Genomic DNA, 72089 nt, shown 5'->3' with positions numbered 1-72089 from the left:
TCCTCACGCACACAGTAGTTACCAAGGCTGTCATGCCAACCTTAGGACTGGAGAGGAATTCCAGGAGTACATAAGACAGTATGTGTATAAGTCTCTGGTTGTTTTTAAATCCATTTCTTGGAGCATTGTGCACCTTTTGGACCAGTAAACCCTATTTTGTGTTGAAGCTGCTTCTGTCTCACTGCAAACTGTTATTGTCCACAGGCTCTATAGGGAAATTGATTTGTTGGAGTGGGAATGTGGTGGACATAATATGCCTCAATTTCAGCAAGGCTTTTGACACAGTCCTCAATGACATTCTGTTAAGTAAGCTGCAGAAATATGGGCTTGACAGAACTACCATTAGGTGGATACATAATTGGATAAACAACTGCAAACAAAGAGTAATTATTAAAGGAATTATGTCATCTTGGCAGGAGGTCTCAAGTGGGGTTCCACAGGAATCTGTTCTGGGTCTGGTGTTTAACATCCTTATTAATGACCTGGATGTAGGTATAGAGAGCATACTGATCAAGTATGTAGATAACACAAAGCTATGGGGGCTACCAATACGTTGGAGGATAGAGCTAAAATTCAGAGGGATCTTGATAAATTGGAGAACTGAGCTATAAGCAACAACATGAAATTCAACATAGACAAAACTAAGGTACTACCCTTATGGAAGAAAAACGAAATGCACAAATACAGAATGGGGAAAAACTGGCTTGGCTGCAGCACTGCTGAGAAGGATCTGGGAGTTATGGTAGATCACGACTTCAACATGAGTCAACAATGCAATGCTGTTGCAAAAAAGGCGATGCAACCCAAAATTCTATTTAACAGAGGCATAGCCTGCAAGTCACAGGACATGACAGTATCGCTCTACTTGGTGCCAGTAAGGCTACAGCTGGAGTACTGTGCTTCTCATAAGCATCCAATTTTGGTCACCAGTGTGTAGAAAGGATGTAGAGAAAGTGGAAAGGATCCAGAGGTGAACAACAAAGATGATCAAAGGGATGAAATGCAAGCCATGTGAGCAAAAGCTGAAGAAACTGGGTATGTTTAGTTTGGAAAAGAGGAGATAATGGTCTTCAGGTACTTGAAAGGCTGCCATAAAAAAGATGGAGATAAGTTCTCTTGCCACAGAAGGCAAAACAAGAGCCAATGAGTTCAAACTACAGCAGAGCAGATTTAGATTAAATCTCAAGAAAACTTTCTTACTGTAAGACCTGTAGGAAAATGGAACAGACTGTCTAGGGAGGTTATAGAAGTGGTGAACTGCGGCCAGTGGGAGCAGCGATCGGCCAAACCTGTGGACACGGCAGGTAAACAAACCAATCCGGCCCACCAAGGGCTTTCCCTGAACAAGCAGCGGACCAGCTTTGAGAATCACTGATTTAGATAACAAATCCTGCATCTTGTCAAGGGGTTAAAGCAGATGATCCTTGCGGTCCCTTATAATTCTGTTGTTCTATGCGCTTGTTGAGCCTACTATGTATCATGGTTGTCACTCAGGGGTTGTAACTCAGAAACAATTGGAGAGCGGTTGTGTTGCAGGGTCCTATCCTAAAGAAAAGTGGATGCATGGGCCTGTCACTTCAAAGGGGTGCACTCAGGAAACAATCTCAGAAGGGGCAGCCTGCACCGGGACCATAACACTGTGTATTGAAAAATATATACAGTCTGCAAAAACAAGGGACAATTCCCCCAAATGTCTAGTGTCCCTTTGAATCACCTTACATTTTAGTTAAAAGGTTGGAAGGAACTCATTTATACTTTCTAATCACTACAAAGCAAAATATAATCCTTGTTTAATCAGCTGCAAGTCAGTCTTGACTAAAATGATTCATTTAGACCAGTTGGATAGAACAATATTTACTACATGTTAATATCAGCTCCCCCCTTCGATGTTTGGCCTGTGAGTAGTGTTCCTCTCACTTAACAAATAGGATTAAATAGAGAGAATCATGAGTCCCGGCTAGTGTTGCAAATATTTGGCCTAGCATGAAAAATATGTTGTCTTTGTCTCGTGGATAACTCTGCCAACCATATCTGCCTAAGATCAGTGGCTAGTTAAATTTCACATGCAAGCAGAGAGAATGTAATCCACGCACCCAGAAAGTGCTTTGAGTAAAGACAGTAATCTTGTTTCAGCTCTTTATTTGCTGAGAGAACTACTACTGAATGGAACCCCACATCTCAAATTAGCTTCCTCTTAGTTTATGCTGACAGGAATTTACTTGAACAAGAACAAGCAATTTTAAGGAAGAAGAAAATACAATATTATCTGCTTTATGATGCTGATATATTTGACATGATAAACTAGGCTAAATGCTCAGATCTTCGTCAAGGTTTTGGCTTATTGCCATTAACACTACAGCAGTTGAAGAGCATGAAAGAGACTCGAAGATATTGAATCTCATCTCAGAATATGAAGACACTTGAATGTAAGGGAGTATGGGAAAAATGGGGAAAAGTGTTTATTGTGGGTGTTACCATCGTAAGCAATACATTTGTTTGAACAAGAGCACTCTCTGGGACACATTCCCACGCACTAATGCTGACATTAATAACTAATGTAGGGATCATACAGCATCTCTAAATCAAAGTGTTTCTGTTAATGTCCTCCTTCAGGAAAAAGTCTTTAAGGAAGTGAGAATGGAAGGGGGAGAGTGGATGTCAGGAAGGAAAATAAACTACTATGTTCTCAACAAGCCTTCCATTTAACTCCATTGTAAATAGCAATATGAAAGTCATAACAATACAGCTTGTATCTAATGGCTCCAGGTCTTGATGTTAAATGAGGGAGTGGAGATCAAGAAACTACTGAACATGTGAGAGTGGAGAGAAAAGCAGAGAAAAGTTATACCAACCAGTTATACCAAAAATGGTACAAAAAGCTTCAGAAGGCCAGAGCCCTTTTTTGTAATGCAATAGGCTTCAAATAAAGACTAGTATGGCCATGATCCAGCAAAACCCTTAATCATCTGCTTAATGTAGTACTACTCAAGTGAATGGAACTATCCACATGGATAGAGTTAAGCTCATGCTTACCTATTTAAGTATTGGGGCCTCTCTGAGGGGAAGAGGAAGCAGGAGAAAATATTTGTTGGTCAGACGTTCAGGATCTAAACTAGAAAAGGTGAACTGGTTCAGAATAAATAAAAAATACCTGCTCTTTCACTTTTCCTTTTAGTGGTTTAGGAAAGTTCAGCTGAAGGCTTCCTGACCTGCCTGTCTTCCAGAGGCAGAATGGAGATGACCAACCACTTCCTATTTTACCACCCGTATCTGCTGGAACAGCTTTTAGTCAAAAGCCTCCAGCATAGTCAGGCAATTTACAGGGTGACGAGATAGCAGAAAAGGTGTGGGCTTTTTGTTTGTTGGTGGGGGAGGTGGGCTATAAACATGCTTCTTCCTCCAGCAGACAGATGTCTTGAAAGGTGGGAAGATTATGGAAACAGTCCTCCTTGTCTTAATCTAGTGCTACTGGTTGCCCTAAGGTTTTTAAAGCTTTCTCGGGATAAAGCACCCCAGTGTGCCCTGGACTCTTCTATAGTATACTTAGGTCCTGCTATTTTAAAACTTCTAACATACAACTGTTGCAAATACCAAGGTTGGCAAGAGCTGTCTGTCTTCTAGACTACTTCACGGTGCGGAATATGGGTGGTGGTGGGGAAATGCTGCTTAATGATCAACCTTCTCACACGTCGGAGAGTGAGCCAGTTGGCTGAACCGTGTAGAGGCTTTGGATGAAGAAAATCCAGATCTCTGGAGGTTTGCTCCTTCCTACAAGGAAATTAATAAAACATTTCTAGTTTTGCCTACAAGGCCTTTCAGCCAAGATTTTCCAAAGCACCTAAAAGAGCTAGCTACCCAAATTCCACTGAATTTCAATGGGAGTTGAGTGCCTAACTCTATTAGGCTCCTTTCAAAATCCCATCCTTCCATTTTAAGAAGCTCTCATTCTTGTTTTTTGTGTGTAGAATCATGGCTGTAGAGTGAGTCATTTATTATTGTGACTAACATGGATGTGATGAATGTTGAGCACTTTTGAATATAGGGTCATTTCTAGTCAGGTGTCCAAATATGTAAGTGTAGGAGATGCCCAACTTTGGCATCCAATTTTAAAAAAACATTGTCGTGAAACCCCAGTTCTGTTTCCAATAAATGATAATATCCACTAATAATAACAGCTCTCCATGCTTTCTCAGTGGTAGACTCATGTTGCAATACAGAGAAAATGATGCAATTAGGAGATTTTGTACTCTTAATTTAACAAATTTGTGGGGGCTGGGCAATGCGTGGAAATATTTCCCTGACAAATAAGTATGTGTTAATGAAACAATTGTGCCACTCCTCTAGGGGCACCATCTACTGGTGAACACTCAGTGTCACATCTGCCTTAGGAGAGAAATTCAGCTGTCCTCCTAGGCAAAGATCAGCCACAGACTCATTCCTATTAATGATTCTAAAGTTTTCAATTTCATCTGCTAGGTTGCTCATCCACATACCTAACAGCCCATTAAAAATGAATGATTGGAAACAAAAACTTTAAAAGGGGAAAATAATTCACAGATCCATAAGTAATCTTCTGTGATGCCCTGGGCAGCAACAGCAGCAAAAGCATAGAGTGAAAGCTGACACATGCTTCAAGCAGTATTAACAGACAATCTTCAAAGAAATTGCATATAAAGGAAACATTTAAATTAAAGCATATCAAAGAAGTATAATTGAATGATTGGAAGCAATAATTAGGAGCTAAATAAGGTATTATAAACATTTCTGCATGATTATGGTTACTTCTGAACAAGGGGTAATTACCCATTCTCAAATATGAATGCTAATTTCCTATATATTGTGCTTCTATCTAATATCTTTTTTCTTTCTATATCTATCTAAAACAAATCAATACAGAATACTACTAATGCAATTTCTCCTTGTAGGGAATATTATGTCTTTTGTATGAAGCTGAGTAAAATAAACATACCCTTACAGGTAGGTTAAAACATGGGCTTTGGGGATCACTCTTGAGCAGAGACATCTTAATGGTCACAAAAGGAAAATATGAATAGCCAATCAAACGTATTAATTAATTGCATTTAATGTCCAGGGTCAGTGTAGTTCTCCACATCCATCTAGTTCTCCACAGTTCTACAGATGCATGTGAATTATTAGCCTTAAAGGCTACTTTAAGTAATTAGTAGAGTTAGCTGGATAAGTTTGGTCTAACATTTTGATGCAAAGCAAAGTCATGGACATTTTGTCCATTTCCCAACCACCTTCATAGGACCTCAATAAACTGTAGGTGTTGGTATAGTATGTACTATTAACTGCTCGATACTCAGCACCTTAGTATTAATTTTCAATAAAAGATGTCTGTAGATCTTAAGATCACCACATTAATAGATAGTGACACATCAACAGAAATAAAATCTGCTGTCTTAAATTTGGGTCCATAATTTCATAATAGGTATCAAATAATACAACAGGTATATAGATAGTCAACAGGAGACATTAGTTTATCCATAAACTAAAGTGTTATTTATACCCTTGAAGGATAATCATGTCTGAGTTAGGAAGAAACCAGTCTGGTTAAAGCAGTTACTTAGAACTGATATGTTACCTGCCAACGTCCTGCGAAGACTTATGTGGGTGCTTAATTTTATATATTTGTAACTCTTTTTACTTTAACAGGACTATTCACAGTGCATGAAGTTAAGCATGCATGTAAGTCTGGGCAGAAGTGTGCCCTAAATCAGAAAAAATCTATTCAGCTGTGTCCCATTCGGTTCTTTCCCCACTTGCAGGAGACCAACAGTCCTCAGTCCAACCACTTGCCATAGTGGCAATCTGCAGTCCCAGTTCTAGCCACTTGTCTCAGTGGCAGACTGCAGTCCATGCATTGGCTACTTCCCTCAGAGGCCAGTGGGGGCAGGAGGAACCCAGGCCTGCCCGCTACTCCGGGCCCCAACCCAGGAACCCTACAACCAGCAGCCATGTACTGCCCCTCCTCCAACTCCACCATCTTCTTCCCTGGGCCACTTCCCCCACAACCTGAGAACCTCCTCTGCCCTTGTGTCAGGGCCTCAGTTTGGCAGCCATAAGCCTGGAGCTTTCTCATACTCTGCTCTGTCCATGGTGCTCCAGATCTCTAAGCAGCCAGATCTCCCTCAAACTCCATGGAGTGACTGCCTTGTTCTGCTCAGTAGCCCCTTCTTATATGGGCCAGTCTGTCCCTGATTGTCTCCTCCAATAAACCTTCCCCTAATTGGTTGGCATTACAAGCCCTTTCCTTATTGACTGCCTCCCGTACAGCCTCTCCAGGTTTGCTTTAACCCCTTACATACCAGTGAGAATCTGTACTACCCCATTACACCATCCGATTCCTCTTGGATTATGGACACAAATATGTATCTAGACTTGGCTGATTCCCGCTTTCTGTGCTGTTTCTTCAGGATAGCTTTTATGCTCCTCCCTTGAGACAGAATCTATTTTGGGCAAGATCTTCAAGATTTTTATCTAAATATCCAACCTGCTCTCACAAATCGAAGCTTTTTGCAGGTACAAAATCTTAGATGTGAAAAAATTGTGTTGGTACAGATTGAATTTGTAACTGTAGCATATAATTCATTTTGGGTTAAATTAATTTCACCTCCGTAAAATCAAGCTTTATGCAGGTGAAATATGTGATGGTTGGAGGGAGATGCATCCCTCCAGTCCAAGATGATGTCTCAGAGTTGCAGCATAGTCCCTCTGTACTCACTACATGAGCTTGTAAACTCTCAGGAGATGAGAAAGTGGCGAAGGGTAAAATATGGATGGGAAGTCAAATAAGGAACTCACCAACTTCGGGTAAAACAAATACAATTTAGCTCCTCAGCTCTCCCAGTAGAATCAGAATGGTACACATAAAGATGCCAGGTCCTAGAGTTTGCCCTTCCTTGTACCTAGGGAGCCAGACCAGCCAGGAGGAGATTCAGGGTGCTATATAAAGAGCTTCAGCCTCTAGATTTCCCTACTCCCACCAGCACTGACAGGTCCAGCAGAGCCTAGGAGGTGTAAATCTTGGCTTGCTAATTCTCTCTGTTCTCTCACCATCCCAGCCTTCCAGTCCCCTCATGGTATCAATGTTCCTGCACTTTTGAAATTAGAACTCTACATTTATTGCTTTCCTGTTAGTGCTTGGACATTCCCTCAGCCCACCTCTCCTACTAATGCCACCACTCCTTGGCTCTTTACCTTCCTTGACCCTAGCAGCCATGTTTCTCACCATTCTTCTTTCTCTCACCACTCTTTCCCCTTCCCACCACTTCCCTTCCTATTTGTCCTCTTTCCCTCCCACTTTCCCTTCTCCCTCTCTTGCTCCCTTCAGTCTTTTTCCTTTTCCCATAATTCTCCTCATCCATTTAACAGCCCCTCCCATGAAAAGATGTATAAAGACACACCTTAGTAACCACATAATCTTACTGTTTATTCTCCCCTCCCTTCCTTGACACTTTGTTTTTTTGTTTGTTTGGTCTTTAGTTACATCTTGTCTACTTAGGTCTTGTCTATTTCCAAAGTTGGTTTGACTTTAAATTGGTTTTAAAGCTTTTTTAGTTAAACGAATGCACAGAACAACATATGGACAACCTTAATTTGATTTTAAACCTGGCTTTTATCAATGTAATTTCAATTGATTCCTCACCAAATTTATATTAACATTACACTAGGTGGGCTTAAATCAAATTAAAAATATCCATGCTGGGTCTGCAACTATTTAATTAAACTGGTTTAAAATAACACCTTCTGTTAAACCAGTATAATCTTAAATACAGAGGCAAGGCCTAGACAGTGGCTGTTCAGGCAGGGACCTGTTTTACTCCAAACTCTGTGAGGCCTCTAGCCAAAGTATCATATTTGATAAATTATCATATTTGATAAATGATAAGGCTGAGAGATGGGAAGAACAGTGTCAAAGGTGATGGAGGGTAGAGGGATTAGGAAGAAAGTTGAAAAATTCTATTATTGCTGCATTTTAAAAACTTAATGTTGCAGGGCACCTGTGAGAAGATATTAGAGATACAAGAACAGAGGCAACACTGGAGATATCAGGAGAGATCAGGAGTGAACAGTTAGATGTAGGAGTCATCACTACAGAGGTAATAAGGGAAACATTGGTAGCGGGTGAGGCTACCCCGTGTTGGCATGAAGGTAAAACAGTTCAACTTTTCAAGCTTGATTTTTGTTTAGGGTTTTGTGTATTTTCATGTTTGGTTTATTAAATGAGAAATGCTACTTTTGGTTCATATTGTGCTTTTTTCAGCAAAATTTAAGACAAAAAATCTGGTATTTCAAGTTTGCCTCCATTAAAAATACCAGTCAAATAACTGCTCCATTTCCAGGAGACACTTCACATTATAATTAACTAGACGTGATTTTTATTAAAACTGAATCATTATGACTACAGTAAGCTGGACTTCTACTGTTAGTGAAACAGATGGTATAGTTTGTAACATTATAAATATAAATCAGTGTTAATGCCATTGGGAATCAAAGTGCATAAAATCAGGTACATTTAATGAGTAATTTTTCTGGAATATGTTTCAAAAAGTCTATTTTGGGGTCATAAAATATTTTTATAATTGTGATAAAGTTTTTAGAAAAAACCCATCAGCGCTTTATGATGCATCCATTTTTGTTCAAATTGCTGTCTTTGCAAAACATTTGCTTTTAAACGTTTGTGTACAGTATGTGCATATGTATAGAAGAAAGGGACAGTGATAGAGAAAAAATATGCTAGACAATTGTGTGTTATCTAAAAACACCAGTGGCTTTTTAAAATGGTATGTAGAAAATGAACTACTGGGTACATATTGTTCACTTACTATTTGCACCAAAGAATTTACCAAAACAACAAGCCAGATCAATTGTAAACTTGCAATTGAAAAAGGTAATTTCCAACATTGGGGCCAAAAGATTTTTATTATAGGAAGCGTTCCAAAGTCAAGGTTTCTCTGAGTTTCTAAAGGTTGCCTAATAGCAAATGGCTTACATTAGCTGGCTCGAGAGACCGTCAATCATCATTTTTTTAATATGATTTATCAAGGATTTGTCTTCACTGCACAGTTAACTCAGATGACCAGGTGTGAGCAGCCATGCTGCAAATCTACACCTAAGTTATTATGTCCTAAGGCCACACTCACTTGTATGTCATGCTAGGACATTTGGGGGCATATCCCTTGGTTATATGATCTGCTTTATGATTCTCTTCCAGTGAGTTGTGAGACAACTTCTCTGTTTTTCTGGCTGCACAAGGAGAATTATGGGAAGGCACTGCAGGACTATGAGCACTTGAGTGGTTTAGTCTGCAGACTCACTGCAAAGTGGTTAGATTACCAGCTAGAATAAAATCCTTGTATGTTCTTTAGTCTATACTCCAGGATGGCCACCTATTCTGGGTATAAAGCACTGTGACCCTAACAGCATTCCAGTGAAAGAGGCTCACTGGTGTCTGGGGTAGTGAGTTTCAGCTGAACTGACCAGTTCAATGTGCTCCAATTCATTAATGTCATGAACTGAATCTGATATATGTCATGCAATTTATTATCGGGAAACAAAGAACACGCAGATCATTATTGTGAGGTGTATATACAGAAAAAACTAAAGGGACTGTATGTATGTATAATATATATATATATATGAAGAAAAATGTGGAACTAAAATATATTTACCAGGCAAGTCCGTGGAGTGGGTAAACAGTAGTCCCCTAGACAAAGGACAGGCCACAACATCCAGCCAGGTGTCATCAGATTCAAGTAGCAATGACAAGTTGAGCAGACATTCATTTGCATTTGAGAGGAAAAGGATAGATCAATTTTTTTCATTTTAGGAAACAACAGTGGTGAGTAAACCAGCATGGAACTTCATTCACCAAGAGACTCCATGACTCCTTCCTCAGAACTTACTTTTGGAAGTTAACCTCAGAAGAATCCATTCAAAGCTTTACTGGACTATAAAAGAGAGGGGCAAAGAACCCCGTCTTATTTTTCACCAAAGAAGACACAGGAGCCATGCATTTTGAGTTTTATGGAAGATCCTAACCAAGGTGGGAGAGTGTGTCAGTCATCTTGCTAGAAAGGTATGAAAAGAATCTTACCTTGAACAAAGACAGTTGTTTTAAGTCATAGTCACTGGAAAGTATTTTTCACTCATTTGCTTGTAACCAGTTCTAGCTCTATCCTTTGTACTTGAAGTCACTTAAAATCCTACATCCCTTTACTAATAAATTGTTTTATTTTAATCTAAACCAGTCCGGTGTAGTTTTTTAATTGAAGTGATTGTTAACCCCAGTTAAAGTGATAAACTGAGAAGTTTGTCTCTTTAGAGAAGTAAATGAAACTGAATGATCAAAGAGGGGAATGGACATTGAAAAGCATAGGGTCTTGGGACAATTTCCAACTGGAGGGTGTTGGGGTCATCCTGACAGGTGTAACCAAGGCTGGTGGATACCAGAGTGTGGCTGTAGTGTAACAAGCTAGCTGCTGGAGTCAGAGCTGCTGGTCAAAGCCTGCGTATCACATGAACATTCAGTGCATATTTGTATGCTGGCTGGGAGCAGACAAGGGAGCAACAGATCATTTTAAGGTACTTGGGGTTACAGGGCAGGTGATGAGATTGTACTCCAGGATGTGACAAGCATCATTAAATTCAACAGGTGCTGGGTTATGGACAATACCCAGATAAGAGCCTGAGTTAACTTTGCAGAAAAGATAGACCCTATATTCTGAACCTTACTAAATGTCTGTGGTAGCATCCCACTGGCATTACATACACACAAAGTAGTTAATATCAGAGATAAAACCATTAATGAAGGACACATTCACCCTACAATGACTAATTAGCAAGTAAAACTAATTTAAGGACTTTCAACACTATAGTCAAAGGTGAAAAGTCAAGCTAATAGTTTAAAAATAATTATGCTTCTAGGGTGAACGTAGGATTTATAATTGGTGTGTCTGTCCTGTTTAATTAGATAATTAGTATAGTAAAATTTGTTGAAATTATTTGAATATTCTGTAAAGTCTACCCATAGTGATGAATTACTCTAAAAATCTGTCAGTGTTAGCTACTCTTGCTGCGCTGTTTGAACAATATATGTCTTCATCAGTTGTGCATTGGGAAACCTATTTTTCATAATTGTTTGTTCTGACTTTAAAATAACTGTAAAACTTGCATGAATAAATATTAATCTTATTACTTCAAAGTCAAGAAACGTTAATGTTAAGGATGAATGTGCAACTTTAATTTTACCTCCCTGTACATATGTTTTACATTCTAGTCTGTCTTTACATGGTCACATCCTATTTCTCAAACAATTCGATATATGATAACAGCATTCAATTGTTTTATTGCAACCTTGGATACTTGGGAGGAGAATAGGGTGGATCCCAAGTGAATATGCTACTGGTTTACCCCATTCTGAATGGAGGGTTTGCAAACACTTTGGAGGACAGAACTAACATTCAAACAGATCTTGATAAACTGGGGGATTAGGCTATAGACAACAAAATGAAATTCAACAAAGACAAATGTAAGGTCCTACACGAAGGGAAGAAAGAACAAATGCACAAATACAGAATGGGGGATAACTGGCTTGACAACAGCTGCACTACTGAGAAGGATCTGGGTGTTGTGCTAGATCCCAAACTCAACATGAGTCAACAATGTGCTGCTGTTGCAAAAAAAATGCAATTTTGGGTTGCATTACTAGAGGTATAGCATGCAAATTACGTAGGTGATAGCACCTCTCTAGTCAGAACTGGTTAGCTCTGGTTAACAGCTGCAGTACTGTGTCCAATTTTGGTTACCACTGTATAAAAAGGATGTAGAGAAACTAGAAATGATCCAGAGGCGAGTGACAAAAATGATCAAAGGGATGGAATGCAATCCATATGAGGTGAAGGAACTGGGTATATTTAGTTTGGAAAAGAGATGATTAAGGGGGTGGATATAATAATAGTCTTCAGATACTTGAAAGGCTGCTATAAAAAGGATGGAGAGAAGGTGTTCTCTTTTGCCACAGAGGACAGGGCAAGAGGCAATGGGTTCAAACTACAACATAGCAGATTTAGATTAAATCTCAGGAAAAACTTCCTAACTGCAAGAACAGTAGGAGAATGGAACTGCCTAGGGAAGTCGTAGAATATCCTTCACTGGAGGTTTTCAAAGAGGTTGGATAGAGGTTACAATAAATGACCCTTGCGATCCCTTTTGCTCTATTGTTCTATGATTCTATGCATCATACTTCACTAGGTAGCCTGTCAGGTATAACTACCAAGATGACAAGCCAAATATGCAATAAGAATTTTGGTTTTATGGTATACCTGAGGTGAAGTTACTGTAGATTACCCATCACAGAAATTGGCATTCCTACACCCATAGTCCTAACCAGAGAGGAGGCAGTCTTTGATGGAGTGAGCAGATCGAACTTTTAGGTGTTTAAAATCCAAAACCAGATCCTGATCTGAATTTTGCAAATTACACCTGTCTTTATAATTGGCTGAACCAACACAATTAATCTGAATATGCTTGAACTATGAGTATTTGTAATCGTGATCCAAGTCCAAATTTTGTGTTTGAGCTGATATCTTACCGCATTGTACATGATACAAGGGATAGCATTTTGGTCATATTGATAATGTATTTGAAACATGATTCACAGTGCAACATATATTTTTTTAAAAAAGTTTAGATCATGAAGTATTTGTATGAGTTATGAATAAATGTAGTCTATATTAGAAATTAACTTTCCAAATGTTGGTATTGTAAGCATGTTATTTTGTATTTATCTACAGTTCCTATACATGTATACTTGTGGCCTTGACAAGAAAACTTTTATATCTCACCATTATGTGATCATTATATAGAAAGCATTTGTTTCATGAAAGAATATCATATAGTGAGAAATTTTTAATGGAAGAAGCCTATGGATTCACATAGACCAACCCCAGTATTTTTCAGGCTCGTTCTCTCTAAAGTGTTGCCAGGTTGCTAGGTCCAGCTAAATGAAGGGGGTGGAGGTTGGATGGGTTGATATATTTTCCATCCTGTTCATTTTATTGTGTGTCTCAGTACTATGGTTTCTGCAGCAGACATAAAAGTGGTGCCCCCTTGGTCTCCAGCAGTGCTACAATAGCTGAAGCCAGTTGTAAAATGAGTCCCATGTGTTCATACGGTGCCCTAGATAAAATGGTTCTCTATCTCCAAGTTGCAGCTCTGTCCCAGGGTTCAGAGGAACAGAGTTACTTTGGGTATGGCTACACTACATAGCTTTTAGTGACAGGGCTGTGCCGCTCACCCGTGTTGCTAAAAGCCATGCAGTGTATCTGCTGTTTGTTGTCAGGTGAGAGCTCTCTTGCCGACAAAGCGCTATTCACACCGGCGCTTTTCGCCGGTAAAACTTTTGTCATTCGGGGATGCGGGTTTCTTTTAACACCCTTGAATGACAAAAGTTTTGCCAAGGAAGAGCCCAATCAGGGAAGTTAATCATCACACCCGAGGCATTCAAGAGAGAAACTTCAGCTCCCTGTGCTCATTACCATGGAGGAGACATTTTATATCCTTAAAGGAGCATGAACAAACCCGATAATAAAAGAAGTTGCAAACTCATTAACACCAGCAATAACAAAAATCATAAATTCCTACAGCTTTCCGACTATCAGCCCAGTCCAACTCTAACTGAAAACAATACAAGTTGGATAAAGCCCTAAGTCAGTTATTTGCATTTTTAAAATCTCTATGCGCTCTGTGCTATCAAGCTACTGCTTCCCTGGGCTTCATGTATACAAATGTATATATTTGAAAATAGTAATGTACAACATGTTCCTGTAAGAGTCTGAGGACCATACTGTGGGGTTTGTGTGGTGGGAGCATGTGGCAAAAGGGAGCATAATTATAGGATAGGTATCAAATGCTGTCAGACTAGCTATTGGCCTGCTCCCATGCAAACTTGGCTGTACTGCCCTGGAACTGACTCATTAATCATTGAGCCTGATTTATAAGCCCACCAGGAACAACAGAGCAACCAGCTGCTCAATGCTAATGCCTGTGGAATCTCTGCCTTCCTGTGCTCACCCTCACTACTAGCCCTGCTCCAGCCTAGACCTTTCCCGGCACCTTGCTCTGTTCCCATCCTGTCCTAGCCTCACTCCTGCCTCAGAACTAGCCCTGCTCCTGCCTTCCCTGACTCCCTGTAACCTGGCTCTGACCCTTGGCTTTGATTCCTGGCTTTGCCTCTGCTTCTACCATTGGTTCTGACAGTGAGACTCTGACCTCCTCTCTGATGCTAGGCCTGACTTGTGCTCTGAAAACTAGGCCAAACTGCCTACAACTTGGTCTCCTGACAAATGCACTTCTGTGAATCTGAGCGGCAGAGTTTCTTTTGAGCAGTACATAGTTCACAGCCCAGAGGCAGGGGTAATGGTGGCTTAATCCACTTTTGCACCCTCCTGATTCTCAGCTGCTCCAGATGGCCGGAGTGAACACCAGGGTAATTTAGACAGGCCTGGAGTTCTACTTAAATTACAGAAGACTGGCTCTGACAGCCAACTCTGCCCAGAATTTCTACTGCGCTAAGTACCGCAGCTCAACCTCCACTCCCACCCCCACACACTCCCTACACCAGAGTTTGTGAGAGAACCCCTGGTAGACAGTCAGTGGCACTCTTCCTCAATTCTTTCAACAGGAGAACTCTTCCCCAGCCATAGTCGGGCTCTTATTGCCCCTTTATGCTACACCAGCTTCTTTATCTGGGGCTGGAGTGGGATTGAGAGTCTCATAGCTTGTCTTTGGACAAAGAACCTTAAGTTAAAGCATATAAACATGTGTGCTGTGATCTTGCAGTGAATAGCTACGGCAAAAGAGGGTTTCTTGAAGCTGACAGGACTTTTTGTTGCTGAGCAGACTTTTGGTTATGGATGGCCAAATCGAAGAAGTGCTGCTAAAGGTGGTTTAGTCATAGACATCCTTGGCATCCTCCTGATTCTCAGCTGTTCCAGGGGGCCAGAGTGAACACCAATGTAATATAGACAGGCCTGGAGTTCTACTTAAGTGCATTTGTCAGGAGGGCCCAGGTGGAGGTCTGAAGAGATTCTGCCTCCAAAAGAAGGATCCTTTTCAGAGTTCCCTAGCACCTGCTACCCTACTTCTGTGGGTAGAGCAGTATGCTGCACCCTGAACTCCTGTTTCATGCTGCTGTCAGGGGGGTTGAAGGGGGAGGATGGGGGCATGGTCCCTACTTTTCCCCACCCCTTTGGGGTTATCTTGTTTCCTGGCAGCACTAGGGGGAAGTAGACCTTAAATGCCAAGTAGCATAGGTGTTGCAACTGTGCCTAGCTGCCATGCAGTGGTGAAAGACTGGGTGAGGGTGGATACTTCTTACACCACCATCTCCCTGTGTGCCTCTATGGAGGAGCTGGGCACAGTTAAGCACAGAGTAATTTAACAGGGTTCTGAAGTGTCTCTAAAGATGACTGGCACTGCTGAGATACATGCAAAACACTTTGGCAGCAATGAAGCACCATAAACAAAATTTAACAGTGTTTCTTCAATTGTATTCTATCTTTTCCTGTATCATCTTTATTTATTTTCCCACTTTTAATGCTAAAACCCAGAAAATTCCCAAAATAAGGTTCCTCTGTCATCTTAACTTTCCATGTTGCTGACAGAAGGCATAGTGTTTCCTATTCCAATTTACCTTAATTATAAATATTAATACATTCCCAACAATATCTTTTATATTATAATTAAGGTTGGGAATATATATGAGGTTACACTAGCAGACTATTTTTGTAGTGTACATTTTACAAAATAAAACCAAACCAAATTTGGGATTTCAAAGTTCTGGATAAAGTTAAAAAGCAGATGATTGTAAGTCAGGAAATTCATAGGCAAGTTTCCACAAGCAACCTTAACTGTGACTTTTCCCAGCATCCATTTATCTTATAGTGCAATATCTGAGTAACATCAGATTTACAACTGCTAGAAATAAAGATAGAAAAATGAACAAAGACCAATTTCTGCCCATAACTAAACCATGTTAACAACAGAGCCAATGGAGGCTTATCTAATAGTTTTACAACTGAAATGGTGGCGTTCCTGCCAGTAGAATTGTTCATGACACAGTGCATTTGAGAATGTTGAACAGAGAATAACACTGTGTTGGCAAAGGGATGGACTGGCTGATCTAATCGACTTTTTCCATCTTGAAATTCTATGATTATTGGTCTCCGGTCCAACTGCATACATTCTATTAATTTCATATTACTGTTATAAAAAACAACTGGATTGCTTTGAGCTCCTGGATATCTGTTCAGTGGGTAATCCCTCCTTGCATTTTTCTTGTCTGACAACTGCATTTTTATTTGGCCTTTCCAGTTCCATTTCTTCTTATTATTTTTATCCTTCCTGTGAAACGTCTTCTTTGAAGTGACATTTATCCTCCTTGGAACAATGTGTTAAAGGCAGAACCTGAGCAAAATTATGTTAATGAAGCTGAGCCAGCTCTTTCCCAATATTGCAGGTTGTAGTCACCTGTTTCAAGTATATGAATGTATGCTATCATATACTTCAAATCCAGCTGATCCTTCTCTCAGCACTTTACTTTAAAAATGTTTTCATTGGATACAGTGGTGATGAGCATGGCATGAATGCTTAGAGCGGTAGCCTTCTTTAACTGAAGTTCTGCTAGACCTCTGAGAACTGTATTAAGATCACCGATGTAAAGGACAAGAAATAATTTCTTAGAATTATAAGGGGGCAATAAAAGGTGGCCTCATGAACATACTTTACATTTAAATCTGTTATGAAGTTGAAAAGTGCTTTGAAGATACAGAGCCAGATCCTCAGGTGGTGCAAAACTGCCTAATTTCCACTGGTTATGCTGATTTATGTCAGTAGACAATATGGCCCACAAAGTGTTTTCAGAGCAGTTGTTCTCTAATGTCAACAAATCATTAGTGACTGACAAAGCACTTGCTAGAATTCTGCAGAAAGCTGGCAGGTTACATGATACTGCCTCATCTTTATTTCCTTCTGCTTCTATCAGTTACCTGGATGCCTATAAAAGCAGCTGGAAACAAGGAGAGAGAGCTAGTCCACTTACTGCCTGTAGGAGATGATGCTACTTAGGAAGAAAAGAAAAATAAACTGAAGCTTCCTGATCTACTAGTGAAATTGGAGGTGCCAGGCACCCCCAGGATCTACCAGAGAGACATGAGAAAGGAGTCACCAAAATGAGTGGAATATCCAAGGAACTGGGGAGAATGACCAGTAAAGCATGGCAGAATGTGCAGGCTAGCTGGGAAGAAATTACAGTTATAATGAATATAAATATTTCCTTAATACTGATCTTTCAAGTAAACAATTGTTGTTGTCATAGGAATGTTTTGCAATTGACTGGGAAATGGAGATGATCCACAGTAATGTTTGAGAACCCTTGTTTTAGACAATTTATTGCAGTGGTATTTATGCTAACCACTCTCCATGCTTGTAATAATGTGCATCATTGTACCAATTATTTGATTATCTGCAAATACTAAACTATCATTATTTAAAAACTATTTTCTATCTTAATTTGTGAATGTGCTACTTTAAAGCATGGCCATAATCAGTCTCTTAGTGGGGAGCATGTATATTGTTTACCCTGAACATGAGGAGATGCTTGAGAATCAGTAAGAGTGGGCTAAAAGAGTCCCCCAAAGAGTTAGCTTCATGTGGGCTGTAGATCTGGAGAAACTGCATTGATGGGATTGTGACAATTAGAAAGACGCAGCCTGTTTCATTTGTTGCAATGCTTCAGGAAAACTAGGGCTTTCTGTTGGCCTCACAGTGCTATCTAAGCCATGTTCAGAGGACTCCTTTGTGCTATGTTGTAGCCTCTCATCTTCGACCACCAAACCACACATCACCATTAGTGTCAGGAGAGACATCCATATCAGTTGCTTCATTGCCATCGTCTTCTAGATGAAAAACTCCTTGTGTATCTTTAAGAATGTCAGATGTTATCCTTAGTAGTTAGACGTGCTTGTCAGTTCATAACAATATCCCCAAATGCCCTGAAAATACATTCTGAATAAATTTTAGGAAGATGACTGCTTTAACAATGGACAGCAGTTAAAATCAAGATCAGCCATTTTTATTTGTATTTTTTAAATTTCAGAAGCCAGTATACCAGGCAATCCTCCAGTTGTGTTGTTTTGTGCTACGTTGACACCTGGCAGGTCACTTGAGGTTGCGCAAATTCCCACTTAATCTTGAAGCCTATTCAAAGGAGTGCACTCAAGTCGTTAAACAAATATGGTATCATTACATGATCGTCCATTGTCAGGGCCTACCTGCTATTTTCCATTCCTTATTTGTCATACCAAATCTCACCTCTTTCAACAAAAACTAAATCAGCTAACTCTTAACCTCACAATGACCCTTTTAATAGGAGAGGAAAGTGTTGTCTCCATAATTAACTTGTACAAGCAATGTTATACTCATCCAATTGTATCTTAAGCTAAGCGCCTGCATGTAGTTTGGAGCAAAGCTTACTGGGAGGAGCAGATGAGGCTATTTCATTTTACTTGAGCTGGTTCACACAGGTCTAATTTCTATTACACTATTACTTGAACCAGTCACCCAACATTAGGTGGCACAGAGTAAGAAATCATAATACACCCACTTTCCAGCAGAATTATCTGGGTAAGACTGCTTCTGGCCTTTCATAGGCCAGAAGCAAATCTGTGGGGAAAGTAACCCACTTTGAGTTATCTGAGAGAAGTGAGTGGTAGGTGTTTGTTTGGCACATTTAGAAGGTGATAGTGACAGTTTGACACAAATTGTGGCTAAGTGAAAGTGAAGAGAAGTTACTGAATGTTTTGAGAAGAGAGGGGAAAAAAGAAACAGATTGTGAGAAGTGAAAACTGGTAGAATAGAAATGAAACAGAATTGGTTGTTGAGAAAGTAGCCCCCCAAACAATATAATGGCTTAGACATGAGAAGAAATAATGGTAATTGGGCCCAATTCTGGAAGCTGCTTTCACCAGGCATGAGAGACTACCTACACAGAACAGCTTGCAGGATCAGGGACTTGCTGAATAAAAACATTCTAGAAAATATAATCAGAATGGGAGTGAATAAGGTGGCCCAGTAGTATAGATTACTGGGTCCATTCCTCTGCAAGTATAGGAAATTGAAGGAAATTGTTTGACCCCCAAATGCACAGGAGCAGCACTCACTGCACAAGGAGAATGGTGAGGTGATGATGTTGGGGATACATAGTTTATATACCACTCTTCAATCCCCAGATACTGAGAGTCAAACCCTATCATTTGTCTTCCCTGGAATGGTGATCGGTAAGTCAGCCATACATGTTTTTGAGGATTCCCCGCAGCTGCTGCCTTAATGCATCTTTAGATTCTCTTTGCACCACTGGAGACTTACCAGGAACCAAGGATCTGGCCCTCTGTGTCTGCTGATGATGGATGCTTTCCATGGAATGTGTTCAGGACCGGATTTCAAATATATAGCAAAAAGAAAAGGAGTACTTGTGGCACCTTAGAGACTAACAAATTTATTTGATGGTTTTTTATCCCCCGCTCTCCTGCTGGTAATAGCTCACCTTAAGTGATCACTCTCGTTACAGTGTGTATGGTAACACCCATTGTTTCACGTTCTCTATGTATAAAAATCTCCCCACTGTATTTTCCACTGAATGCATCCGATGAAGTGAGCTGTAGCTCACGAAAGCTCATGCTCAAATAAATGGGTTAGTCTCTAAGGTGCCGCAAGTCCTCCTTTTCTTTTTGCGAATACAGACTAACACGGCTGCTACTCTGAAACCTGTCAAATACATAGAGGTAATTTCTTGTGAGAGGCGTTCTAGCACAGGTCTGCCTTCATCCACTGTTCTGCATTTCCTACAGTGGCTTCACAAAGAAAACAAACCCAAGCCTTTGAAATCAACCAGTGCCTATACAACTGGTGGTGAGCTGTTTTTCTGGGGTTAACTGCATATTTATTATTATTTTTAATTGACAACTCCCTTCCTTTGCTTTTCCTGATATGTTATGTAGGGCTGGTGGGAAAGTGTTTCTCTGACACTTTCCTGCTAAAACAAAAACACACTGAAGGGTATTTTTGTGGCAGAATAAGAACAAGTTTTAAAAAAAACAACTCAAGAATGAACTCAACTTTAAGCATTTTCTTTGGCTTTTTTTATAATGTTTATATTTTTCAAGCATCTTTCTCAAGTGTGACTCTCACCTCTCTTTCTCTGAGTACAATGGATCAACAGAGAAGGTTTCAGGCAGGGGGCATACACACATAAGTGAAAAGCTGAAATGTAAACCACAAGTCCTCATTTTCACCCATGAAGGTTTTAACGGAGGGATTTTCACCAGCCCTCATTTTCACATTACAAGGTTTTAACAGAGGGATGAATGCAACTTTGACTCTAATCCTCCCTTGTTACTGCTTCTGTGACACAAAGAGTTAACTTTGTGTTGCGTATTTTAAAACCACTGTGGTGGAGAAAACCCAAAATACAACAGCAAAGCTGAGTCCTTTTTTCCCCACAAGCTGATTAATTTATTTCACTTTTGGACAAACACTGCTTCACGTTTGTAAAATTTGAAGTGGATTTCAAAATAAAGTTTTAATTCCAGTTGATGTTTCTACACTAATTTCTGGTGGCAGCCATCCTGCTGAAAACTGGCATGATTTGTGACAATTGCAGCATGTGGCTGGGGGCAGCATACTGTCAGACACAGGAAACCAGTATTCATCTTCAGCTAGTGACTTATCCTGCTCCCATTGTAGTTAATGGCAAAACTCTCATTGCAGGAACATGACCTTAGGGCTCGATCCCACACACAATGAAGTAAATTGAAAGGTGCTTGGATCAGGCCCATAACACTAATGGGTAAAAAATTAACCCTTTGGAAGAAAGCCAATAGAAGGCCTATTTCACACTTACACCATTAAATAGGGGTTAAATGGCACATAGACTTTGTACAGGACTTTACACAGAAGTAAATTCAATTCATGCACGCTACTCTTATTTTCAACTATAAGGCCATGTCTACACGACGGGGACTATAGTGGCATAGCTACAGCTCCATATAGCTATGCTGTCATAATGCTGTAGCATAGGCATAGCCTACAACCACAGACGAGGATTTTCTGTCACTATAAAAATGTCATCTCCCCAAGCAACAGCAGCTAGGCTGACGGAAGCATTTTTCCATTGACATAGCTGCATCAACTATAGCGGCATAACTATAGCACTCAAGTTTGTGGATTTCCCACACCCCTAAGCACTGTAGCTAAGGGGACCTAAATTTTAAGTATGGACCAAACCTAACTCAGTGTATACAGAGACACTTCTCACTATGTGATGTCTCTGATTGTTGCACTCAAAAAAACTACACTTTTCATATAGGTAGGAATAATCCCTCTGGCCTCCAGCTACATTTTTCCTCAAATTTATCTTTTCCCCACCCCTTTTGTACAGAAGGTGGAATTAATTTGGCAGGGAATTATTTTTGCACAGGATGATCATAGTCCTAGTCTACATTTAAAAAGTTTTGCTATCATAGCTATGTCAGGTAGAAGTGTGTGGGGGGGAAGGGGATATACCCCCAACTGATATAACTATGCTGGCAAAATCCCCAATGTAGATGCAGTTATACTGGCAAAAACAGTTTGTCAGTATAGCTTGTTTTGTTGGTTAGTAGAAGGTATACCACTACAAAAAACTCATTTGCCAGTAGAAGCTGCATCTCCACTAGAAGAGTTTGGCAATTTAGCTGTACTGAAAAAAAAAAAAAAAAAAAACCTCTTTCTAGTGTAGACAAGACCTTAATCTCAATTCTTCACATATCCATTTCAACAAGGACTTTGAGTGCCTTCTTTCTCTCACTTGATGCTGGCTGCAGCATTGAGTATGATGGTGCTGGATCATCATCCTCTTCATTCAGATTGTATTTTGTAGGCAGACATCTCCATTCAGTGCCTTTTTTACTGTTTGTAGACCTTAACCTTGGAAATTTTGGTTGTGTAAAAAAAAATTAGCATTTCCTCAAAGATATAACAGTAGCTGTCTCCTGTTTACATTATTGATTTCCAATACATTAGTATCTGTTACAGTAACAAAGGCAATTTGCTACTATATCATAAGTTTGTGTATGTGTTTTACCTGTGTTTGTATACTTGTTTTGATACAGAACTTGGAAGCTGATACTAATTTGTTCTTTAGATATTTTGGTTCTCACACTGTATCATCTAGACTCATTTTTTCAAAAGAGGGTACTAAGTGTGTGCCTAACTTTATGTACCTAGTACTCCTGTGGGAATTCTGTGTCAAAAAATAAAAAAGTCTGCATATTTTATTTGTCAAAATAATGCAATATAATCAGACCAGTTTCAATTACTGTATTTGGGTAATTTATAGGGCTGTCGCTTAATCACAGTTAACTCCCGCGATTCACTCAAAAATTAATCATGATTAATCGCACTGTTAAACAATAGACTACCAATTGACATTTATTAAATAGTTTTGGATGGTTTTCTACATTGTCAAATATATCTATTTCAGTTACAACACAGAATACAAAGTGTACAGTTCTCACTTTATTATATTTGATTACAAATATTTGCACTGTAAAAATGATAAACAAAAGAAACAGTATTTTTTAATTCACCTCATACAAGTACTGTAGTGCAATGTCATTACCATGAAAGTGCAACTTACAAATGTAGATTATTTTGTTACATAACTGCACTCAAAAACAAAACAATGTAAAAGTTTAGAGTCTATAAATCCACTCAGTCCTACTTCTTGTTCAGCCAATCGCTAAGAGAAACAAGTTTGTTTACATTTATGGGCGATAATGCTGCACACTTCTTATTTACAATGTCACCTGAAAGTGAGAACAGGCATTTGCATAGCACAGTTGTAGCTGGCGTTGCAAAATATTTATGTGCTGGATGCGTTAAAGATTCATATGCCTCTTCATGCTTCGGCCATCATGCCAGAGGACATGCATCCATGCTGATGGCACTCGTTTAAAAAAAAATGTGTTAATTAAATTTGTGACTGAACTCCTTGGGGGAGAATTGTATGTCTCCTGCTCTTTTTTACTCACATTCTGCCATATATTTTATAGCTGTCTCGAATGGTGACCCAGCACATGTTGTTTGTTTTACGAACACTTTCACTGACAAAACGCAAAGAAGATACCAATGTGAAATTTCTAAAGATAGCTATAGCACTTGACTCAAGGTTTAAGAATCTCAAGTGCCTTCCAAAATCTGAGAGGGATGGAGGTGTGGAGCATGCTTTCAGAAGTCTTAAAAAAGCAACACTCTGATGTGGAAACTACAGAACCCGAACCACCAAAAAAGAAAATCACCCTTCTGCTGGTGGCATCTGACTCAGATGATGAAAATTAACATGCGTTGGTCTGCACTGCTTTGGATCATTATTGAGCAGAACCCGTCATCAGCATGGATGCATGTCCTCCGGTATGGTGGTTGAAGCATCAAAGGACATATGAATCTTTAGCATATCTGGCATGTAAAGATCTTGAGACACCAGCTAAAATAGTGCCATGCAAACACCTGTTCTCACTTTCAGATGACATTGTAAACAAGCAGCAGGCAGCATTATCTTCTGCAAATGTAAACAAACTTGTTTGTCTGAGTGATTGGCTGAACAAGAAGTAGGACTGAGTGGACTTGTAGGCTCTAAAGTTTTACACTGGTTTATTTTTGAATGCAGGTTTTTTGTACATAATTTATCATGGAAGTTGAACTTATAAATGTAGAAGAGATTGCACTACAGTACTTGTATTAGGTGAACTGAAAAAAAAAACTATTTATTTTGTTATTTACAGTGCAAATATTTGTAATAAATGGTATTCTGTTATTAACAGCATGATTGATCGTGATAAATCGTTATTTTTAATTGTGTGATTAATCACAATTTTAATTGCTTGACAGCCCTAGTAATTTATTCAAAATACAATATAAAAAAAGTCACCAAAACTATTCAGCATTTCCTAAAAACATGAAAGTTAAGTTACAAATCCTTAATAACCAACACCCTGCATTCCAGTTATAATCCTGGCCAGCTACTTTGGGAAGTGTTTGGTTCTGATTGTCCTGACATTTTATTGACTGTTTTATAAATGATTTGTTTGCCCTCATGGTCCTTTTTTTAAAAAAAAAATGTGTAAGTAAAATAGATCCTGAGCTGTAATCTAACCAAATTGTGCCAATCTGGCACAGGAAAAAAGGGAGAAAGTGCATAGATCTTTCTAGCTGAGGGTTCCCTTACTGTCATTTACAATAAGGCTCCTTTCTACCACTCTGGCAATGTAAAGGAGCCTTAAAACTTTTACACGTATTTTATGCTCCTAGGGATACTTACTAGGGTTTTGTCTACACTAGCACTTTTGTCGGCAAAACTTTTGTCAGTCAGGGGTGTGAAACAAAGACACCGCTGTCTGACAGAAGTTTCACTGAAAAAAGCACCAGTGTGGACAGTGCTATGTCAATGGGAGATGTACTACCGCCACTCATTCAGGGTGGTTTAATTATGCTGGTGGGAGACTTCTCGCCTGCCAGCATAGAGTGGCTACAGAGGAGACCTCACTGTGGCCCAGCTACCGCAGTACAGCTGTTCCGCTGTAAGGTCTGTAGTGTAGACAGAGTCTAAGAACTGAAACAATTAACTAAGAATAGGAATATTAACAACTATGCAGGAAGGCTGCTGCATTTCTGCTCTGCCTCAGGGGACAGAGTCTGCCTCATGCCTACCTCCAAACAACAGGAAGTCTTATCCCTCCACACCAGGCATGTGAGCGGGACAGAGTCTGTCTCTCTCTCTCTCGTTCACACACATGCCTGCCAAGCCCCGCCCCCTAGCAGTGATTGACATCTTCCCACAAATGCACGCCCACCTCTTCTCCCCACTCCGCAGTTATTCATATCTCTTCTGTCTGCTCCAGGTCCTCGCATAGATGCACCAGGGCTGCCGGGGAAGGGTTGCGTGTCCCCCATAAATTTCTTTGCTTCCTTGTTGTTCTGCAAGGGAGCAAAGAAATTTGTGGATGATATGAATTCTGTGCCCGTGCAGTGGCACAGAATACAGCACTTTCTTCCAAGGAGCTCAAACCACTTTACACACATTACAGAATGAAAGCTCACAATACTTATGTGAAGTAGGAAAATCTGATTCTACAGAGGGTAAATTGAGATACAGAAAAATAAAACCACAATTTTAAAAACTGCCCATTGATTTTGGATGCCTTGATATTTGGGTTCTCACCTTGAGAAACCTGGAGGCTGATCTAGGACCAGGTGCTGCTCGCATTAAACTCAATGGCAAAAATCCCATGCATGTGAATGGATTAAGCCCTTAGAAGCATCAAACTCCCATTGGCTTTAGTTGGAACTGTGGCTACTCAATTTCTGTGAATATCAAGCCCTAATTTACTCCTAAGTGCAAAGTGGGAATCTAATCACTGGTAACTTAGTGGCTAAAGCATGAAGTGACTAGGATAGTAAAGGAAAATGGACTGGTGGTGGTGATAAGGAAAGGAAGCAGATGTCAGAGAGAGCACTGACTGAACAGGGGTGCTGGAACAATTTTCATAGTGGGGGGTGCTGATGATGGAAACCATTTTTTTTATGTTTGTTATTACTACTTCAGGCCAGGGGTTGTGGCAGCACCACTGTCATTGAGAGGTGGTAACAAGCAGTTCTCTCTAATTTTTCCCATGAACATGTGGAATTAATTTTGCTATGTGCACCAATATGGAGGTCATGTGTCACACATCACCTCCATATTGTTACCAGCTTTGCCCATTACTTTGGGGTACGCTCATTTATTAGGGTTACTCTTCTGGTGGGGGGTCTGTACTTCTATCAATGTACTGCTTATGTCACTTGTGTTCTCATACGGAGCTCTACTTCTCCCTGCTGCAAATACCCTCCCAATGGAGCTATCCTGCAGGACCTAGGTTCCCCAGGGCTGGATTCTTTCAGCCCCAGAATCAGACAAACACACACACACAAACACACACATTAATAGAGGCACTCCTCCCCCAGCCCCAACCCAGCCCAGTTGCCCAGGCCCCAACTCAGCCCCATTAGCGAAACTATCCAAGACAAGATGATAAGATAGCAGACTTGTCATGTAGAACCAAAGATGATGATGGTGATTTCCCTTCTCCTCCCAAGAGACTTGGCACAAGCCTGGTTGGATTTAATTGTTTAATGGTGTGGTGATCCCACAAGGCTGGAGTTCTCTGCAAAGCAGGAGAATTAGCTTTGGAAGTCAAATGTGTAACATTGGCTGCATAGTTCATTTCCAGTTGATAAATGTCTTATTTTCCTAGATCAAAGAGTGCTTAAAGATCAAGTAAAACTTCAATATATATGATCGTGGCTTTTATATCTCCTACTAAACTAATTCAAATACATTTGAGTGCTGTAAAATTTACTATCAATTTTACTGGAAATAGGAGCAGCTAAAATGGGATCAATGTCCTTTTACTAATTAAGACAAGAATACAGTGAAACTATAGGGTGCATTTGTGATGGTAATTATAGGTAGATTGCAGAGGTAAAATAGAATGTGCATATAGTATGTATTTAAGTGATTGTGGTCATCAAAGCAGAAAGCAATCTTAGATGCTTTATGGTCATTGTGTTTCATGCAGAAACGGACTGTGTAGATCCACAGTGAGGCAAGCTGATGCTGGCTTTTAAAAACCTGGGATGTCAACTGTTTACAAACTCCGTGTTGCAACATGGAAAACTTTCTGTTCTGAAATAATTGTGTTTGTACATATTGCCTATTTCTCTTCCCCCAGTTTTTATTGCTGAGATCCTGTATGCATGAAAACAAGATATTGGTGGGAGCAGGGCCTTACAGCTTATGACTCATAAAACTGCCATGTCCTGAACAGTGAGAAGATAACTATATTAATAGGAAATAAAATGTAGTTTTGCCTAGCTCAGCCATTAGTGGGGGGAGAAACAGAAATAGGGAAGAAAAACAGAATATTATTAGGCCAGATTCTATTCTCACTTAAAGCCTGATCTAACGTCTATTGAAATCAATGAGAGTTTTTCCATAGATTTCAGTGTAGTTTGAGGATCCAGGCCCTTAATGGTTAACTATATTGAAACTAATGGTTTTACACCAGTGTAAAAATTGTGTAAGAGAGTGAAGAATCCGCCCCTTTGTTTGGCTGAACTGAAGCAACTTGTGATTCGTTAAAGCCTTCTGTGAAACGGCTAATGATATGGAAACAATACTAACCTCTGGAAGCTAAGCTGGAAAGCCTGGGCACAAAAATGCTGAAAATCAAGTGGAAAGGGGAAGATAAGGAGTGTTGAAGAGAAATTGCAGGCCAGTGAGATAGGAACAGAAAAGATCCAGGGTTTTTTATCTGCAGCAAATAAAAATATTCTGATTTTGAAGAGGCAGGTAAACCCAAATAGATAGATAAAAATCAAGAAACAGAGTTAAAGCCAGGAAAATATGCATCTTGGATTTCTCAGGTGTTCCACAGAATTTATTACTCACTGCTGTGATGACTCCTTGTGGATCTTCTGGGGATTAGCTCTCAACCAGTCTGAGGCCTTTTCCTTTGATTGCTTGCCATGTGATCTCTCTCTGGACTCAGGTTTGTCCCTCTTCATGATTTGGCCCTCTGGCCAGGTCACTAGAACTACTGGGTCTAAAGGAGACATTACATTTGAAATAAAATAATTCTCCTGTTTTTCGGAGGTGGGCCCAGGCACAACAGGAGAAATCTGAATGAGTTTGTAGACGTACATATGCAAGAGAACGGACTGATTTTTTTCAGATCAAATATTGTTTTTTTGTCTTAAAGGATTTATTTTTCCCAAAAACAAAACTTCATGAAAATTTTCCAACACTATTGCATTTTTTGCCCCCCAAAAAATCAAGTTGTTCTAAAATTCTAATGGTTTGGGTGCTTCATCTACACACTGTATGGGTAGAAAAAAACAATTCCCTGGGTATTCTTTTCTTTTGAATGCTAAAAAATTAAAAATAAGAGTCCTAGATGCCAGAGTTATAAAGTGGTTTGAACAACAGTCATCAGAATACAGTCTTCTCATCTCTCATGGTTTTATCACAAGCTTTGCAGTACTTAGAATTATCTTAAAATCCCATCTCCTGGAGTTTAGTGATTATGTGAGAATCTTAGCTATCATTTTTTAAAAAGTAAGTTTCTAACCTTCACAGTTGCTGAGAAAAGCTTGAAAAAATGACCAGAGTGTACATTTAAAGGTCAAAAAGAAAAAAAAACACGGCACTTATTTTCTTAAAATCTCATAATTTTTTTCAATCACTCATGTTTTTTTGGTCCTATCATTATTGATGAATGTTTGGCACTGGTAATATTGAAAATATGTTTCTTAATGTGTAAATAAGTTTGATTTACATATGCTGTACACAGTTTAATTGTTTTTAGTGTCTTAGGACATACAGTTGTGGCTGCTAAACTAGCTCTTGATCACAGTGAAATGCCAATATAAATATAATATAATATAATTAATTATAATAATAGGATTATTTTCAATTCTCCTGCTATAGTTTTCACATTTTGTGGTCTCTAACATGCTGAGACATTTTCTTCCCCCAACAAATGTAGGAACAGTTATTTAGCCAGTGTGTAAAAAGTTGAGCAAACTGATGTGATTGAGAATATTGTTCTTAAACTGCTGCCAGCTAGACTGAAATCTTGTATTTTCATTATTCAGATCAATAAAACTTTTTCTCCATGCCTGCACTGTTTGAAAACAAATGCTGGTTTTCTCATTTAAAGACATATTTAAACTTTGATTTGAATGAAAAATGAAATAGTGTTAATAAAAAGTTATCTGTCCTGTTGCTTATTATTCCACAACAGATGTTACAATCTTCTGAAACATGCCGTGGAACTTTCTTGAGATTATAAATTCATTTAGAGCCTGATCCAAAACCCACTGAAGTCAATGGAAATTTTACATCAACTTTAATGGGCATTGCATCAGACCCTTTAACAATAACTTTGGAAGCAGATGAGCCCTTACACTTGTGCAATTGTTCTTTGTAAAGAAACAATTAATTCTTTATCGAGTATGTGTCTAAGTGAAGCCCATTGCAAGGGTACATGTGCCTTCTGCAAGCCACATTGGATTTTCTGAATAGCAGTGTCTGTTGAGGCTGCACATGTGCCCTGTGCCTCCTCGTGCTTCTATATGAGGACATAAAAGGTGGGGCAACTATGACCCTCCCTCAGTTCCCTCTTAGCATCCTTGGAAGTGAGACAGAACCTAGTAATTGTCTGTGCCATTATCTCTTAGCTCTGGCTAAAATTCTTCAAAATCTTCAGACCCACTTCTGATCTTCTGTTTCAACCACTGTGAACAGAGCCAGAACTAATTGGACCAAACTTTTCTGGTAAGAGGCCTTTGTACAGAGCCTTTGCAGGGTTTCTGTAATGGCATCAAGCCCTGTCTCTCCTCTGATGGACTCATCCACCTTAAAGATGGGCACAGTACATACCATTTCTGTCTGAGAATCTCATGTTGTGAGCAGAGGCTCGGTATGCTTATCCTTTTCTGCATGGACTCTCAAGGTGCGAGATGCATGTTTGAAGCTTTGCCTTCTGGACCAATCTCTGAAGGTCACATTGGACCCAGAAGAAATGAACTCCAGAATCCTTCCAATGGACAAACCAGCATCATCTAACACTCTATTAAGCAGACAGGCAACTCCTAAGACCATTGTAGAGAAGAAGTCTCTGAAGAATGACCTGGAATGGCATTAACTTTAGCACTGACACCAGAACTGAAGCATATCTCAGGTTTGACATGAAAGGCTGTATCAACACCTCAGGCACTGAAGCGGAACACTGAGGCAAGAATTCAAATAAAAGCTCAGGGTCCTGAGCAAGACTTCTGGGGCTGAGTCTTCCAAGTGCTGCATGACATTGAGGGGTGGAGAGAAGCATCACATTGTTACACAGCAGAGTCTGCCATCATTGGCACCCAAAGTGCCCCCATAGGCATTGACCTCGGCCTCAGGGATGGAGGTTTGGGCTGAACCAGGACTGTTGCTGGTGCTGAGATATCCACTGGCATGCACAGAGACTCTGGTACCCCAGGCATCGTAGGATCAGTGCCACTCCCTGAGGAAGTCTACTCCTCACTATCACTGGGGTATATTTTTTCCCTATATCAAGCAGGGTACTCTTCCATCAGACTTCTGTGGATGATGCTACTAAGACACCCATGGACTTATCATACAGGTTGTAGCCAGCCAAGATTGGTACTGGTTCAATCAACAGCCTGTGAGTCACCCATACGCATATAGGATATGGCCTATTGGGAGGTACTGGGGCTCACGTTCAGAGGCATCAAGGAGCTTGTCTCCATCAAGTAAGAGGCCCCAGTCCCCAGCAGCTTTCCTGGCCAGACCATCAGTGCCAGAAAATCAAGAGGAGCTTGATCCAGGGGCAGAGCAACATCAGTGCCCTGTCTTGCTGCCTAAGGATCTTTTCTTTGTAATTGATGGATGGAGGAGTATCATCAGCACTGGTACTGGCACTGGATGATTTAAAGCATTCTAGGAGCTCCTCATGGGGATTACTGAGACTCTGGAGATTGAGGCCCCATCTACCCTGGCACGTTTGTGCGCAGTAAGGCAGCTTTGAGAGCTGTAACTCCCGAGGTGTACACACTGCCAAGCCACTTAGTGTGCAGAAACTGCGCAGATGCAGCGCTCTGAAAAAAACACCCCGACGAGAGGCAGAGAGCTTTCTGCGCTGGGCCTACAGCACTGTGGTGCCAGTGTAGAGACTGTGGTAATTACAGCGCTGCGATTGGCCTCCAGGAGGTGCCCCACAATGCCTGTTCTCACCTCTCTGGCCATCTGTTTGAACTCTACTGCCCTGCCCTCAAGTGACCAACTGTCAGGCCCACCATATACATTCCTTTCCAAATTTGAAAATCCCCTTCCTGTTTGCTCGGTGATGCATACAGTGGTCTCAGTGCATCTCAACGCACCAAGAGATCCCCCGCTTGGAGAAATGCCGAGCTGCTGAACTTCATCGGTATTTGGGGAGAGGAGACAGTGCAGTCACAGCTGCCCTCCAGCCATAGGAATTATGATATCAATGGACAGATTTCTAGATGCATGACAGAAAGGGGCCATGACCGGGACACACTGCAGTGCAGGTCAAAGTGAAGGAGCTGTGGAATGCTTACCATAAGGCGCAGAAGGCAAACCACCACTCTGGTGCTGTGCCCATGAGCTACCAGTTCTACAAAGAGCTGGACGCGATCCTCGGTGGTGACCCCACCTCCACTGCCAAGTCCCCTGTGGATACTTTATTGGCTTCATTGCCAGTCGAGAGTGGACCAAGCCAGGAGGAGGCAATCTTGGATGAAGAGGGAGAGGTGGAACCAGAGGCAGAGGATGACTCAGAGGCCAGAGACGCATGCAGTCTGGAGCTCTTTTCTACCTCAGAGGAGCCTAGCCAATCACAGCAGGCGGATATTGGTGAAGCACAAACAGGATACGAGGCCCCTGGTAAATGGATCTGATTTTTGGAGTTGTTGGGGGCAGGAGAGTTGCAGAAAGCTGGCTTGATTCTCATCTCATGCCTAGTTTAAACGGCGGAACAGGCTGTTGATACACTCCCTCACTTCATGTGAATCTCCCTCAGAGATCTCCAGGAAACTCTCATGGAGACACTGGGCAATCATCTCTTGCAGGATCCTTGGCAGAGATGCTTTGTTTCTTGCCCCATTAATGGTAACTTTCCTGTGCCACTGTGCCATCACAGAGGGTGCAGGACCACAGCTGCACAGAGGCTAGTTTCATAGGGACCAGGGCAGAAACCGCAGGCTTGGAAAAGACCCTCCCTTGATTCCCTGCTCACCCTCAGCAGTGAGATATCTTCCATAATGATCACCTCCTGTGGAAAGTGTGGGGACAGAAATGATTATCAGGCCACCCTTACAGTGCTGGCTTTCCCCAAGTGCCCAAGAGCCACATGCCCAGTGTACAGCAGGGTCCGGGAACAGTGATTTACCCTGCCCCTGCGGCTACTCACCATTTTGGGGGTCTTGTGGCTTATGTGTGCTTATGGGGTCAGCCAGTTAGTGTCAGGTGTGTGAGTACTGGCTGTGTTTTAAAGCACTGAAACAGTGTTGTCTGTGCTGCAAATAATACTGCTTCTGTAAAATGTTGCATTTAAACTTCACAGAGATCACCTTGGAAAGCCAGCCTCCCTTATCGGCGGCAGAATGGTTGTGAAGAATTAGAAAGCATCCAATAAGAACTAAGGAGGACTTTATGCATGAGTTTATGATGCACTCCACTGCCAAGAAAAAGGAATTAAAGGAGTGGTGGGACAGAGAGAAGAGGGAATGAAAGGAAAATACAGTACACCAGAAAGAAGCCATGGAGCTGCTCTTAACAGTTATGGAGCGCCACGTGGACATGCTCCAGGTGATACTAGCTCTTTAAACCAAGCAGCTCCGCGTCCACCCTCCCCTGCAGCTGCTGTCGCAAAACTCTTTCCCATGTACCCCCCCCCACACACACACCGCCAATACACTCTTATCAACCTCCTGGCTCCACTCTCTACCCACAGCATTCCACTCCTCTCTCCTCACAGTCCTGCAGTGTGGACTCTCAATACCCACTGCACTCAACACCCATTCATCTGCAGTTTGGCTCCCCTGAAGTACAGCACCCGCTGCATCATACTCCAAAGGAGAAGGTTGGGTATGATCCCTGGACAAACACAAATCTGTAGCTGTCCCGGGACCCCTCCTCCTCTTGCAACCTTCCATTCCCCCATCCCCCTCGCTGCTGATGCATGTTTTTGTTTGACACTCTCCTCTGATTGTTGTCTTTCAATAAAAGAATTGTGTTTGTTTGAAAGCAAGCTTTATTCTATTAAGTGAAAGCAAAAAGAGCTCTGAAAAGCAACATACATTTACATTAAGGCCCCTTCTTACATCATGTGCACCAATCACCACCTAGCAATCCCGAGCATAGCAACAAATATTTAGTGTCTTTCAGCTTAAAATTGCTGCCTCAAAGCATCCCTGATCCTTATGGCCCTCTACTGTTCTCCTCTAATAGCCCTGGTCTCCTGTTGTTCAAACTCAAACTCCAGGAGCTGAGACTCTGCAGTCCAGCCCTGAGTAAAGCTTTCACCCTTCCCTTCACAAATATTATGGAGCATACAGCACGCGGCTATAAGCATAGGAATATTGTCATCGGCCATGTCCAGCTTCCCTTATTGGCATAGACAGCAAGCTTTTAAACAGCCAAATGCACACTCCACAGTCAATCTGCAGTTGATCAGCCTGTGGGGAGGCTTGAGAATAATATCCTCACCAATTGGTACCGGTGAGCACAGACCAAATCCCTGTGTTTTTAGGACACTGAAAACCAATCAGATTCTTTAAAAAACCAGAACTTTATTATAAAGAAAAAAAAGTAAAAGAAGCACCTCTGTAAAATTAGGATGGAAGGTAATTTTACAGAGTAATCAGATTCAAAACACAGAGGATTCCCCTCTAGGAAAAACTTTAAAGTTACAAAAAACAGGGATAAACCTCCCTCTGAGCACAGGGAAAATTCACAAGCTAAAACAAAAGATAATCTAACATGCCTTGCCTGGCTTTTACTTACTATTTTTGTAATATTAGAGACTTGTTCAGGATTGTTTGGAGAAGACGGATTTCTGACTGACTCCCCTCAGTACGGAGAAAAACACACAAACAAAGAGCACAAACAAAGCCTTCCCCCACCCCACCCCCCATTTGAAAGTATCTTCTTTCCCCATTGGTTCTTTTGGTCAGGTGCCAACCAGGTTATCTGAGCTTCTTAACCCCTTACAGGTAAGGGGGAATTCTAGGCTACCTTTAGCTGTATGGTTATGACACTGTTGTTCAACCGCTCCTTGCTGCTGTCAAGTTGCCCGTGTATGGCTTCAAGAGCCACAGCATTAAGGGATAAGTAGGGTCTCCCAGGATCACAATGGGCATGTCTACTTCCCCTACAGTGATCTTCTGGTCCAGGAAGAAAGTCTCTGCTTGCAGCTTCTTGAACAGGCCAGTGTTCTGAAAGATGCGTGCGTAATGCACCTTTCCGGACCAGCCTGCGTTAATACCTGTGAAACACCCATGGTGATTCCCAAGCACCTGGAGAACCATTGAGAAATACCCTTTGCTATTAATCTACTCTGTGGCTAGGTGGTCTGGTGCCAGAATTGGAATTTGGGTGCCATTGATCGCCCCTCCGCAGTTAGGGAAGCCCATTTGTGCAAAGCCATCCACAATCTCAAGCACATTGCCCAGAGTCATGGTCTTTCGGAGCAGGATGCGATTAATAGCCCTGCACACTTGCATCAACACAACTCCAGTGTCGACTTTCCCACTCCGAACTGGTTAGCAACCGATCGGTAGCAGTCTGGAGTAGCCAGCTTCCACTGTGCAATCGGCACGCACATCTCCAGCGACAGGGCAGCTCTCAGTCTCATGCGACCCCTTCTGCCTTCCCACAAGTCTTTGCGGCAAAAGAGAAAGAGGTGCTCTGTGGGATAGCTGCCCAGAGTGCACCGCTCGGAATAGCGCCACAAGTGCTGCAAGAGTGAACACGCTATTGCACAGGTAGTTGTCAGTGTGAACACACAACAGCGGTTTTCCTTCGGCGCTCTCTGAGCGGCGCTGTAACTGCTGGCACTGTAACTTTGCAAGTGTAGACATGCCCTGAGACTTTGGTCATCCCAGAGAAGTCCCACAAGCTGTTCAACATCCTGTCAGCTTCTGTTCTGCCACAATCACCCTTTTCATTAATTAGGGACTGATAGTCTCTGCAAAAGCTCTGTTGCAAATACCAGACACTACAAAACTAACAGTGAAAGGTGTTGAAAAGAGGTTCCAGGTATTCGATTCAGGGTTTGAGTTTTTTTACAACCACTCCAACCCTGCCTCCTGAATTGTTTCAGCCATACAAGAAAAGTCAAGATCAAACAAAAGAATGCCAAAGGGAAAAGACCTTGGCCTGTTTGAGAGGAAGTCATACTCTTCAGCATTGCTATAACTACAAGAAGCTAACTGCCAGGCCCTCCTGGTACGGACAGGTGAGACCCTTCCTCACAAAGCTTCCTCATCACAGCAGAGTGCAGTAACTGTGGTCCTCTGAGATACTGTAATCAGTGTGCATCCTGTGACCCACCCTCCATCCTTGCTTTTTGGAATGCTCAGCAACACAGACTTTGAAATGAGAGAACTGAGAAAGAGTGGTGGCCACCCCATCTTTTATGACCCTACATTGTAGCATGAGGAGGCACAGGGCACTTGTCCAGTCCTGATGGACACTGCTAGTCAAGAACATCCAGTCTTATACATCTGAGGATCATTGACACCTACAGTGGAATCCACACAGACTACAACATCTCAAAGAACCACAATTACTGTAGGTTAAATAAACAAGTGTTAGTACTAGTTAGTTCAATTTCTAAAGGAAAATTTTGTTTATTCATTTATTTATTGGCACTCAGATATCACAATAAAAGGTGCCTTTGCACCTATCACCTGATGTGTGAAGTTTTTTACAAGACTCCACTCAAAGTGCTGCACGCCAAAAGATCTCTGGCATGAATTCATTCTGTCTCCTAGCATCTCCTTCTCTCAGCACATTCACCTGTGCTCTTAATGTTTGTCATCACATCATAAACCCTAATCCCATCTTCAGACCATATGACATCGACAGTGTCTTCCAGGAAGTACAGTACCTAATTAATCTCTAATTTGATCACAAGGATTCAATCACTTGAGCCTCCCAGTTAAAACCAAATAGCTACAGTATATCTGTTAAAACAGAAATTACAAATCCAATTGAAGCATTATTACTAGTGTTAGCCTTGCTCTACTTGCCAACCATTCACCCTCTCTAAAAGAAGTGAATCAAAGTGATTCTCTGTTGACAAAGGATGTATCAAAAAGAGGCCAGGTCATTCATGTATATACATTACTCCTCAAATCTACTATTCTTTGGGCACCAGCTTTCGTCTTTATGAAACTGCAGCATTATTATATGTTCGTAATGGCTCTGATTTATCCATGACTTTCACCTAACAGCAAATAACAGCAGTCTATTGGGACTCATTCTCCCTTACTCACTTAGGTCCCCACCAGATGCTTCAATAGAACTGCAAAAGTTAATGTCCCCTATATCCACCTGATTAACTTTACTTTAAAAAATAGTAAAGAGTGGCAAAGAGCATGATGTGTGCTCTTTCTCAGCAGATGTCACACATGAACCATGTAAGGGGATGACTGATATTCATGTTAGTTTATAACTGTATGGCTTCTATTTTGTTTTTGCTAGAACACATCAAAATGATACCTGAAAATTAGACTTTCATAACAGGGAAGGTTTTTCTGAAATAACCATGAAACAATGTAATGCTTTTATTTTTTTATATATTATTTTCTTTAGAAAGGAAAGATGGTGCCAAGGCTAGAATGCTAGCTTACGACTCTGGGGCCATGGATTCAAATCCCTGCTGTGTGACCTTGAGAAAGTCACTTAGCCTTTCTGTGCCTCAGTTCCCTATCTGTAAAATGGAGATAATAGCACTTCCATATCTCACTGGGGAATTGTGAAAGAAAAGTACATGAAAGAAAAGTTGTAAGGTGGTCTGATACCATGAGAATGGGGGTCATTTACATACTTTGGGCAGTTTTGTTTTTTCATATTTTTGCCAACGTCTTCTTGAGTATATTAACCCTAAGAGCACTGAGAACAAATATCTTAATCCTCAGTGTTGTCTGCTGAAACATCAAAGCCTCAGCTATGTGTAACACAGACAGACCCCACTCATCAGTGGGTGGGATCGAACCTGAGGCCTCTGGAGCTTAGTGCATAAGTCTCTAGCACATGAGCTAAAAGCCATATGCCTGTTAGCTAATGCTATAGAGCAGACTCATTAATGTCTTTCTATCGCTCTCTCTCTCTAAGTGATCTCACTGCCCCTACACTCAGGAGGTGTATGAGTTACATATGCTCTCCCCTCCTTTCAGTGAACATGCTTTTTCCCCTTAATTAACATGTGCTGGAAGATGGCAGTCATGGCGCATGTCTGTTGCAATGTGCCTGTTTCCAATTCCCTGCGTGGAGCCACTCTGGGATCTATTCTGTCCTTTGCAGCTTCTGCTTCTGATTGTTCTTTTCACTCTGGGTTGCTTTTATTTAAAATTAAGAAAATAAAGACCAAACCTGAGAGAGAAGGCAAAAGAGAGAAAAAAGAGGCTAGTTTTCTTCATCTGAACTGAAAGGCCAAATTGCAGCTACCTTACTGCTGTTCCTTCAGAAGCTTGGGTTATTCTGCATTTAATTGTGCAGTTCACAGAAAACAGAGAGAGCTGAATCTGGCCCAGTCAAACTCTTCTTCTTGTTATGCAACTATGGCCATCACAGTGATGAAACCTGCAGACTCTATCACTGTTCCCCCTGACCTGCTTCAGTGGCCTGGGACAAGTAGCAAAGGGAAGTAGGCCAAACCAGAAGGGGAATGGGTGGGTTCAGGACACAGGGACAGTTGGACTCTTTCCAGGCAAGATTCCTAACTTTTGATATTCTCTCTCCTCTGCAATACAGCTTTCTCCTATGGCTTCAAGAAAGCTTTAGAAATTAGCTAATTCCCCAACTGCCATTCACTTGGGGATTAGCTAGTTTTGTAAGGATCAGTATTTAAGTATGGGCTTATTCCCTCCTCAACCCATCTGTCATTTCTCTGAGAGAATATATTAATTTCCAGAGCAACTGACTGTAAAGTTGCCAATCGGATTATGACGACTTCACTACAGGATCAAGCAGAAGAGTGTTCTGGAATAAGGACTGTTCTGGAATAATCTCTTATCCAAGCTCAAAACTCTGAAATAATAGCAAAGCTGTTACAAAAGGAGTAACTGGCTCAATAAGTCTCCTCTGCTTTCTATATAAATGTTCATTTTTTTTCCAAGTTTGCCTAAGTCTGAACCATCATCATTCACAATTGCTAAATAAAACCTTGACAAACTAGAGCATTGGTCTGAAATCAACTCTACAAAGTTCAATAAAAACCAGGGCAAAGTACTACAGTTAGGAAGGAAAAATCAAATGCCCAACTACGAAAGGGGAAATAAGTGGCTAGGTGCTAGTACTGCTGAAAAATAGCTGAGGGTTATTGTGGGCAGCAAATGGGATATGAGTCAGCAATGTGATGCAGTTGTGAAAAAGGCTTTTATCGCTCTTGGGTATATTAATAGAGTATTGTATGTAAGACATGGGAAGTAACTGTCCCGCTATACTCAGCAGGGGTGAGGCATCACCTGGAGTGCTGTGTCCAGTTCTGGACACCACACCTCAAGGAATAAGTGGAAAAATTGCAGAGCGTCTGGAGAGCAACAAAAATGGTAAAACAGGTTGAAAACATGACCTGTGAGGAAAGGTTTAATAAACTGGAAATGTTTAGTCTTGAGAAAAAAAAGAATAATGGGAGACCTGATGATAGTCTTCAAGTATGTTAAGGGGTGTTTTAAAGAGCACTGTGGTCAGTTGTTCTCTATGTCCCCTGCAGATAGGACAAGAAATAATGGACTTAATCTGCAGCAAGAGAGATTTAGTTAGATATTAGGAAACACTTTCTAAGTATATAGGTAGTTAAGCGCTGGAATAGGCTTCCAAAGGGAGGCTGTGGAATCTTCATTGTTGGAGGTTTTTAAGAAGAGGTTAGATAAACAGCTGTCAGGGGATGGTCTAAGTTTACTTGGTCCTGCCTTGGTGCAGGGGAGTGGATAAGATCTTGAGGTCCCTTCCAGCCCTACATTGCAATGATTCTATGTCCAGTTGGACTTTCCCCAGCTCTTCAGCTACAGTCCTGGAATCTCACAGACCTAGTTAAAGTCCTGTGCTAGTGGTTAGGGATTAAAAACCTGCTAAAGTTAATACTGAATTACACTGAATTTTCCATTAAAAAAATAATACCTGTTATATAAATAATAGAAGAGTACAAATAGTTGTAACAGTTTTACAACATCAGTATTCTGTAACAACATTTGTATTAGCATTACATTAAAAATAGATGACATTTTATAGGAGGAAATGTATTCATCTTTATATTTTAAAAATATGTTGGAGTTTAGCAGAATTAAAACAAAGATTAGACATTTATATGAATAAAAATAGCATCCTCAGTTATATTAGAAATGACAAAATAATAAATATATAAAGGAATATAAACCTGTATGCTTCAGGGCATAAGCCATACACTTGCTGACAGGAGCTAGAAAAAAAACCTACTTCTATTAGCAATTTATTCCATTATTGTCCATTAGGAGGTTTCTCACACCTTCTTCTAAAACATCTGGTACGTGTTACCATCAGAGACAGGATATCTAATAGATGGAATTCTGAACTGATTTAGTACAGCAGTTCTATCTCAACCTGTTTTAACTTAGGAGAAATTCAGGCCTATATGTCTGCTCCATGGCTTAGGCCCAGCACTGTTCGCTACTGTTTTAAATTTAAAATATGACAGAAATAATTCCACAAAAATAAAACAAGTGTGAGCACCTGTTTTTTTTTTCTATTTCTCCCTTCCTAACAATATTATTCATTCCAAGTTACTGGAGAAATGTGACAACCTCAGCTCAAAAAAATCACCTGTCAGATCTGAAGGGCAGTGGATTTTGATTCCAAAGATTTACTCTCTCCCACTGGTGTCAATAAAAGTTTCATACACATTAGAGAGTGCTACCCTATGGATCTCTGAGAGGAGATGAGTTTACACCAGGACCTCATAATGTAATTTTTAAAATGTCAAAGTAGGTGTGCACAACATGCTTATTACTGTTTCTTAATTTTTTTTGTATGCCCTTTGAGACTAGTTTTGACAACTGCTTGTATAAATAACTTTACAGAAAAAAAATATCCTGGACTAATAATACAAATGTGATATTTCAGGTAAATTGGTCTATTTTTATGTAAGTTGAACAGGGCTTTTAGGATATATAGTGTGTCAAATATTTTGTTGTCTCATATGACTGGAACATTTTCCTAATAAGATATCTTCAAATGTTTGGTGAGAAGCTCCAAATTTCTTTTAATCTGTTAATCTTAGCAAAAACTAGTACTTTTGACAGATTTTGTTGGGGGAAAGTGCTGTTTGAAAGTGGAATGGTAGTTGTCACAGCTCAGTGTAACTGCATCTGTATGTCCTTCAGTGGTCCAGCAACGGCACCCACTCTTAAGCTTCCAGATCCCCAGCTGCTGCGTTTCTCATTCCTTTCTGACAGGTCTATTTCCAGGCTGCACAGTTCCCTGACTTCACTGTGAAATTGCTAGCAGAGACAGGGCTGCCCAAATGTACCTGCTTGCTTTCTCTTCAGAGAATGTTAGCAGTGTATCTGGCCACATGTATTGATATACAAAGTTCTTTTTATGCAAGTGTATTTTATCCTTAAGGTAAAAGCAATACACAGAAACTTATTAAAAACAATAAAATTACCTGCACGCATACTAATAAGCTTACAAGAGCTCAGCTTGCCCAATGCTAACATGGGATCTGGCATGAGCAGTCCTTCAACACTTCCCTTACCCCACAAGGCATTTGCTTTTGGTTTCCAGTTTAATCACAGCCTCAGCTGAGAACAAGCACACAGTCTTATGGGGCCTTAGTAGGCCAAGTCCTTAAGTTCTTCCAATCCTTCCCTAATGAGTGGGGCCCACCTTGGACAAGGAGAGGCCCTGTTCACTTGCTGGCTCAGGAAGAAGATCTGAGATAGTTTAAAACCAGGCTATTTATCCAAAAATCCTTTCTTTGTCTGTTGGTCCCTGAAGAATCCAGTTTGAACTAGTATATGAGGACCTCTCCAGGGGACTGATGTTTCTCTGGGGATGTGACAACCTGAGTGAATTTGTCTAATCATCCCCTGCTCTTCTCCTTTTTACCCTTTCTATGGAAATACATACAATCCCTCAGTTAACATGCAGACAATTACATTTTTAATACAGTAGCCCCCAAAGAGATTGAACTCAATTCAATAACATTTAACTCAATTCAGCAAGGTTTGTCCAGGATATTGTCAGTCTGTCACAGTAGTTATTTTTTACTGAGTATATAGGAGCAGCTTTTAAAGTGTACATTGGTGTTATGAGGTTGTTATGAACTCGTCAACGGTGCACAGGTGGACTTCGTAAGGCTTGTATGGTCCCAATTCAACTTTACAGAGTACTTATAATCCTTATGTTCCTAAAGAAGCTAGTAGGGTCCTTGGCCTCCTGTCACTGAGCAATTAATAATTGTGGGTTGTTGTATTTTTTTTTTAAATAAGGGACAAAAAATGAAGGTTAACATGGTAAATATGTCAGTTATCTCAAAGGAAAAAAACCCAACCTTGATAATGTTGTAACTTTCAAAAAATCACCTAATAGTGGACAACATAGTATGGAAAATACAGCCAAGATCACCCAAATATCCTTAAATCTGATCCTGTTTTCTACAGACTTTCCTTCATTGATTGCATCATCTTAATAATATTGTTTTCTTGGCATCTTGCTATCATCCCAACTTCCAAACATTTGAAGAACATGGGATTTCAGGAGAATGTTGTTTTACCATTAGGAAAGAAATCTATGACCTCAAGGACTAAATTGTGGCCTTTAGCCACTGGCCTGAACAGACTGTGGAGGGAAGCTGCATAACTTCATGGATAGCTCTTGGAGGGACAGACTCCCTCCCCAAGCATTCTGGTGTGTAGCGAGATGGTCCAGTCAGCTCCAGCAAGTGTGTCTGAACAATTGACCCGAGTTCCCCATACTGCAGAGATGGCAATTGTGACAGGGCCTTGCACAGGTTGTGGGGAGTCGGGCAGACTCTTTGCACCATGTAAAGGCCAGTCACACTCTAGTTCTTAGCTAGTGCGTGACTGTATGTCTTAACTCAGCTTCAAAATACACACACTGGGTGAAATCATGGGCTTATTGAAGTCAGTGGCAAAACTCCTATGATTTCCCAGGATTTTACCCAGTAAAACCCTCTTTGTGTTAGAGGTTCATCTCCGAGCAACTCTTCAGCTGGATGATCAGATAGTCATTTGGAACCAGTGTCCAAGTGGAGTTGCCCTACGCAGGATGCTCCATTTAGGCAAAAAAGAGTGATTACAACACTGCATATAAAAGAAACCTGGCCTTGATCATTTTTGTGTTCAACCATAAGTGTGCAAGTACCTCATCCACATACCTTTCAACGATTTACCATACATTCTGATTTCATGTCCATTTGCTTGTGGAAATAGAATATTGGCTCTGTCAGCTGCCAACTCATGGCTGCAAAAGCATTACTTACGGGGTTAATTTTTAAATTGAAAATTTGTAATTAGAATATTCAGCATGTAAAAACAAATGTTATAACAATTGTGGCACAGATGCACAAGAGAAGATTCAGATGCCAGTTAGTGGTGCAAGACCAATATGTCATAAATAGTTAAATCCATTTAGCAGCTCAAATGCCACTAGAGCAGGCCAGCTACTAATTGTCAATCACATTGTTCAGTGAATGATGTTCAAATAAATTATTTAAATACTAGTATATTCTACCATTCAACCAATTCTATATGCCAATAACCCAATTAGAATCAACCCCACACACAAGAATTTAACTGAATGGCACAGTGAAAAGCAGGCAATAAAAATTATATGTGAATGAAAAGATTATTATGAAGTTAAACTGTCTTCATATTTCATTAACCTAATACTCTGAGGCATACTACAATTTACTACTAGCAAAGTTACTTACTAACATCTTGAAAACACTCTACATCCTCCGCTCTTAATAAAGTACTATGCTTTTGATTAAGTCATTCAGTTTTACAGGAATGAAATGAGTTGTTATGGCTCTGTTAGAAATTCAAGTTTCAGAGCCACAAGGACTCCTTGTTGTTGTTTTTAAAGAAATGTTCAAGAAAATCTTGTATTAGACTCAAATAGAAAATGAGAAATATTATGGGGGTAAGGAAAGGAGTTGGATAGGTTTTGGATTGTGATTTGTGACCAAGAAAGCAGATATATTGGCCTTCATTCTTGGAGAGCCCCAAGGATTTAATTCTGCCACCCTCACTCATGTTGAGTAGTACCATTACCCAAATTGTTCCATTGGTGGTAGTTTGTTTAATACTTGTATGTTTATTCTGAGCGTGGCTGATGTGAGCTCTAAGATAAATGAGTTCTTACAAATAAACTGAACACTGAAACGGTTATAAATATAAATAATAATTACACTTAATGTTATTAGCTGCTAAGTCTAAATAATGAGTATGAAGGCGCTGCACCATGGTTTTTGTCAGCCAATGTATATGTACTTTGATTACATTAAAGGGCTTAGTCCATCTTTCAGCACACCCATGAAGCATTTACATTAGCTGATGAATTAATACTCTAGAATTTGTTACCACTTAGTTTGAATACCTTTTGTTCAGATGCATAGAACTGAGCTCACACAAACCTTTTCTGCTTATCCTAGTCATACTTAATATAGGCCTCAACACAGCAAAACACATATATGGTATTAACAGCTAGCTGTTGAATAGTGCATTACACTTGTAGATCTTACATTTTACAAAGGAGGTATGTATCATTTCTTCCACCTTAATGAAGTGACTTGCAGATGCCTAAGTCTGTTAGTATTCAGCAAAGAACTTAAGTATATCAATTGATGAGCACATAGGGTTGCTTGAAGTCAGTGGGACTTAAGCTTGTTTTAAGTGCTTTGCCAAACTTAGGCCACAGTGCATTTCATAGTGCATTTCATAGGTTTTGTTTTTATAGCTGTGTGTTCTGTGAATGTATATGAACTGTTAGTGCTAAAAGATACATAGCATATCACCTCATCACCTGCTTTATTGCAGAATTTCAGTCTTTTAGCCTTCTACATCATGCTTGTCTAGTTAACCAGGACTCTCCATTCCCCAATATTCTGAAGCAATCGTATTTTCTGACATTATTAGCATTTGCATGCTTTGGATTTACCATATAAGAGATGATTAAATGACTACTGTTGATATAATCATTGAACTCTCATCCAAAAAAACATTTACTCTCATTAACCTAACTGCAACATTGTTTTTTGTAGTTGTATGGAATATCCTTTAGTTTAAAGGAAGCCATGCCGCTTACATTACACAAAGGCTGAAATTCTAGTCTCCTGAACAAAGCCAGAGTGGGGTAGTGGCTAAAACAGACATTGGGAGAGCATAAGTCTCTCTCTCTCTCTCTCTCACACACACACACACACACACTTGCTGTCTCTCTCTCTCTCTTCCTACTCCTTCTCCCAAAAATGTAATATCTGTGATGGGTTTATCTTTTAGCTTTATTAATTCAGAGATACATGCAAGGAGCACTTGTCCAGAATCTCAAGTATTATTCTATTGCATACAGGTAGAAATGGTGAGATGGTGTTTGTTTGATATTAAGTGTATATCTCCCTTTTACTATGTTATGAAGTTTTATATCACTATGGTAAACATGTTATATGAAACCCATCTAATGCCTGCTCACATACTTCATCTCTTATCTCATATACTATGTAGATACTGAAAAATACTCAGTCGAATCCTCTGATTAAACACATATCTTTTCCTAACATCCATAATAAAGAACCATCCTGCATTCCCGCAAATAAATTCAAATCCATTCTTGCAAAATATCATCTGGAACAGGCAAGTGCTCACTACCTTAGATATCTGTCAAAATATCCATTTAATAGCAAACCTCCATGGGATCATCCTCTGAGCATTTAGGAGCAAAGACAGAAAATAGTTGTTCGGACTTATCTTGGAAGCGAGAACCCATGCCAAATACAGATCAGAAGCAAAAGCGCATTATACCAAACAGAAAAATAGTCTAACTCTCTCTGATAGAAGATAGAGATACTTGAACATGTTTAGTTTCTTTTTAAGATTGATGTTTTCAGTCCATGGGTTTTCAGATCTAACTTATTCAGCTTATGTATTGGTAATTAATTCTGTAGTGCCAGAGCTCCAACATAAGAAGAGGTTTCAGAGTAGCAGCCGTGTTAGTCTGTATTCGCAAAAAGAAAAGGCATATTTGTGGCACCTTAGAGACTAACCAATTTATTTGAGCAAATAAATTGGTTAACCTAAGAAGAGTCACTACAAAATATCAAATAAGATAATTAATTACTGTAGTATTGCTACTTTTTAATTAAAAGTTTGAGCTTATTCAATAATACAAACAAAGCTTTATTTTTAAATCTCATTGACTGAGTTTGTTTTATAAAAGGGAAGGAAGATGAGGTAAAGAAAGAATACTGTATATTTTCAAAAGAGCTGAGGAAAAAATTGCTCTTGTATTTTTGCACCCAGGCTAGAAGTGCAAGTGACTGGATTTCTGCCTTCAGTTCATCTCTAGATTCCAAAGTGAGAATGAAGCTTTTATGGATATTATACCTGCTAAAAGTAAGGCCACTCTTTCGTAAGGTTGACCATATTCAGTAATTACCACCATAACCAGCTGTGATCAGTAGCTTAACAATACTTAATGCCACTGTGCTCTTCTGTATGCCCTTCCCCTTTTGAATGTTTAGCTACTGTGCTGGATTGCAGAAGGGAACGGAAAGTCTCATACTGATGACAAGTCTAGCAGATGGATAAAGTGTAAGTCTAAAATATTTCTTTAAAAAGCTAAAGTGAATTTATTCCAGTATTTCAAAATCTAAAGAAAATAAAACCCCACAAATGGACTCAGTAAAACTATATTGCATTTTTCTAGAAAAAAACCTCCAATCTTTCAACTATACATCAGCCCTGTACATTAGTCACAATTATATACTTTAAAATCTATCAAAAAAACTGATTTTACTGTAGTGTACACAGAAATTCCAATCTAAAGCAACGTACACCACGTGTTTAAAAAAGCATATTCCCTGCCTCAAATACATTTATATTCTGTGAAAAAGCATAATTGTCTGTTGGAGGGCAAAATTATACGATCCCATCTCAACAATGGTGGTTCTTGTAGCTTATAAAGCTGATGTGTCTAGGCTGAAGACAGCCAGGTTTCATTTTGGCATTTGGCACAGTATTTTGCTGCAAAGGCATAACATAGCTTTTAGATAACCGTACCAAAAAAAAAAAAATAAAATAAAGAGAATACTCTTTATGCGGAAGATGTATTTTTATCTTCATATGATGTGTGTTGGCTATGGTAACATTCCCAATGACAATAAGTCAAGTCCATTAATATTTGTCCTCCAGGCATCTTCACAGAAAAGAAGATTAGTGTCATATGTATTTACATGTAATTTATCTGTTACCATTAGGAATGTTTCCCTAACCAAATTAAATGTAAAAATATTCCAGTTAATCTCAAGGAAATATTTGTAACATAATATGTACATGTATATTTTTAAGTTACCCCTATAAATATATTCTTATGTTGCAAAGAAAAATAGGATGAATAAAACAGTAAGATTTTAAAGCATTATTTGTAACCTGTATTAACAGTGATGTAATGTTAATGGTTTACCAGAAATTAAAGTAAACCATACATTTTAGGGTATGCATTATATGGGGTTAAGTTCACCAAACGAAGGACAGATACAATTTATTTATACATATTTACAGAATTTTAATGAACTAATGCACAGGGCTTTTTGTATTAGTGTTATACCAATAAAATAAAACCCAACAGGATCTTTTAAAAGGGGATAAGACAAAATGCCACGCTTATTGTGAATACAAAAAGAGGCACAGTAAACAAGTAATCATAAACATTCTATCCCATATACTCACACAAAAAAGGTAGAGCAAGTAAACAATCATATTTACTATATCCCATTCACTCCCACACACATACACTTTTGCAAAGTTGTTATAGTTACCAGCCTAGAGGTTGCTCATGCCAAGTTACGGGCCAGGTAACCTTGCCATGAGGGTGGAGCCAAGTCTTTGTCAGATGTGCATCTGATGCTCCTGGAGGGTGGTTGTAGAACCAGGCTCAAAGTTCTTAGTCTTTAGGGTCTGTTTTTATAGGAGTTTATTCCTATGCCAGTCTATGGAGGTGGCTTCATTATGCTGTTGCTGAATCAATCAGCAGATGACACATCCCTGACGGCTCCGTGCTGCCAGATGTTATCTTGTTCTTCCGTTCTCCCATCCTTGAGGCTGTTGGATGGATTTCAGTCTGCCCTCTGGGGATCATCTGGTTATTTCCACTTAACGCATTCGTCAGCCAATCGATACCGAAGTGGTAACTCCTAGGCTGGCACTCCTAACCTTTCATTTTCTATTTACACACAACATCCATTCACATGCATTTTCTAGCTTTATTTCAACATATATCTCTTCTGACTTTAACAGCTCTTACGGTGTAACAGAACTGCTTAACCCCTTTACCATATAACATACATAACAAGCAAGATAAAGAATGTGAGAAGGGTGGGAGTCTCTGTGTGCTGTTCCAAGGAACAGTTGTTTTTGCAAAGTCTTATCTCTTCTGAGAACAGACTCTCTGTCCCAGGATGTGCTGAGCAGTTTGGCCTTGCAAACCGCTCACAGAGAAAGGAAAAAAGGAAAGACCTTCTAATTAACATTACTTTGGGATCTTTAAACTTTATAAAATTAAAAATCATACAGAAATCCTCTGGTATAGTAACATTAGTTATTTTAATACCACTATTTTAAAAATTGATTCTGCTTTCAAAAGGAAATATTTAAAATCATATTTAACAAATATCTCAAAATACATGGCCCAGTTCAGAAAAGTTAGTGTTTCCTGGAAGTTAATGATTGCCCTCATCTCATTGATTTCAGTGCGAGGTGGGGGAATTCAGCAATATGTAAGATAGGGTCCATAATTTCCTCTTTTTTTTTTCTGTTGGGAGTTGGATTCTTCAAATTTACTCACATGAGTAATTCTTACATGAGCAGTCTTGTTGAAATTAACGGGATGGCTCTTGTAAATAGAGATTACAGGATCAAACCCTCAGTTTGTAGTAAGCGGGAAGGACTTCTGAACATCTGCTGTTCAATAAAGTTCAGTTAATTAGCGATTGATTTACTCCTCTAGGTCAGTGTTTGAACATTGGATTTCTTAACCTTCTTTCTCATCATATCTATTAATAGGTCTATAGTTTAGAGGTTGTCTCCATTTTGGCAAAAATAATTAGGTGTGTTAAGTCTCTTGCATCTTCCTCTTAATAACTTTAAAGCAATGTCATGAAAAACCTAGAACCTATCTTCTGTTTCATCTTCTGCTGGTGGTAGTGTACTGATCAAGTTTGTAAGAGTGCCTGATAGAGTGGCCAAGTAGGAAAATCATGTCTCACCGACCCCTTAGAATTCTTTGACTGTGTGCTCTGACACATCTGATTCTGGCTACTGCTGGAGACAAGTTACTGTATTAGGCGGACCACTGATCTGATCCATCATGACAGGCAGACTTGAAAACACTTGCACTAGGTCTGAATTAGGCCCAATGGGCCAAACTCTCCTCTCATTTATATTTTTGTTTTACACCATGTAATGTGCTATACAAACCCCACACTGGACAACAAGAGGTTAATGAGCTGCTTTGGGTGCAGCCAGCCCTGTCACCACAAGGCATGCACAGGCATGTACAGGCTGTAGGAGGAGGTAAAGCTCACTTTAGGGCAGACTAGGGAAGAGAACAGACCTTTACCCCTCAGCTCCTTAGGAAGGACTGATTGAAGACAGGAACTTCCCTGACAAGCACTGCCTGAAATTCCCTCCCTGAGGTGGAAACATAGAAATGTAGAACTGGAAGGGACTTCAATAGGTCATATAGTCTGCACCGAGGCAGGACTAAGTATTACCTAGACCGACCCAGACAGATGTTTGTCTAACCTGTTCTTAAAAACTGCCAGTGATGGAGATTCCACAACCTCCCTAGGTAATTTGTTCGTGTGCTTAGCTACCCTTACAGTTAGAAAGTTTTTCCTAATATCTAACCTAAATCTCCCTTGTTGCAGTTTAAGCTCATTACTTCTTGTCCTGTCCTCTGGGGTTAAGGAGAACAATTTATCACTAGGGTCCTACCAAATTCACAGCTATGAAATCTGGTGTCCCCATGAAATCTGGCTGTTGTAGAGTGGTCATGGTATTGCCACACTTACTTCTGCGCTGCCTTCAGAGCTGGGTGACCAGAGAATGGCAGTTGTTGGCCGGGTGCCAGCTCTGAAAGCAGCACCGCTGCCAGCAGCAGCACAGAAGGAAGGGTGGGAGGGAGTCATCACAGTCTGAAATATTTTCAAAGGGGGTCTCAGCAAAAAAAGTTTGAGAACCCCTGATTTAGCAGACTCTCTTACCAGGGTGACTTACAAACATAACAGTAGTACAGTACAATACTTGTTTTAAATGTACTGTATGAACACATCCACAAAATTTGCTATTTATGCAGTGACCAACTGGTGAAAAATGTGATTTCTCTGCAATTTAAGTAGACCCCTATTTATCACCCTCCTCTTTATAACAGCTTTCTATATACTTGAAGATGTTATTGTGTTCCCCCCTCAGACTTCGCTTCTCCAGAGTAAACAAACACAGTTTTTTTTCAATCTTCCCTCATAGATCATGCTTTTTTAGACCTTTAATCATTTTTGTTGCTCTACACTGTCCACATCTTTCCTGAAGTATGGTGCCCAGAAACTAAACACAATACTCCAGTTGAGACCTTACCCGTGCTGAATAGAGTGCAAGATTTCTTGTCATGTCTGGGTTACAAAGCTAATACATCCCAGACATTGACATTTGTTTTGGGTTTTTGTTTTGTTTTTTGCAATACAGTATTACATTGTTGACTTAGGGAGGGCCTGATCCTGATACGCCCTGAAAGGGAGGTATTTCCCTCTCTCCCATACTAACTCTGTTTGTGTTAATTCCCCTGGCTTTCTGTTTATGGACTACTCCAGAAGGGGAGAGATTTGGAAATGGCCTGGCTAGAGGGCCAAGTCACCAGAAGAGGCAGGCCACCGCAGATGCAGAACAGACAGTGGCCACAGACCCCAGTGAAGAGAGAGTTCCCATGCCATGCCCAGCCACATGGAGGTGCCAAGTAGTGAGCTGACTCCCTCACAATTTGTGGAAAAAGCAAGAACCCTTCCAAACTCTAAAGAAGGGGAAGGACTGACTGACCAGCTGGTCAAACACTCTCAAACTAGAGATGTGGGTTGGTAGGTCCGACAACAAGGACCTAGAGTGTCTTTTAAATGAGTGACTGAGAACCAGCAGCAGCACCAGGCAACTCAGCAGCAGCAGCAACAACTCCTGCAGCAAATGGCTGCCCAGCAGCAACTGCTGGTCCGGGACTTAGTGGCACAATAGCAGGAACAGTAGAAAAGCCTGGTTCAACAGGTAAAGATCTAGATGCAACTTTCAGGTCTCCTTGGTTGCTTTAGGCCTGGGCCTACTGGTTCTGCCCGTGTCAGTGAAATTCACAAAGACAGGGCCTGAGGACAATCCAGAGACTTTCCTGATAATATCTGACACCGGTATAACTGAGATTAGAAGTTGACTTGTTTTGTCTGTGATCATTACTACTATTTTATTCCTCACAGTATGTGATAATCTTGGTTTACCTCATCAAAACTGATGTCTATCAATTATAATTCCTATTATTTCAATTATTACTATCCACTGATGCTTTCTTGGGAGCTGACATTGTACTGTATTATGTAAACTTTGACTGCCACTCTAACTCTGTGGCAGGTCACCATTACTCCTAACTGATGCTTTTTTGAGTTCTCATCTAGTTTTATCTTCTCTTGCTCTATGTATTGAGGATGAGAGATGGGGAATTGTTGTGCTACAATTATAAACCCAGCTAACCCCTGATTCTTTTAAAGATAGATTTCAATCTATCTTCACGTGTGATTGCTGTATTGAGAGTGAAATTATGAGAACATTATCTGTATTGCACTTCTGCTCCAATCTGAGTGGTGTTCTCTTTATACTTTAGATTCTACAGTCAGCTACCTATTACTACTAGTTTTGTATATTAGGCCCTTATGCTGTGCAATAAACTTTTCCCCATTGTGTTCCATTGCCAATATCAGTCATTCTGATAACATGTTTTCCAGGAACCCAGTTTATAGATTTAGCTCATTTTTCTCATAACTTAGAATGAAAGCCAGTGGGTGTGTTAAGGAGAAGAATGGTATTCCAAATGCAGATGCCAGTGCTGATGCATGCATACCCACAATTAGTCAGGGTGGAAGTTGAAAGTGCAGCAATGAGGGATCAAGACGAAGCTGTACAAAGCCACTTGCACGCTGGTGCAAAATTAGTGACAGCAGATTTTTGGCAAAAAAGCCTAGTGTAAATTTTCCTTTGTTTATGATCCAAACATTCAAGCTCTTGAATTTTATTGATAAATGTTCATGAAAAGATCATTTCAAGGTCACAGGATTGACTATTTGTACTGGAAAAGGTGTATTTTATGTGGGATGGTTTACTGTTTAGCATAGCAAGACTCCCAAACTCCTTGCTAGACCTCTAATACAGAGGCCAACAAGCAAGGTCAGGATTTGGTCATACCATTCAGTGTGGGCACATGCTTTGTTATTGGGATGAGACAAAATTAAATGTATACTCTGCTATCAGTCAATAAATGCTAATTGCCTAATTTTTCTATAAATGATGCATCAGGCAATGTATGGTGATTCAGATAAGAAAAGGTCTCCTGTTTTCCAAAATTTCCTAATCCAATTCATCTGCTAGCTCTCCTTAAATTGTCACTCTTCCCTGGGTTATTGAAAATCAACCTCACACCTCCTCCCCATCCAGAAGGACTATCAAAATCAGATGGACCATCAAGGAACATCATAATGGCCCTAACACACCGGGGAGATGGTATGTGCAAGGAAGCTCGTCCTATGGGCTTGGATGCTGAATTAAGGAAATAAAACAAGGTCACAGGGGAAAAAAAACCATCTTTTTGGCTGTTTGAACTCTTACAGGGCTAGAGAAACCAAACAGAGGCAAGAGATCCACAGAAGCTGCCCCCTGGATTGGCCTTGAAAGATAGTTTGAATTGACAGATCACTGCAACTCTGTCACTCTTAGGATTTAGAATATAACTCATTTGTGTGTATGTTTGGTTGCTTGCTTTAACCTGTAAATAACTCTCATTTCTTTTTCCTAATAAACCTTTAGATCGTTTATTACAGGATTGACTACAGACATTGTCCTTGGTGTAAGAAATAGGGTACCACTTGATCTGGGGTAAGTGACTAATCTCTTGGGAGTGGAAGCAACCTGAATGTGGTGTGATTTTTGGTGTAAGTGACTATTTATCTCTAAATCCAATTTGTCTACGTGGCAAGATCTGTCTGTGACTCCATGGTAAGACAGTTATAGTGATCCAGGAGTTTACATTTTTACTGGCTTAGTGAAATCTAATTATAGAATACCCCACCAATTTGGGGTGTCAGCCCTGTTTTTGACAGTCTGCTCTGAGGTAAGCACTCAGTCGTAAGCCACTCAGAACTGTGTGACACACATTTTTAGTCATTTCTATGCAACCAAGACAGTTACAAAATTACCTTTATATATATATATATAAGGAAGAAAGCTGAGATTCTTAGGTAATAATCTGATTACAGCAGCGGGCTGGGGCTTTAAGAAAAACAGCAAATAGTGCAAGACTCATGAGAAAATTTTGATAAGTTGACAGTGAAAACCTCAATGAGTTTTTTCAAGTCCTATTCCGAGTTACAGGTGTCACATTTCTCCACTCAGAGAATGGAAACAATATCATGTGACTTTTGAGCAATTACAGTGTATTAACACATCTTACATTGAGAATTCAGTACTTGCAGCAAATTGTGACTAATACGTAAAGACAGAAATTTGGACAAATATTTGACAAGTGCATTCATATAATGCATGTGTGTGAGGAAGTTATAATCCTCCCATGGACATTACACAAGGAGAAAAAGAGGCTAACTTTGACAAGTAAATTATTCACTGTGAATTATTTGTTCTGCCCTAGTGTTTTTCCGCTCCATAAGTATCTTAAAATGCAAGGTGATTTTATTGATTGATAATGCTTCTCCTCACTCCAATGTAAAAATTTAGATGTTTAAAGCTTCACACAGTCAGCCACTGGATAGAGGAATAATTCAATATATTAAGGCACTGTGCTGCCACCATTAGCTGCAACATATTATCTGCTGCTTCAGCGATAGCAAACCACCAGACATGAACATCAAGGACAATCAGTATTTCAGAAGAGATGACTGCAGACAGCTTACCTGTTCTACTATTGTTAACTGTTGGTGCCGTTGTGACCTGCTGCCCTCACCCTCTGTAAATGAAATCAAAATGAAAAAACACTCAACCACCCACAAGCACTGAGGTGGCTAGATCAACAGTCAAACAAACAAACACTTTTTTCAATCATTCCTCATAGGTAATGTTTTCTCGATCTTTAATAATTTTTATTGCTCACCTCTGGACTTTCTTCAATTTGTCCACATCTTTCCTGAAATGTGGTACCTAGAACTGGACACAGTACTGCAGTTGATGCCTAATCAGCGCAGAGTAGAGCTGAATAATTATTTCTTGTGCTTTGCTTAAAACACTCCTGCTAATACATCCCAGAATGATGTTCAGTTTTTTTGCAACAGTGTTACATTGTTGACTCACATTCAGTTTGTGATACACTATAATCCTCAGATCTTTTTCTGTAGTGCTCCTTCATAGGCAGTCATTATGTTGGATCATATTAAAGAAGTTCTGTATTAAAATCACAAATGAGTTTGATTCCCCATAGTTTAAATTCCAGGGTATTACTAATTAAGAGGTCTCTTGGTTTTTGGTACTGTTTCTCTCCCTCTATGTGTGAAACTTGCAAGCTGCTAATTGTGTTAGTACATTCGAAGACAGAGTCTGTTCTCAAAGCAATTCTTTGTAACAACAACTACTCACACAGAGAAAGATTCAAAGCAATACCCTGTAACAATAGAAACAGTATCCAGAGACTCCCCGCCCTTTTGTTGTATTCATCTCACTTTGTTAACAATTGTGATTAAAATAGAGATACACATATGTATGTGGATGGATGCTTGGTGTGGATAATAACTGAATGATCAGGGAGGTGCCAGCCTAAGAATCCAGTGTCCATCGGCTGAAGAAGGCATCAAGTGGAAATAACCAGAGGACCCCCAGAGGGCAGACTGGAATCCACCCAACAGCCTCAAGAATGGGAGAACCAAAGAACAAGATAACATCTGGCAGCACGGAGCCGTCAGGAATGTGACTTCTGCTGATTGATTCAGCAACAGCATGATGAAGCAATTCCCATAGACTGGCATAGGAAGACATTCCTATAAAAATGGACTCTGGAAAGTGAGAACTTTGGGGTCTGATTCTGCAAACCAACTTCCAGGAGCATCAGATGTGCATCTGACAAGGCCCTGCTCCTGCCTCATGTCCAGGCCACCTGGCCAGTGCCTTGGCATGAGCAACTCTAAGGCTGATAACTATGGTAACAACCTTGCAGAACCTGTGTGTGTGTGTATGAATGAATGTATGAATAAATATGAGATTGAATGGAATGTTATAGCTATAACTAACTGCTTACTATGATTCTTTCTGTATTCACAATAAATGTGGTATTTTACCTTGTCCCCTTTAATGAGATCCTGTTGGTTTTTATTTTATTGGTATAACAATTTCCTTTTTTGTATTAGTGTATTTGATTATTCTTTCTCAGGTATAGTATGTTGCATTTGTCCTTATTGAATTCCATCCTATTTATTTCAGACGATTTCTCCAGTTTGTCAAGATCATTTTGAATTCTAGTTCTGTCCTCCAAAGCTCTTGCAAATTCTGTCCCCAAACCCCGCTCCACCTTGGTATCGACCGCAAACTTTATAAGTGCACTCTCTATGCTATTATCCAAATCATTTATGAAGATATTTAATAGAACTGGACTTGCATGAGCCCACTCAATATGTCCTTCCAGCTTAACTGTGATAACTATTCTCGGAGTTTCAGAGTAGCAGCCGTGTTAGTCTGTATTCGCAAAAAGAAAAGGAGTACTAGTGGCACCTTAGAGACTAACCAATTTATTTGAGCATAAGCTTTCGCGAGCTACAGCTCACTTCATCGGATGCATTCAGTGGAAAAACTGAATACATCTGATGAAGTGAGCTGTAGCTCACAAAAGCTTATGCTCAAATAAATTGGTTAGTCTCTAAGGTGCCACTAGTACTCCTTTTCTTTATTCTCGGAGTATGGTTTTTCAACCAGTTGTGCACCCATCTTATAGTAGGTTCATCTACATTGTATTTCCCTAGTTTCTTTATGAGATAGTCATGTGAGAAAATATCAGAAGCTTTACTGAAGTTGAAATGTATCACATCTACTGCTTCCACCACATCCACAAGGCTTATTACTCTGGTCAAAGAAGGATATCAGGTTACTTTGACATGATTTGTTCTTGACAAATCCATGTTGACTGTTACTTATCACTGTATTATCTTCTAGGGCTTTCAAATTGATCGTTTGATTATTTGCTCCATTATCTGTCTGTGTACCAAAATTAACTTGACTGATTTATAATTCCCTGGGTTGTCCTTATTCTGCTTTTTATAGATAGGTACTATATTTTCCCTTTTCCAGTCCTCTGAGATCTGTCCCATCCTCCACGAGTTCTCAAAGATATTCATTAATGGCGCAGAAATTTCTTCAGCCAGTTCCTAAGTATTCTAGGATGTATTTTGTTAGGCCCTGCCAACTTGAAGATATCTAATTGATCTAAGTAATTCTTAACTTGTTCTTTCCCTATTTTAGCCTCAGATCCTACCCCATTTACACTGATGTTAACTAAATTAGTCGCCCTGACTGAGTGAAACAAAAAAAGGGATTTAACACTTGGGCCATTGCTGCATTTTCTGTTATTGTCTTTTCCTCCTCATTGAATAACAAGCCTACCATGTCCTTGGTGTTCCTCTTGCTTTTAATTTATTTATAAATATTTTCTTATTACCCTTTATATCCCTAGCTAGTTTAATCTGCCTTGTGCCTTGGCCTTTCTAATTTCCCCCCTAAATATGTGTGTGTGTGTGTGTGTATTGACCTATTTTCTACTTTTAGTATGAGTCTTCTTTGAGTTTTAGGTCATTGAAGATCTCTGGATTAAGTCAAGGGTGAGCTATTACCATACTTTCTATCTTTCCTATGCATGGGCATAGTTTGGATCTTATTTCCTCCATTCCCTTCTGCAAGACTACTTGAGAAAGAGAATTTATAATGGAATGTAGCCTAGGGTATGGCAGATGGCCAGTTTCTAGTATATCATCCATTTGAAATATGATGAGCTGTGATATACAGGCCCATTGATGGGCCACTATTATGTATCAGGCTTCAGAATAGTAGCTGTGTTAGTCTGTATCCGCAAAAAGAAAAGGAGGACGTGTGGCACCTTAGAGACGAACAGATTTATTTGAGCATAGGCTTTCGTGAGCTACAGCTGAATGCATCCAATGAAGTGAGCTGTAGCTCACGAAAGCCTATGCTCAAATAAATTTGTTCATCTCTAAGGTGCCACAAGTACTCCTTTTCTTTTTATTGTGTATCAGCCTCTCTTGGCAGGCCTGAAATAATCACTACACCTATTGCATCATAATCGGAATTTAAAAGGTGTCATGTAATATATCATTGGAGAACTAATAACTCATGGGTCATTAATATTCCTGCATGCAGTATGTATGAACTGTGTTCAAAGAATTATGAATATGAGCTAGAATTATGTTCTTAAAATATGTCTGGAAAGCAATATATAAGCATAGTCTGCCTTACACAAAGGAATGAGTATTTGTCTCACCAGCTTGGTCATCAGGCAGAGCCAATGAAGATACATTTACATAAAATGTAAACAAAGCCATCAACCTACTGTGTGTGGGAGATCTAGACTATAAAGAAGGAGGGTTCTGAACCTCAACTTATAAATAATTGAATCAACTGATTTCATACAATATTACTGCATTATAAAAATGTATCAAATACAGTGTTTTATGAAAGCTAATGACTTATATAATTGCAAAATGTATGTTTTAATACTCTGAGAAATTATAAATATCAAAGGATATTATGGCTTGAAGTTTGTGATCAAAAACATGGAGAATCACATTTTCCTGCAGACAGAAGGGAAGACAGCTATTTACCTGTCCCCAGTGAAATTAAGCAAGATGTGACAAAAACTATGGAAACCCTGTTAACATACAAATCAGCAGAGGGATGGGAAGTCCACAGGAAGGGAAGAACAGCATGAGGTTATCCTGAGTCTGAGGAAAAAATACTGAATTTGGGAAAATATAAGGAAAAGGAAGAAGCTATCTTGGTATCCATCACTGGACAGATACAATGGGTCCAAAATCTTGCAAGCTGAGAAATATGGGTCATTTAAACAACAGGGTTGCAGTCTCTGGGAATGGAATATAGGTGACAAACCTGCTTAGCCTGAGGTGTTTCACCTAATTAGAGAAGGGAAACCATCAGCTTGTACTTCTGCAGAAGGTTCTGATGGAGAGAGAATCAGCCAGGCCTGGTATGAGGACATTGGTAAGACATTTACCTTGAGCCAAGTCTGTAGCTTGTTAGGTCTTAACCACTGGAAAGTGTATATTGCTTTTATTGGCTTGGAAGCATTTTGTCTTTATCCCATGTACTTGAAATTACTTAAAACTCCTCTCTTTTTGTTAAAAAACCTTGTTTTACTTTTAATATAAACGAACCCAGTACTATATTTGAATTGAAGTGATTGTTAACTCCAGTTAAAGCAACTCCCTGCTCCTTTAAAGAGACAAAACCACAGTAACAAACCTTATTACTTCTCGAAATGTTCCAGAATTGGGCTGGACATTTCAGGGCAGAATGTTTTGGGGAAAGTTGGGACTGGATGTTCTTTGGGGTCACCCTGCAAGTAGTAACCAAGGTTGATATAAACCAGGGTGGGTTTTGTGTTGTACACAGGAGGCTGGGTGACAGTACTGAACCAGGGATGCACAGCACACAGATACTCAGGGAACTGCATGTTTGTCTGCTGACTGGTGTCCAGGCTGTGAATCACAGCAGCAGGATTTACCCAGGGTTACAGGGCTGGCAATGACACAACCTTTAATTAGTCTGGGTTGAACCCCAAAACATAACAGTGGCATTTGTCAGCAAGTTTCTGTTAACCCTTTCATCATTTACACCATAATCCAGGAAAGCACATAAGCATTTCCTTAACTGTAAGTAGGTAAGCAGTTCCAGTCAAATCGGTGGGGATTCACATGTAATGAAGTGTCTAGTTACCTACCTTACCTGTTGGCAATGAGGAATCTCGTGGGGTGGGGTGACTGACAGGAAATTACTCAGCAGTCTGGTCAAGCAGGAGTTACAGACTCAGAGCCCCAGTAGGAATGAGAAGCCATCTTGTAATTACAGGGTCTTTTTTGCTCTTACATCTGTGTATCTCCAGGAAACTGCTGATTTGTGGGGGCAATCCTCCATTTTTTTTTTTTTTATTTTTTTTTTTACAGAGCAGCACACTGTGATCACTGTGGAAGAATTAGGAAGAATATATGTGAATATATGTGAAGAGAACATTGCAAATTTTCCTGTTCTTGTACAGAAATACTCCATGTAGGAGACATAAGTAATCATATTACAATCATGTGTTTGTGTCTATATATTTAGATGAATTAAATATGAAATAAAGCGTTCAAGGTCTGATTCTCATTTGCACTAAAGGATTTATACCTCTGGTGGTATAAATGTAAAAGGGGATGTAAACTGCTTCCCCACCTACTTTACATTACTAGAGCAGTATAAAAGCACTATAAAGATACCTTAGTGTAAATAAGAATGAGGCCCTGAATATATTAAGATTATTTGCAAAAAGATATTGTAATAAGTAGAAAATATTGTTGGTGTGTTTCTTTAAATTTTATCCTGTATGAAAAAGAGTAACGAATGACTGATACAAAATGCAGGATAAATAACTATCAGTCAGTGACACTGGTGGTGGAAGGGGATAGATATCTAAATGTTTAATATGGGTCCTATCTGCACATTATTCTACATATAAAACCACATTAAAGTTTATGAGCATTTTGCATAACATCTGATGGTGGGCTGCAGAGTGTTTTACTGATGAAAAGGTATGTTGGGTTACAACAAGTGTTAAAGTGTTAATACAGTTCTTGTTTAATCTTACTAGACTAAATAGCTAAGAAGTGTGGTCTGGAGTTTTGGTCTGGAGTGTGGTCTGGAGTTTTGCAGGAGGTTAATGGTGGCTTACTCCCATTGTAACACCACCACTAAAAACCTTTAACCTTTTATTAAACAAACAAAAAAGAAGAAAAAACTCCAAAACTATTTAAAGGATGTGAAATGTAAAGAATTCATGTTTTCATTTTACCATTTACCTTATTCCTTTTCCCTTTAGTCTCATGGAGATTTTTATAGGTGGAAACGTTTTTGCAGTCTTCTTAGATGGTAATAAAGATTGTATTAACTAATTTTCCTTTTTGGGAAGAAGAGAAAGTCAATTTAAATAATAGGTCTTGGGTTAAATAATGGTGTGACATTAGGAGCCCATCAATGCCAACTGCCACCCCCACCCCCATACTGTACTTACATCAGGCCTGACACTTATTGCCCCAACACACTCTTGTCATAATATGTATCTCAAAGATGTCATGTAAAGTATCATATGTAAACTGGTGACACACTGGTCCCAAAAATCACTGCATGATGTATGCTTGGCTTGTGCACAAAGAGGTATTGGAGGGAGCTGGAAATAAGTTCTTTAACTGTTTTTGGGAAGCAGCACAAAAAGCCTCAGCTTGTCCTAGACAGAGGAATGTATATATGCGTGTCTGAATACCTTGGTCGCCAGCAGAAGACAATGAAAGTATATTTACATATAAGAGAAACAAAGCCATCAAACTAGTAACTGGGTGAAAAGACTGCTTAATGATCACACCAGGACACAGAATCTGCACCCCACTAAACCTTCCTGGTTCTTGAAACAGAGGCAAGAGGCTTTAGGAAATATAAAGAGATCCAAGAGACATTTTAGTTATTCTTCCCTTAGGGGATAATAGGGTACAACACCCTTTGAGCCTAAAAAAGCTGGATCCTCTTGACCTGGAAGGCAAGAGCTGCTGGAATCTTGCTGTTAGTGAGAAACCTTCTTAGACAAAGATTGAAACTTGTTGAAATTAAGTTTTAGTCATGAGAAAGCATGTCTTGTTTTCGCAAAAAGAAAAGGAGTACTTGTGGCACCTAAGAGACTAACAAATTTATTTGACCATAAGCTTTCGTGAGCTACAGCTCACTTCATCGGATGCATGTCTTCTTTTGCTGGTAATGCCTGTCTCTTTCATTCCTGCTTCATATCATTAAGCTTTCCAGTTGTCATAAATATAAAGGGAAGGGTAAACACCTTTAAATCCCGCCTGGCCAGAGGAAAAACCCTTTCACCTGTAAAGGGTTAAGAAGCTAAAGATAGCCTCACTGGCACCTGACCAAAATGACCAATGAGGAGACCAGATACTTTCAAAGCAGGAGGGGGGGAGAAACAAAGATTTTCTCGGTCTGTCTGTTGCTTTTGCCGGGACCAGAGCAGGAATGCAGGTCAGAACTCCTTTAAAGGGTTAATAAGCAATCTAGTTAGATATGATTTAGATTCTGTTTTGTTTAAATGGCTGATAAAATAAGCTGTGCTAAATGGAATGTATATTCCTGTTTTTGTGTCTTTTTGTAACTTAAGGTTTTGCCTAGAGGGATTCTCTATGTTTTTAATCAGATTACCCTGTAAGATATTTACCATCCTGATTTTACAGAGGTGATTCTTTTACTTTTTCTTCAATTAAAATTCTTCTTTTAAGAGCCTGATTGCTTTTTCCTTGTTCTTAAGATCCAAGGGTTTGGGTCTGTGTTCACCTGTGCAAACTGGTGAGGATTTTTATCAAGCCTTCCCCAGGAAAGGGCGTGTAGGGTTTGGGAGGATTTTTGGGGGAAGGACGTTTTCAAGCGGGCTCTTTCCCTGTTGTATATTGGTTAGACGCTTGGTGGTGGCAGCAATAAAGGTAAAATAGTTTGTACCTTGGGGAAGTTTTAACCTAAGCTGGTAAAAATAAGCTTAGGGGGTTTTTCGTGCAGGTCCCCACATCTGTACCCTAGAGTTCAGAGTGGGGAAGGAACCTTGACACTAATCTTTGTTAATAAACATGTCCTCCTTGTATTACAAAACCATTTCAGTGCTGTGTACGAAACTGGTGGGCAAGTCCTCAGCTAGCCAAACAGACTGGTGTGTACTCTGTCTCTTTAGAGGCAGCAAACTTAACTTCTGTGAGCCTCCGGCGAGAGAGACTGGACACTGCAGTGAGACCTCTCTGAGCAAGTCGGGAATTAGGGTTCACTGACTGTTACTTGCAAGGCAAAGTTTTGACTGGCAGAGTCCTCAAGAGTTTGATGGCAATACAGACAAGCTGGTTTGTCATGGAGCTGATATATAGCTTAAGAGCAGGAAACTCTCATTGCTGAGACTGACAGGAGTAACACCTGGGTCTCACAATTCTGGAGTCCCCAAGCAAATAAATGTCACAAATGGATAATTAGATCTTAGGTTCTTGTTGTTATTGAAATCCAATCTTGTTCCCTTTAAGATAAAACAAAACAAACCCACACAAAAGGATCAGAAATGAAAGAAATTGCAGCTTCTGTTTCTGATGCTTTCTTTCTTCTAAATAGCTGCTGACCTACTACAGGCACAGCATAGTTTTATAGGAGTTCCACCTCTTCCTCTCCTCCCTTCCCAAGTCTAAATCCTGGAAAAGTGATTTTGGGTCCATTAGAAAAATAATATAAGAAACACCTTAACTCAAACATTAACAAATCGACAGACACTTCAATTAAGGGTTCAATATTAAACTGTCAGTTAAGAAGTAAGGAAATGGTTCTCTGAATCAAAGATCACTTTGAAAACAACAGGTATTTCACTGTCCAGTATTTACAAAAAGCCAGATGCTCATGTGAAACAGATTTCTTGCAATAGCTGCAGCTAAGAGCCAAAATGCTGTAAGCAGTAGGTCTCTCTTCCAAAAGTCTCCTGGTGGCAAATGTGCAACTCTGTTAATAGAAATGATTCCGATGACAAGAAACTTCTTGCTTATACAGATTTTTTATTCAGAATAGTCCAGCCCTGCACAGTGACTCAAAATATCCTGGTAGGCAGAAATGGGGAGAAGATGGTAAACGGAGATATAATAGATTAGACTCTGTGGAAAGAGCTATTCACTAGTTAAAACAAGAGAGAGAGAGAGAGAGAGAGAGAGATATTTAAAGCTATAGCCATTTTAAATGGCACAAATGTATGTATATATATTTGAAAAGAGTGGTATCAAAGCACCATATGCATTTAAGATAATATTATAAAATGTACTGGACACATCAGCAGCTGAATAAGCTTCAAAATGTAATAGTTGAGTTAGAAGACTCTAACACGTGTTTGGGGAATGTGATGAATTCTGTAACTTCTGGAAATGAACTAAATTTATTTCACATGCTCAGAGCTTTCTCAAAAATGTTCCTTTAGGGCTGAAATTTTCAATGTTCATATAGCAGATTAAATAATGCTTAACTCTATTACACTTCCCTTTTTCTTGCATCTCAGCTTAACTTTTGTTGAAGCAAAGGCCAGAGTTCTGTCTTTTCAGGATTTGTCAGAAAGCATTACAAGGAGTCAGGGCTAGTGTATGTAAAATCCTGAATGTAGCTGTTAATAATAGTTCCTAGTCAGCTTCAAAGAGAGAGTACCACACTATTTCTTAGTCAACAAACATTTCACACATACAAACCAACTACTGTAAATAGCATTTGGAATACTTATGAATAATTTCCCAACAAAAGCTATTAGGGAGTAAATCTACTGTTCATTATACAACCTTCCTCACATCAGTTGCTGCTACGCATATTTAAATACAAAGTTCCAACATAATATTTACACTACTAAACTTTAGCACGCATGCACACCCACCCACCTTCCTTTCTGCTCTGGCAGAGATTATTCTGTAGCCTCTGTAATGTGGCCATAATATGTAGTATAGTGGATTTGTCAGAGCTTAAGAAGAATGGGAGCCTCTCAGTCCCTTTGCAAACACTTCTGAGCTTTTTTAGTAAACACAAGTGTGGAAATCCTTACAACTAGCAGTACTCCTGCCCTTGGTTTAATAGTTGACTGCTCTCCTCAGTTTCTGATGAAAGGGCAATCTGTAACCTCTAACTGAAGTGGTACAGGTACTGAGCCACAGCTTCCACAGCAGACCCAGCTCTTGATACTGTATCATTCATCTGCTGAGTACACAGGGCTGTCTTTGACTCTCTTATTTATACCCTTCCCCCCTTTGGCCCCAGCTCTCAGATAGCAAATGCATGTGACCCACAAGACTGTTTGACTTAAATGACAACTTCTTATCAAGCTTCAGAAGTGGAGACTGAGCATCTCTAGCAACTGCTACAGCTTACTTTTGGATGCTTTTGCACCCTTCTTGCCCCTCCCTGCACTCTCCATATGTGCAGGGACAAAAATCAATGTCTCCCTCCCATTGCTTCTCTTGTCTTTTTTTGGGATAAAGGCAGTGCAGAGAACCAAATGCTGCCATATAAAGCACATGTGTTACGCATGCTCTCACCCCAAACACAGATATTTTAGCAGGGAAATTTCAGGAAAATAGCTTGAGTTATTTTGATGTATGGGAGCGTAAATAAAATACATATAAATATTCAGATTTTTTAAAAGTGAACTTCTTTTTTCTCGTTAATAACTCAACATTAATGGAATGAAAACATTCAGTGTTTACACTTCCATTAGGAAGTGTACTAGTTAAGATCCTAGGGTCAAATCTGCAAAGGTTTTTAGGCACCTAAAGATACAGATAGGTGTATGGGAGCAGGGGAGATGGGAATGCTCAGGGAAAATCTGTATAACTGTACACTACCATTCCTTCTCCATTTCATCTTAACACTTGCTGAAGCACAGCTCAGAGTTCAGTCTCTCCAGGACTCTTGAGAAAACATTCCACAAGAGTTAAACCTCAGGGCTATTGTATGTAAAACCACAGTAAATAAATATGAATAATCCCCAAAGAGAGAGCACCATACACTTTCTTAGTAAAGCAAACATTTAATACACATGTCAAGGTTCCTCCCCCACTCTGAACTCTAGGGTACAGATGTGGGGACCTGCATGAAAACCTCCTAAGCTTACTTTCACCAGCTAAGGTTAAAACTTCCCCAAGGTACAAATTAATTTTATCCTTAGTCCCTGGATCTCCACTGCCACCACCAAACTCTAACTGGGTTTACTGGGAAACGTAGTTTGGACACGTCTTTCCCCCCAAAATCCTCCCAACCCTTGCACCCCACTTCCTGGGAAAGGTTTGGTAAAAATCCTCACCAATTTGCATAGGTGACCACAGACCCAAACCCTTGGATCTGAGAACAATGAAAAAGCATTCAGTTTTCTTACAAGAAGACTTTTAATAGAAATAAAGAAATCCCCTCTGTAAAATCAGGATGGTAGATACCTTACAGGGTAATTAGATTCAAAACATAGAGAATCCCTCTAGGCAAAACCTTAAGTTACAAAAAAGACACACAGACAGGAATAGTCATTCTATTCAGCATAGTTCTTTTCTCAGCCATTTAAAGAAATCATAATCTAACATATACCTAGCTAGATTACTTACTAAAGTTCTAAGACTCCATTCCTGGTCTATCCCCGGCAAAAGCATCACACAGACAGACACAGACCCTTTGTTTTTCTCCCTCTTCCCAGCTTTTGAAAGTATCTTGTCTCCTCATTGGTCATTTTGGTCAGGTGCCAGCGAGGTTACCTTTAGCTTCTTAACCCTTTACAGGTGAGAGGATTTTTCCTCTGGCCAGGAGGGATTTTAAAGGGGTTTACCCTTCCCTTTATATTTATGACAGCACACAAAACACATTGCAAGTAGTATAAAATATTGTAAATGATGCTTAGAATACTATGGATAACTTTTAAACAAAAGCTATTAGATAGTAAATCTATAGGTGTTCCTTATGCAGACTTTCCCCCTTTTGTTGCTGTCACAAATATTCAAATATAAGGTTTTAATATAATATTTTCTATACTTTAGCACATACATCAAAACACATTCCCTTCTGATCCTCTCTTTTTCCGTATTTATAGTATACCTCTATTATGCATGTGTGTGGTATCTTGCCTGTTCAGAGTTTGAGAAATGGCAGCATCTCCATCCTTTCAAACACTGTAGAACTTTGTCAGCAAACAAACAATCTGGGGCTCTGTTGGATCATATTAAAGAAGTTCTGTATTAAAATCACAAATGAGTTTGATTCCCCATAGTTTAAATTCCAGGGTATTACTAATTAAGAGGTCTCTTGGTTTTTGGTACTGTTTCTCTCCCTCTATGTGTGAAACTTGCAAGCTGCTAATTGTGTTAGTACATTCGAAGACAGAGTCTGTTCTCAAAGCAATTCTTTGTAACAACAACTACTCACACAGAGAGAGACTCAAAGCAATACTTTGTAACAATAGAAACAGTATTCAGAGACTCCCCGCCCTTTTGTTGTATTCATCTTGCTTTGTTAACAATTGTGATTAAAATAGAGATACACGTATGTATGTGGATGGATGCTTGGTGTGGATAATAACTGAATGATCAGGGAGATGCCAGCCTAAGAATCCAGTGTCCATCGGCTGAAGAAGGCATCAAGTGGAAATAACCAGAGGACCCCCGGAGGGCAGACTGGAATCCACCCAACAGCCTCAAGAATGGGAGAACCAAAGAACAAGATAACATCTGGAAGCACGGAGCCGTCAGGAATGTGACTTCTGCTGATTGATTCAGCAACAGCATGATGAAGCAATTCCCATAGACTGGCATAGGAAGACATTCCTATAAAAATGGACTCTAGAAAGTGAGAACTTTGTGGGATCTGATTCTGCAAACCAACTTCCAGGAGCATCAGATGTGCATCTGACAAGGCCCTGCTCCCTCCTCATGTCCAGGCCACCTGGCAAGTGGCTTGGCATGAGCAACTCTAAGGCTGGTAACTATGATAACAACCTTGCAGAACCTCTGTGTGTGTGTGTGTGTGTATGAATGAATGAATGAATGTGTGAATAAATATGAGATTGAATGGAATGTTATAACTGTAACTAACTGCTTACTATGATTCTTTCTATATTCACAATAAATGTGGTATTTTGCCTTTTTCCCTTTTAATAAGATCCTGCTGGTTTTTAATATATTGGTACAACAGCTCTCCACAGCCAGCAGCATTCCAACCCTTGGTTTATTAGCTGGCTGCTCCTCTCAGTTGCTGGTGAAACAGAACTCAGTAGCCTGTATCTAAAGTGGTACAGGGATCAGGACCCAGCCCTAACAGTGTGCCCAAGCATGCACACATTCACACACATATTTTGGTCCTGCATCAATCAACAGTTGAATCCACAGGGCCATCTTTAACTTCTGTATTTATAACCTTTCCTTTCTTGTGCTTTGATTGGCTCAGCTCTCAGATGGTGACAAGGGTGTGACCTGACAACTGGGTTCCCCCCAGAGCAGAAGCTGCCTACATAGAGCATGGCAGGTAACTGCCATACCCTGTTCTGGGTTGCCCTGCCCTCTGCATGTCGGGAGAGACACAGAATGTCCAGCTAAAATGTAGGTCTCCTCCCTGCTGCTTCTCTCCCCTTTCCTGGGAGAAACAAAGTCAAATGCTGTAACATAAAGGATGTAGGTGACATAGGTGCCTAATGGGATTTACAAACACCACTAAACAGCATAGATGCCTACCTCCCATGGAAATCAATGGGACTTGGGCACCTAACTCACTTACGCAAATTTGAAAAATCCCACTAGGTGCCCATCTGCATCATTAGGTGCCTAAATACCTTGCAAATCTGGCCCCCTAATCTTCAGATTGAAGCTGCTCTACATGAACAATTAGACCATAGCAACCTGGGGTGTGAATCCACCTGTACTAGCCTATTGCAATCAGTTTGTGTGGACCCTATAATGTACATTAATAGATTGTTAATGTACTCTGATCTCATCCTCATCCAATGATCATTTGAGGGCAATGGACAGCATCTGGATTCTATGCTGATGTTAGATCTATGAGTGACTCAACACTATTGGTCATAAGACACTGCAGCCCCTAATGGAAGCTTGTGGAGTTGTCTTGAGGCAACATCACACTTACCTTTTGAAGGGATTCTAAGAAGATTATACTGGGTGAAGCTGATTGCATTGAGTAATTGATGCCAGTTACTTTCCTTTTCCCTTTTGGCAGAATATTTGCCAACAGATCAGGATTTCCAGCAACCCAAATATATTGTTGTTTGAACATATGAGAATGTTTTTTATTTTTAGATGGGAATAGTTCTCTGCAAATATTTGACATATGTTATTTGTGTAGTTTAATTAGATAAATCATATTTCTTTTCTCTGATCTGATCTGATGAGAGTGCAAGCCATTCCAGGGGTATTACCAGGGTCTGAATTTTAAATTTTTATATTAGTTTGAAATTTGCTTTTCATGAACATTGTACCAGTACAACGTGGTTGCACGAATGTTTATACTCAAAAAGACTGTGAGTATGGCTGAACTCAATTCATTTAATGCTTTCATCAAATATTCATGGAAAATGTTCTGCAGTAGTTGCCCAATTCTAGTTTTGAGCAACTACTCTTTCTCCCTTAGGGTGCTTGCTTGTGGAGTTCCATAGAGTGAGATCTTATCACTGTCTTGGCCATAAGAAAGACTGAAAGGAGTTCCATCCATACATTGATGATTAGAGCTAAGCAAAATTCCAACATTTCATCATGTGTTTTAATCCAAAAACAGGATGAAAAATTGAAATTGATGTTTTAACATTTCTGCAGAATGGAAAGTCTGAAAAAAAATAAATCAGAAATGTTGAAATGTTTCATTTCAACATTTTTGATGGAAACAAAATATTTGGACATTCTCAAAACTGAAATATTTCATTTCAGTTTGTTGAAATGTGCTGAAATGCTTGGTTTTTTGTCACTTCAACATTAAACAGCATTTCCGTATGGTGTTGCATCATGGAAGTCACATGACTTCATGCATTCTGGGAGTTGTAGTTTGGAAGCCTGATGCCCCTTTTTCCTATATAGGCCAGAGTCCCTGGGTGGACTACAGACTCCATAATGCAACCAGAATCAGGTAACTCTCATGACACATCATGCAGCCTGGTCAGAGTGAAATCAGTGCATTGCCTCTTAGAAGCCGGGCCCATAACACAGAATGAAGACTAAATTATAATTCCTTAAGATAATGCATCATTATAGGAAAATGTAATCTAATGGTTTGTTTAACTGATATGAACTTAAACATTTTTGGTCAGTTGAAAAACCAAAAATAAAATATACTCCCTTTTAAGTCAAACCAACTTGCCATGAAATATTTTATTTTCCTGACAGAAAAATGATTTTTCAATGGAAAATATATATTGGCTAAATCAAAAATTTCAATTAAAATTTCTACTTTGCATAAACTTCATTTTCCATAGGTTTTTTTATTCCCCTCGCCTCCCCCCCCCCCCCCCCCGCACTGGAAAATGCTGATTTGTCTAAAATGAAACTGTTCGTGGGAAAGGATCAGTTGTGACAAATTTCCCACTAAAAAAAACCCCAGAATTTAAAAGTCTTGAAATTGTAAAAACATCCTGTTTTGACACTTGCAAAATGAAAAATTCATTTTTTCCATGGCTTTTTGTTTTAAAATTTAAGCTATGTTATAGTGTAAAAAATAAACAAACAAACAAAAACAAAAAACACCCAAATCTGTTTCCTGATCAGCTCTACTTTCACCTGTGGGTTTCTGTCTACTGAGTGTCATTGATTTGTAGTCTTGGGGTCTTATAAAACTGATCTCTCCTTCTTGATTACTAGACAGAGTCTGTGACAGATTGACAATAACATGTAATATCCCAAATTAACTTTGATGAGTTAAATTAAACCTTACTGAATTAATGTTAATACCATTGAGGTACATTGTATTAGAAAAGCAAATATTTGTGTACTGTTGTGAGATTGTATGGAATTTCTTGAGCAGGAGACAAGATGAGAGCAGTCTAATAGTTTGAAAGGTATTAGAAAATTCTCTTTTGGAACAATATATGTGAAGTGGATTTCTTGGGAAGTACCCTGGGGTGAGGAGAATGCAAATTCTCCCCCTCTGAGCCAACCTTTTGAAGATAAGCACTGGGGAGAGAAAACCATTGTGTACGAATTACTTGCTTCTGGAAACTCAGATCAAAGACCCTCAAACTATATAACGGGAACTAATCATGTTAGTAGGGTGCTTGTTCTGAGCTCAAGCTGTGATAAAATGGTAACCACACAGACTCCCCTAAAGTGGGTGGTTGAAGCATTGGTCCGATCAGAGTCCAGGTGACAGTTATACATTGTAATCTATGCAACCATGACTTCCAGGCTTGCTCTTGCAACATACTCTGATTATTGGCATATATTTACTTAGGACTTGTACACACTAGGGCTTACTTCGGTATTAAGTGGCTCAGGGGTGTGAAAAAGACACCATCCGGAGTGACATAAGTTACACAGATTTAAGCACTGGTATGGACAGTGTTATATCAGCGAAAGGAGCTCTCTCACTGGCATAGAGCAGGGATCAGCAACCTTTGGCATGCGGCCTGCCAGGGTAAGCCCCCTGACAGGCCGGTTTATTTACCTGTTGTGTCCGCAGGTTCAGCCGATTGTGGCTCCTCCCACTGGCCGTGGTTCGCCGCTCCAGACCAATGGGGGCTGCAGGAAGCGGCACGGGCTGAGGGATGTGCTGGCTGCCGCTTCCCGCAGCCCTCATTGGCCTGGAGTGGCAAACCGCTGCCAGTGGGAGCTGCGATCAGCCGAACCTGTGGATGCGGCAGGTAAACAGCCCGGCCCGGCAGGGGGGCTTACCCTGGTGGGCTGCGGGCCAAAGGTTGCCGATCCCTGGCATCGAGTGTCTGCACTAGCAGCGCGACAGCTGCGCCTCTGTAGCAATTCTTGTGTAGACTGGCTGTTAGTCTGTAGAGTGCTTAGCTACTATGGTGATGAGTACGGTAAAATATCTACAGGTAGGGGTTTTGGCTTTGTTTTGTAAATGCAGAAGTATGCGGTTAAAAATAGCCATCTGCATACCAAGAAATTCACCCTTGTAGAGATTCAGCACAAGCTGCATGTACAACTTCAGTGCCATGTACACAGAGTCAATATTAAATGTCATTTTGACTGCTTCCTTCCAAGTTTGGATGCATAAAAATAAAGGTTTTCGATATTGCCAATAAATAACTGTGAACAAGAGACGTGTCATATTTTCTAAGAATTCAAGAAGATGAAGTCAGCTTTATATTTAACTTATTTTTTTTTGTATTAAATCATGGGTAGAAGGCAATGAACATTGATAATTGAGGATCTATTTTGATTAAAATGGCTCATGTTGATCAATAGAAGCAGTAAATCTTCCAGATTTCTAGCGAGCTTTTTAGCATCTATATTAATCAATAAGATGAATCTTAGATTAACTTTGTTCTCCACTGGAAAAGTACTTCTTTTGCAAATATCCTTTACCCTCAGTAACTAAATCTATCCTTGGCCTAATATGGGATATTCTGAAATCCAAACAGTCCACACCCTCACTCTATTTACATCAAAGCAACAGAGTTTTCATGGAGGGATCACAAGACCAGTGATTAAAGCAGGGAACCAGGAGACAGATGCATAGGTTCTATTCTGGACTCCTTCTCTGTCTTCATGGCCTTTAACAGGATACATATGTTTCCTCCCCCCATTCCCATCAACCAATTTTTTTTTTAACGGAGAAAATACATAATTCCTTCACCAAGATTTTTCAAGGCTTAGTTAATGGCTGCAGAATGTTATGTTCCTCAAAGCAAAGACACTCTGTAAGAGAATTTTTAAATTGCATTAACTTCTTCTATAATATTCATTACTTGAAACATTTTATAAAATACGTATGTAACAAATGTAAGTAGTGAACATGTTCTTTCCAGTGCACCTGTCTTTTGTCAGAAAGAATAAAGCAAAATATGCAGGATGCATATCTGCATTCCTGTATCCTGATTTTAGTAATCATGATGGTTGCCTTCCTTTCAATGTTTTGTTTGTCACACTGTTTAGTTTGTGTTTTTCACTCTTGTCTTTACCTCTTACAATCCTAGTGACCCTTTATGGGATCTGGGGCTCTGTTGCAACTTTGCCAGCCTTAGCCCACTTCCCCAGCTGGACAGAATAAGAGTACTAGGGCCATATGACAAAAATAGGCCTGCTGAAATGATAGAAGGGCAGCCTGTTGTCATGAAGGAAAGACCTTTTAGGGAAACTAGTAACTGTATGTTTTTGCTAAAGTTCTTGCTAAAGAAGCACTAGGAAAGGAGAGCACAAAGAGGTAAACAAGAGTACACAATCTGGCAAAGACATAATGATACAAGAGAAGTTCCCCAGATTGCACTTCACATTCCTGATCTCCATTTTGAATCAGCATTAGAATCTGCAGGTCACATGATATTTACTGAGCAAGTGTAAACAAAAGCAAGGGAAATGTCAGCAGCTCATAACTCTGAGGTAAACAACAGTTGCAGGCTAAAAATAGAACTGGCAGTGGGCATCCTTTGAATGTTGGTACTGAGTATGTACAATAAAAATCTGACAGAAAGATATTATCAAAAGTGTCTAGAAATTTCTGACACGATAGTATAAAAGCCAGTGTGTCAGTGGGCAGCTAGGGAGTTGAGAGGCCAGGAGAAGAGAGACAAGGAGATGAGGAGCCAAGAAGCGAGCAGAGTGGAAGAGAGCAGCTGGTGGCTGATGGCAAAGAAGCAAAGGAGCAAG

At 39.9% G+C, this 72089-nt stretch overlaps 1 long non-coding RNA gene across 1 annotated transcript; it reads right to left on the bottom strand.

Moving 5' to 3' along the window:
- Positions 1 to 23787: 23787 nt before the first annotated feature.
- LOC125630953 (uncharacterized) lies at positions 23788 to 47560 on the bottom strand. Its single transcript, XR_007354832.2, has 3 exons — positions 47007 to 47560; positions 27608 to 27761; positions 23788 to 25095 (listed from the first exon to the last, which is right to left on the bottom strand). It is a non-coding gene; the product is annotated as an uncharacterized LOC125630953 (long non-coding RNA).
- Positions 47561 to 72089: the final 24529 nt, after the last annotated feature.

Source organism: Caretta caretta, chromosome 2, assembly GCF_965140235.1.
Source record: "Caretta caretta isolate rCarCar2 chromosome 2, rCarCar1.hap1, whole genome shotgun sequence".
NCBI lineage: Eukaryota > Metazoa > Chordata > Testudines > Cheloniidae > Caretta > Caretta caretta.
Note: the sequence above shows the minus strand (reverse complement) of the source record. Positions and strands in the feature narration are given on the sequence as shown.